Source organism: Haliotis asinina, chromosome 11 (genome assembly GCF_037392515.1).
Source record: "Haliotis asinina isolate JCU_RB_2024 chromosome 11, JCU_Hal_asi_v2, whole genome shotgun sequence".
In the NCBI taxonomy this organism is placed as follows: domain Eukaryota; kingdom Metazoa; phylum Mollusca; class Gastropoda; order Lepetellida; family Haliotidae; genus Haliotis; species Haliotis asinina.
The window spans coordinates 8,275,861-8,336,808 of NC_090290.1; the positions used below are offsets into that span (position 1 = coordinate 8,275,861).

Genomic DNA, 60,948 nt, shown 5'->3' on the forward strand with positions numbered 1-60,948 from the left:
GATATTCGGATGATATACTCAAGTAGAATAATCATAAAGTAATTACTCTACCAGATTGGCCCATGAGCCACCGCCTTCTGGGCATACGACTCTAGGCAAATTACTAAACAACATAATTCAATCTCAAACATGTTTCAGAAGCCAATAAATCCAAGACCAAAATTTCAATTTCAAATCATATTTGTGCAATGATATATTTATAGTCTATGCACAGGGCTTGGCATGACCAGCCGATTGGTTGAACCGGGCCCATTCAACCTCCCGTCTAGGTGAAGTAAGGGTCGAAGGGGTGTGTTGAGCAAAGGGAACGCAGTCACAGGTCCCCAGTGCCCTCAACCCCCAGACTCCCGTCCTCCACCGACAAAGGGCCGCAACCCACGGCAAACGGGTTGGTGGACCAAATATCCCCCCGGGTCCACTACGGGGGTGTCGGCGAGCTCTTGGCGTTACCCAGCACCCACCACGAGGAGGTGGCTCGCCACGGGTGCCTTAGCAGAATTTAGTCAAAATAAGCTGAATTACGTGTCACGAAACTAATAAATATACTGTCACTTATTTGTGAACTGCAAAACATGGGAAAAACATGTATTTTCAGTGAAAGTAAATATTCTCGTCCATGGGCCATGGGCGAGATTTTAAAAATAATCGCTGTCAGTTAGCGGAGTCAAGTCACAACGAGCTGAAATTTGTGTCATGATACCTATTAACATGTTTTCATTCATATACAAAAACATTTATTCTGGACGAAGTAAAACATTCTCGCCCATGCGTGTGCGAGTTTAAATTTTGAATTTTCGAGAAAATTTCTTTTCACTTTTTCATCCTTAGCTCATATTCAAAACAGCTGCGCGTTTTTTTCCAAATCCCTTGTGAGAGAGTGGCCACAGTGCGGAGACTTTTGTGAGTCCAGAGTTAAATTGTGACGTGTTATAAGGAGGTAGTAGCGGAGTCGGCGGCGCAAGTGAAGCGGGATAGAAAAGCGGCACTATATACAGACGTTTGCAGCTATGCACAGCATTGCAGATGTGCATGTTACACCTCGTTAGAAACCCCATGGAAAGACCTTTTAAATGCATTATAGATATTAAAATTCCAAAGATGGATAACTAGATTAGGACGAAAGTCTACTTTCGTTGACAGCGCCGTTGTGACTGAACTAACATGCGGCAGTACATACGGACATGCCGAGCACCTTTGCTCAACGTCGCACATGCACATGTCATACACCACCAGAAGCGCATTTTGTGCCATTTTGCTTTTCCTGCACCATTCCCACAACAGCAAACCCCTTTACTACTGCTGTATAAACCTAATGGGTCGAAACTGACATTAGGTTATGGAAATACAGGCTACTTCTATCCTACAGATGGGGCTTGGTCTGGTGCTGGTGCTGGGGCTGTGTGGAGGAATCTTTTGGAACTGACGCTGATACAGATTCCTCAGCGTTTGACGTACCCGTTGCTTGTTTGATTACACTTTGCACACTCACTAGCAGCCTGTAAGGGTGTTCTTTTCGCATAGTAATTATTGACAGTCTTGGCCATGTGCAAGATAGTCACTGGCCATCTTACGTTTTGCAGCATCATTGGGTTGTTGCCTTGCCACTTCAGTCTCCAAACCTTTCCGAACATCCGAACATCCGTGGCCGTAAATGTCTTGCGTTCGTTTTCCAGGTTGGTTTTAAGGAAACGGCACCAGTGGCGAACCACCTCCTCGTGACGGGTGCTGGGTAACGCCGAGAGCTCGCCAACGGCCCCGTTGTTGACCCCGTTGGGTATTTGGTCCACAAACCCGTTTGCCGTGGGTTGTTACCTTGTGTCGGTGGAGGACGGGATCCTGGTGGTTGAGGGCAGTTGGGCTTTTAACTGCGTTCCATTTGCCCAATACACCACTTCGGCCCTTACTTCACCTAGACGGGTGGTTGAATTGGCCCGATTCAACCAATCGGCTGGTCATGCGAAGCCCTGTGCATGAACTATATATATATGTCATTGCACATTTTTGATTTGGATATTTAATTTCGGTCTTGGCCAAATTAATCATCGACTTTCCTGGTTTTCAAATGTATCTTTATGTTCTGAATTTTTGCCTAGAGTCTTATGCCAGAAGGCGGTGGCTCATGGGCCAATCTGGTGGATTAAGTATTTATAATTCTACTGGAGTATATCATCTGGGTATCCTTGGTGCTGTAAGCTGGAGGCCCGCTTGCTCTAGCATTGTCCTTGTGATACTCCGTGGTGGGTGGGGAGCTCGGATGATGAACCGTATTATACTAACTATGACGTATGAAACCCCAACCAAAAAAACAAAACGTCCACTTGATATTGACCCTGTTGATGCTGGACATAGACCGGCTGCATTGATTGAGTATTGGCCGCGTTTCATTGTCATTGAGACTCCTGACAAGACACCTTTAAAGTTGAACCCCTTTGCAGTATCGAAGGGTATTCAAGGTATTGCTGGGGATGTGAAAAATATAAGACGTTTACGTTCGGGTGCTTTGCTAGTTGAGCGCGGGAAAAAGCAGCAAGCAACCAACTTGATGAACATGACATCTTTCGTGGGCATGCCGGTCACGGTCTCTGCTCACAAGACCTTAAACGATAGTAAAGGTATCATCAGAGATCGAGATCGATTGTTTGCTGATATGTCCGAAATTGACATAGGATTGGAAATGAAAGATCAAGGTGTGCTGTATGTCAAGCGCTTTTCAACTCGAAGAAAGAATGAAACGTTCCAAACAAATACATATCTGTTTACTTTCTCATGCCCAAATGCTCCCAAATCAGTGAAGGCAGGCTATTGTAACATACAAGTTCACACCTACATCCCCAACCCGCTCAGGTGTTTTAAATGCCAGAAATATGGACACAGTGTAAATACGTGCACATTGTCTGTTGTGTGTGCTGACTGTGGTGAGAAGACACACACAACGGAAGATTGTGACAGGGATTATAAAGAATGCACCAATTGCTCAGGCGGCCATTCTTCATCTTCTAAACAGTGTCCAATTTGGAAAGAGCAAATGGAGATCAATAAAATAAAATTTACACAAAATATCCTCTTTTCTCAGGCCAAAAAACTGGTAAAGGGATCTGACCTTACAGAAAGTTATGCTACAGTAGCAAAAACATCATCGGGGTCTAGTTCTAAAACAACATCAACCACAGGCTGTCAAACTACCTTGACTTGGGTAAATTGCGACTCTCCACAGCATTTGTGCACTGCTATATATCATCACAGCCTGAGGAATCACTTCCTAACACCTCAAAGTCTTCTTCTGATCACAAATCAGCATCTCAGTCACACTCAAAGTCTCAATCTACAGCTGATAGTCAACAAACGGTGAAAAGTAAACCGGAGCAAAAGTCTGATGCTTCAAAACAACAAAGTGGCAGAGCTCCTAAAGGGTCACAGAACAAAATTCAACTGTTCAATAAATATGGGTCTCTTGAAGACATGGACGTTTCTGAAAACGTCCATTCTAGGGCACATAGCTTGTCGCCCTCCAAAAGAGTGCGGGGTAGATCCCCAATAAATCCCCCCAAAAGATAATTTATTCCAATAATATTGTATAGTGGAACTACAGAGGACTGAGGACTAATTTACATGAATTACAGCTATTAGTCCAGGATTTTTCACCTTCAGCGATATGTCTCCAAGAGACATATTTAAAACAAACAGATACATTTGACCTTCGTCATTTTAATGCATATCATTGTTTTTCACCTCCGGGTGATAGGGCCACTGGTGGCTCATCCATTCTAGTCAGACAAAACGTTATTCAAAGCCCCGTTTCACTTAATACTAATGTGCAGACTGTTGCTGTGAGAATTACTTTACATGTAGCGTTTACGCTATGCTCTCTTTATATTTCGCCGTCTTTGACGGTTGCCAAAACTGATCTTCAAGCCCTGTATTACCAGCTCCCGAGGCCCTGTATTATAATGGGAGATTTAAATGGGCACAACCCACTCTGGGGTAGTGTAACCACAAACACAAAAGGTAAGTTGTTGGAGGACTTTTGTTCTGACAACGATTTATGTATTTATAATGATGGTTCCCACACATATTTACACCCTGGTACAGGGACCTATTCTGCTCTCGACTTGTCATTGACAAATTCAGAACTACTTAATGAATTCGAATGGTCAGTCCACGATGAAGTGACCATTTTCCTACTATATTAAAAGCTGTAACGCCATCTGATGTTCCTCCATCATCAAGGCGGAATTTTAAAAAGGCTAACTGGGCTTTATATGAAACACTGTGTGCTGAAAAGCTTAAACCTGAACGTTTTATTGACGTTCCTGATGCTATTAAATGTTTTTCGGATGAATTGAATTCCATAGCTGATGAGTGTATACCAAAGTCCTCTGTAGTTCCACACATAAGAAAACCATGGTTCAACGATGAATGCAAACAAGCTAGGAAGGCAAGGAAAAAAGCAGATCAGTATTTCCGTCGCCATCCTATGGTGCATAATGTAAATAAATTTAAGATTTTAAATGCTAAAGCACGGCGTACTTTTAAACAGAACAAACGTCAATCTTGGCAAAATTATGTATCCAAAATAAATTCTCAGACACATATGTCTAAGGTATGGAACATGGTCCAGAAAATCAAAGGTAAAGGTACTAAATCTACTGTCCATCATCTTAAACATTGAGATGAATTGCTTAATGATAAATCAGATATTGCTAATAAACTGGGTGAAACCCTTACTAAACACTCTTCCTCTTCAAATTATGCACCAAAATTCCAGCAATATCAAAACAACAAGAAAAGAAAACTATAAATTTCAATTCTGATAATGGGGAAGATTATAATGAAACGTTTTCTATGCATGAACTCCATACTGCACTTGATCAAGCCCATGACACTGCTACTGGAGCTGATAACATACATTATCAACTCCTGAAACATTTACCAGAATCCTGTCTGGAAACTCTCCTAAATATTTTTGACAGTATTTGGACATCGGGTAACTTTCCTCCTTCATGGCGTGACGCCATAGTAGTACCAATACCTAAAACTGGACGTGATCATACGGATCCATCCAATTATCATCCGATTTCATTAACTAGCTGTGTTTGCAAGACCATGGAACGCATGATAAATAATGGACTTGTTTGGTACTTGGAAACAAATAACCTTGTCACAGATATACAATGTGGTTTCCGTAAAAACAGAAGTACTGTCGATCACTTAGTGCGACTGGAATCATTTGTTAAAAAAGCACTAATTAATAAACAACATGCCGTGTCTATCTTTTTTGATCTTGAAAAAGCATATGACACAACCTGGAAATATGGCATTTGAGAGATTTACATGACTTTGGCTTGCGAGGTCGTTTACCTCAATTTATAGCCAACTTTTTAAATGATAGACAGTTTCAAGTTCGAGTGGGCTCTACCCTGTCTGATCATTACAATCAGGATCAGGGTGTTCCACAAGGTAGTATTTTGTCTGTTACACTTTTTAGCATAAAGATAAATAATTTATCAAAAGTTTTAAACGATTCAATTGATGGATCGTTATTTGTGGATGATTTTAATATTTCTTGTCGTGGTAAAAATATGCATGCCATTGAACGGCAATTGCAGTTGTTTTTAAACAAGATTAGTAAATGGTGTCTTGAAAACGGCTTTAAATTTTCTAAATCGAAGACAAACTGCATACATTTTTGTCGTAAATACAAACCACATAAAGACCCTGAACTATCTCTAGATGGCACGGCCATTAAAGTTGTGAAGGAAGCCAAGTTCTTGGGTCTAAGCTAACGTTTTTACCACATATTAAATCCCTTAAAACTGAATGCCTGAAAGCACTTGATTTGTTGAAAGTGGTTTCAAATTCAAAATGGGGAGGGGATCAAGCTACCCTTCTCCATCTGTATCGATCACTCTTTCGTTCTAAACTTGATTATGGCTCCATCGTCTATGGTGGAGCCTGGAAAAGCAATCTTAAACTTCTTGATCCTGTCCATCACCAACGTCTAAGACTTTGTCTTGGGTCCTTCAGAACCTCACCTATTGACAGTCTCTACGTTGAAACCGATGAACCATCTCTTGCACAACGCCGTATCAAATTATCTCTACAATATATCACAAAACTATACTCTAACGAATCTAACCCTGCATATAACTGTGTCTTCAATCTTCTTTATGAGCATTTGTATAGCAAAACGTCTTCTCTTGTTCCACATCTTGGGCACAGAATAAAGCCGTTTATTGCTGCTGCTGGTATTGAGCTGGACAATATAGCTCCCTCCCGTCTTCTTTCCTCTCCCCTTGGCAGCTGGTGAGGCCACAGGTTGACCTAACATTAACTACATTTAAAAAATCAGAAACCAATTACAGTATAAACAAGAATATAATCAATTGAAACATACATATAACAATTATAAATCCTTATTTACAGATGGGTCCAAGGACGGTGGCGCAGTTGCTTGTGCTACTGCCATTGGATCCAGAACAATATCTTGTAGATTACCAGACAATAGTTCTATTTTTACAGCAGAAGCTAATGCCATACTAACAGCTCTTAAATATATTCAAAGACACCCTAAACGTAAACAATATGTAATATATTCCGACTCTCTTTCTTGCCTTCGGGCTATCAAAAATATTTCTTGTAAACATCCACTTTTAATTGAAATTATTGAACTGTATAATACTCTTGCTACTGGCCAATACGACATCGTCTTTTGTTGGTTACCAAGTCACGTAGGTATTTCTGGGAATGTGATGGCTGATCTTGCTGCAAAAGCAGCACTCAACAAATCTGTGACACCACTTCTTATTCCATACTCTGATTACAAAGCAAGCATTAGAACCTACATCCGTGACCTGATGCAGAAGAAGTGGGACACCCAAGTAGGTATAAATAAATTGCATGAAGTAAAACCGTATATTGGTTACACCCACTTGGGTTGTCAATCCAGATTTGAAGAGGTTATTTTAAGACGATGTCGTATTGGCCGTACTAGATATACTCATTCATACCTTTTGAAAGGTGAGGATCCTCCGTTTTGCATCCCTTGTGATGAGAGAACCACGGTCAAGCATATCCTGCTTGACTGTGTTGAATTCTCCATCATAAGGGGCAAATATTTCAATGTAAAAACAAGTAAGGACCTTTTTAACACCGTAAGTTCTCATTTAATTCTTGGCTTTTTAAAAGAAATTGATTTCATTACTGAATTTTGATTATTATGTTCTGTAGATAGCTGCATTTTAATTCATGGTAGTTTAGATTAGTAACTTGAATTGTTAGTGGCTGTACCCTCAAAGGGGGTTGAAGTACCGTAAAATTATTGTCCTCCTGAGAGGGTACGTAAGTCCCTACACATTTCCTGTACGTTTAAACATCCACTGTTTTTAATCGTAGTATATGTGTATTTTTAATATTTGACTAGATGGGACTAAATTGCTAACAGCTGAGGGGATGATGTAAATGCAACTAGGGTCCATGCAGGTAGCAAACGTACTGTAAGTCCCCATTGTCCCTAGCATGGTGATCTACCTTCAGTTGTTGGCAATTTATAGCCGGATTGTTGTATTGTCCGAATAGTGATATTAGTTTTATCTTTCCACGCTAGTTTTAATTTAAATTGTGATATTCTAGTTGTTTTACTGTCCTTCGCCGACAGATTTTATAACATACATATAATCCGTTTCTTTGTTAAATGTTCTCGTCACAATATGGCTGAGATATTGCCGATGTGACGTTAAATATTTACTCACTCACTCACTCACTCACTTTGGAACATTTGGAGAAGAGAAAGAGAACAAATATGTATTTGTGTTTACAGTAGCGTCATTTCTACGGGTTGTAAAACGTTTGACATAGCGGACACCTTGATCCTTCATCTCTGAGGCGATGTCAAGTTCTGACATGTCAGCAAACAAACGGTCACGATCCCTGACAATTCCTTTGCTTGTGTTAAGTGTTTTGTGAGCCGAGATCGTAACTGGAATGCCGACAAAAGATTTAGTACTCATAAGATTGGTGGCTTGCTGTCTTTTTGCACACTCAACCAGAAGGGCACCGGAATGTTTTTAACATCACCAGCGATGCCTTTAGAAATGATTCAACTTTAAAGGGATGTTGTCAATAGTCTCAACAACAGGAAAACGTCTGTGGTGCGTTTCAATGGGATCAGTATCAAGTTGACGTTTGCTCTTTTTTTGAGGGGTTTCGTAAGCCATGTTTAGTTAGTTACATTTCATCATCTGAGCTCCCCATCCACCACGGAGTATCAAAAGGACAATGCAAGTGGGTCTCCGACTTGCAGCACCAAGGATACTCAGATGATATACTCTAGCGGAAGAATTATAAATAACTAATCCACCAGATTGGCCCATGAGCCATTGCCTTCTGGCATAAGACTCTAGGCAAAGTTCATATGATCAGAATAAAAAATGTTACAAATCAACAGTAGTGAACAGACCGAAATTCAAAACAATTCCAAATATCAAAATTGTGCAGTGACACATACACAGTCCATGCACAGGGCTTGGCATGACCAGCCGATTGGTTGAGAGAGTTGGAAAATATTTTGTATTGTTTATATTTACAGTATCTATGAATATGTTTTCAAGAGCTGTTAATATGGCGGTAGCTTTTGCTGTGAAATTAGCGTCGTTACTGGGCAATCGAGAGGATATTGTTCTGGATCCAATTGTAGTGACACAAGCAACTACTGAAAAAGGATTTGTATGTACTATATTTACTTTTTAATTGATTCTTGTTGTTTCTGATTTTTAAAATGTTCTTCATCTTAGACTTCCGGTCTAACGGTCTAACTAACAAGGAGGAGAAACATGCAGACGGGAAGGAGATATATTTCCTATCGCAATGCAAGCAGGAGAGATTCAGTGTCAGCTACCGATTATTTCACCGTGTTCGTTTCAGGTACGAACCAAGAACTTGAATCCATATCAAACACGCAACACAGTAAACCTACTGATTGTTTCACGGCTCTAGGTTGGAAAGGACTGGGGCCGTGTCATCTTTTTATTAGCTAACACGCCATCAAAACTACGCCATTGTATCTATGTTTGACAGAGTCACCTACCGGCTGGGCGACAGCAAGAACGTTATTTCGACAGGCGGGCGTGACAATGAAATCATCTATTCCATTCATACGTGTATTTTTGAACATGAGAAAAAGCAATATAACCGCTAAATTGGAAGGTAGACTTCAGGCGTTTTTTTGTAGATGCATCGTTGAACCGTCGATGTAGGCCACCAGTCCAGTTAGGACAGGACATAACAGATCAGTTGTCTTATTCTACAGGCAGCTAGGGTCCATGCAGGTAGCAAAAATACTTAAGTCCCTATGATCCCTAGTATAGTGATCAACCTTCAGTTGTTGGTGGTCTATACTCCGTTTCTATATTGTATCGTCGTCAATATAGTTAAGTAGTTCAACTCTTTTAGATTTAATTACTTAGAAATTAAATATCTGTTTGTGATAATCTGATTGTTTTACTGTTGTTCGTTCACAGGTGTTTATGTTTTAATCATTATATATCTGTATCTTGGTTTAGTCAGGACATGGCTGAAATATTGACGATGGGACTTAAAAACGTAACTCACTCACTCACTCACTGTTGTTGGCGTGTAATGCCTGAATGATCATCCGGAACAAAAAAACACAACAGGTTATAAAGAATGCTATATTAGGAACAAATATATTATATTAGGAATGCTAATATGTTGTACACAGTGCGAGAGTAAGTTGGGTGTAACACCGCTTTCGGCAATAGCCCTGCAACACCAAGGCCAGCAAAACCTGCAATGGGCTTCACAAATTTTATCTCTTTGGGGAAATGGACATCGGTCTTCGGCGTGACGCGTGAGACATAGTGGACTCGTGACAGGGAGTGAACTGAACAAAGGTAGCTACCTACGTCTTGCCATCGGCCACATATATCCACATTTATCCACAACACAGCAGCAGCCCAGGATGGTTGTAGGGAGCTTCATTCTTGCCCATGTTCGTTTACCTTCGCTGACTTTCGTCTTAAAACTGAGTTTCTGGGATGTGTATTGACCAAAGTTGTTCCAAAAGACACTTGTTCTTTTTCTTAAGTGTTCAAAAATGTGATAATGGCTGTTTTTTTCCATGGTAACGAAAGACAACATACATGTGCTTCATAGAAAAACTTGCAATGTTTAAGTATATATACTCTTGACTTCTTTCTCTGGTACCAAAAGACTGAGTGCTTCATTTATTCACCTCTAGTAATGGAAACATAGACACATTATATCATGTGCTATGCCATAGTCACTATATGTCGTGGGTTTGAATGTCTGTGTATCTGGCAGTCTTTTGGTTTGTCAAGAACAGGAACGATAGTTTTTGCAGCCATGAATTATTAATATCGGATTTCACAAAATATTACCTTAGTTACAAAATTCTTGAATATGCTATGAATAATATCTGGATACTTCACAAAAGGTATTTTTTTGAAAATAATGAATAATTTTTCTCTGATGATACATCTATCTATCCGAAATAGGATCCCTATCTTTAGACTCTAGAAAGACGTTAGCAAAACCATCTCAAACCCATCCATTCGTCGTGAAAATGACGTTTGTGGTTTTGCACGTGCAGTCGATCACGTGATATTTGCATCGAAGTTTTCTTCATTTGCACGTGTTTGCGTTGGCCTCAATACTAAAAAACACTTTTAAACCACAGTTCTAACAGTACTCAGATTCGCGGACGTTAGGCACAGAGTCTGAAGACGTTGTCGTGAGCGGTATGCCCAATGCTGTGTATAGGAAGCGTACAGATTCGGAGGCGGAAGTTCCATAGTGTCGGATGCTTTCTGTTGGATCAACCGTTCCCGACTTCTGGTCATCCGTGGACACCTCACAGCTGCTGCTTACTGCGACCAGGTGTTCACCCCTGAATTCATAAATCATGGCCCACTTCTACAGTTTCTTCTTCCTCTTTGTTTGTTTTTTTTTGACTCAGTATATATATTTATTAGCTTTACATTTTTGATAATCATGCCAATAACATGAGTGAAAATCACTCTTTTCTGACGAATGACACTAGTACATAGAAAACTCCAAAAAGGGTTTGTGCTTCTAAGACATCGCACGCAGACAAACTGACAGACAAACAGACATACAGAAAGATAGACAGACACACACGCACGCGCGCGCGCGCATAGTCATAAACATCTATTAACGTATAAGAGAGCTCTTGATTCGTGGAAATGTGAACTATCTATATGTACGTGGTGTGAAGTGTAATGAACGAGTGGTGGACTACAGTGGACTGAGATATCTTAAGGTCAGAACGTTCGTAGCGGGTTACTTAAACACGTCAAAAAGCTTCTCCTTGAAGATGTGTCTTTGTGTCTTTTGGTTTATCAAATGTGCCTCCTTGTAGCTGACATCTGCAGGGCACCAATCCTTATCAGGCTTCAAGGCCAGTTTCACTCTCTGAAATATGGAACACGTTGGCTAGTATTTCAAGGATGTTTCATGATGAAATATAGAGATGTTATTTTTGATAATATATGGCCTAACAGCACAGCAAAAAAGAAAATAACTTGGATACGGATACTGGGTAATGTAGGTTTCCTGTGGGTTTCAGTACATGGAAACGCGCGGTGGGAGTTTCCGTACAGTTTACAAAACTGAAACTAACAAGTCTTAGTTTCCGTCATGTCGCTGTTGTATGCAAATCTAACAATGTACATAATTGTGAACTTCCAGCTGACTCAGATATGGAGTTAGGTCATCTGTCATCTGAGCAAAAGGCCAGTCTGTCAGTGCAAATGTGGACACGATTCCAAAAGTCCCAGTTACCAGAAACAAAACAATGTGTGAGACTTCTGGGCATAGCTGGTGAATCACGCAAATTATGAAGAATTAAAAGTTAAGGAATGATCAAATCATCATCTAGGCAATATCGTAGATTTCAGATTCACATGGGCCTATCTGACGAGTGTCACCAGGGTGTATACACTTTACAATGTTCAAAAAAATTGAGTCATGACCCAACCATCGTGCTCACATGTATATATATTTCACGTATGCGAGAACGTCTGAGTTCGGTAATGTACCACACATATTTGTAAGAACGTGGATAGATATACTCGCGCCTTTGTACTACACATCAAACTGTTAAGGGAACACTTTAGTATGCTGCAACATATTGTGGGGGGATTGAGTAAATACTGAGATTGAATACTTGATTTATTCGAACAAATCCCAGTTAAAAGGTAGCGTCAGCTAAACCTGTGAACTGACCAATCAGAATACAGCTTAGCATATCGTTGAAGTTAACATTCGTGCATGTTAACCGTTTGAACTTTTACCATGGAAAATCGAACAATTCCGAATGCTATTTTACACTATCGTTTCAGAGTGATACATGCGGAGGAATAAGTATTCACAACAACGAGTACTCAGTCGCTGAAAATAGCATTTGTCAATATTCCAGGATGTCATCTTCCACAAAAAATCATTTAGTAATAACCGTGTCATCAAAAACCCATACGCGTATATATTGCAGGTACAAATCTGTGTTTCATGCGGATTTTCGATGGTTCAGAGATCATCGTTAGCAGCTAGGAAAGAGAAAATCCAATAATCGTTTCCTATGTCCCGCCGAATCATAAATAGTAACCGATGTTTGATTGGTTAAATCCCTTCGCGTTTGATTGGATGGTCATAGGTCAGTGAGAGGATAGCTAATGCGACCTTCCACAAGGGCTTGTTTGACTCAGTATAGCAGTGTTACGAATAATACTGACTGAGTGACTTAAGATTTAAAGTCATAAAGGCAATGTTTCAGTCATACCGTGGCTAAAACTAGCTCTAAATTCACAATACAATGTACAAAATGGACTACTAATCACTACGAACTGAAATAAAACTAAGTCCAGGTGTATTCAGGCTGCATTGTATTACCGATGCCATGCATTTGTATTTACTTGTACCGATTTGTGAACTAACGTGATTTCAGAATAGATCTTGAGTTGTCACTTAGATCATGTTTCCTTGTTATTCGTGAATGTGACATGCATGTTCTTCATTGACTGATTAACACTGTTTTCTGGGACAATCAGCGAGTGACGCCGGCAATAATTCAGCCTTTGGTGCCGATAAAGTAAAACCACAATATACCTTCTTTAGAGAACTCGTTGACCTCTGTTTTCTGACAGCAATGACAATGAAGACTGGTAGAGGGAGAAGAGGCATCACGGCGAAACACCAACCAATTATGTTGGCGTAACTGGGAAACACGTACTTGCCATAGGTCGGTGGCTGGTAGCTGATAATTGTAAGGATGCAAACCATCTGAAAGATAAATACCAATTTCAGTCTCAATGTAATTGTGTTGTGTGACGTAATGTATCATCCAACGAAAACCATTTTGTGGGAACTTACTATCAGTTCAAATGACTCAGGTAACACCTCGCCAAATTCAAGGGAAGATCACCTAATATGGGATCTGAGGGACTTAACCTCTTACATGGTCTTACACCATCCCTCTAGCAACTGAGTGAGAGTGTGAGTTTAGCTTCACGCCGCACTCGGCAATATTCCAGTTATAGGGCGGCGGTCTGTAAATAAGCGAGTCCGGGCCAAACAATCTAGTGATCAACAGCAGGAGCATCGATCTGCGCAACTGGGAAGCGATGACGTGTGTCAGTCAAGTCAGCGTGCCTGACCATCCGATCCCATTAGTCGACTCTTATGACAAGCATAGTCGCCTTTTATGGCAAACGTGTTGCCGAAGATCTATTCTTCCCCGGATCTTCAGGGGTCCTTTTGCAACTGACGACTGTCAACAGATGTAGCTAAACGTAAATAAGAAAATCGTATTTTTTTGCATTAGATCATGTCTGTAGGCTCCTATCAAGGGTAATCTCTCTCTCTCTCTCTCTCTCTCTCTCACACACACACACACACACACACACACACACACACACACACACGCCAGCCTAAATGTAATGATGAAATGAAATATTTACCTTTACAATGAAACTAAACGAAACAAATCGTTAAAGGTCCTATAGTTAAAGCAATAACAACCAAACAAAAGTGAAAGACTTGAGGAAAGACGTTCTGAGAACAGAGAAGTGCCAAACTTTACAATATTCTCATTTTACAAATTATTGCCGGACAGTGATGAAAGTGAGTGAGTGAGTGAGTTAAAATTTAACGTCACATCGGCAATATCTCAGCCATATCGTGACGAGAACACCTAATATCAAAATTAATTATATGTCTATTATAAAACCTGTCAACGAAGGACAGTAAAGCAACTAGAATATCAAAAATGGAATTAAAACTAGCATGGAAAGTTAAAAACAACATCACCATTAGGACAATACACTATAAAATCAGGCTATAGATCGCCAACAACTGAAGGTAGATCACCAAACTAGGGACCATGGGGACTTACAGTACCTTTGCTACCTGCATGGACCCTAGTTGGATTTACATCATCCCTTCAGCTGCTGGCGAGTGTACAATATGCTAGCCAAAATTAAAACAACAAGAATACTACGATTAAAAAACCTGGTAGATTTAAATTTACATCGAATGTTTTTGGACTTACGTACCCTCTCAGGAGGACAATAATTTTACAATACTTCAACCCCCTTTGAGGGTACAGCCACTAACAATTCTAGTTCCTAACCTAAATTACCAATCATTAAAATACATTTATATACAGAACATATTACTCAAAATTCAACGAAGAAATCAATTTCCTTTAAAAAAAACAATAATTAAATGAGCGCTGACTGTGTTAAAAAGATCCTTAACAGTGTTTACAGAAAAATACTTATCCCTTATGATGGAGAATTCAACACAGTCAAGCAGGATATGCTTGACCGTGACTCTCTCATCACAATGGATACAAAACGGAGGATCCTCACCTTTTAAAAGGTATGCATGAGTGTATCTTGTATGGCCAATACGACATCGTCGCAAAATGACTTCTTCAAATCTGGACTGACAACCCAAGTATGTATACCCAATGTAGGGTTTTATTTCATGTAGTTTATTTATACCTACTTGGGTGTCCCACTTCTTCTGCATCAGATCACGAGTGTAAGCTCTAATACTAGCTTTGTAGTCAGAATAAGGAATACGAAGTGGTGTCACAGATTTGTTGAGTGCTGCCTTAGCAGCACGATCGGCCATTGCGTTACCGGAAATGCCAACGTGGCTGGGTAACCAACAAAAGACGATGTCGTATTGACCAGTAGCAAGATCATTATATAGTTCAATAATTTCAATTAAAAGTGGATGTTTACAAGAAAGATTTTTAATAGCATGAAGGCAAGAAAGAGAGTCGGAATAGATTATATATTGTTTATGTTTATGGCGTCTTTGAATATATTTAAGAGCTGTTAATATGGCGTTAGCCTCAGCGGTAAAAATAGAACTGTTGTCTGGTAATCTAGAAGATATTGTTCTGGATCCAATGACAGTGGCACAAGCTACTGCGCCACCGTCCTTGGACACATCTGTAAATAAGGATTTATAACTGCTATATTTATGTTTCAATTGATTATATTCTTGTTTATACTGTAATTCATTAGTTTCTGATTTTTTAAATGTGGTCAATGTTAGGTCCACTTGGGGCCTAACCAACTGCCAAGGAGAAGAAGAAAGAAGACGGGAAGGAGCTATATTTTCCAGCTCAATGCCGGCAGCAGCAAGAAATGGTTTAATTCTTAAACCAAGAGGCGGTAGAAGCGAAGATTTCATATTGTATAAGTCCTCACACAGAGGACTGAAAACACAGTTATATGCAGGGTTTGACTCACTGGAATATAATTTTGTTACATACTGTAAAGCTAATTTGATACGTCGCTGCTCAAGAGATGGCTCATCGGCCTCAACGTACAGGCTGTCAACAGGTGAAGTTCGAAAAGTTTCAGGTTGCTTTTACAGGCTCCACCATATACAATGGAGCCATAATCAAGTTTTGACCGGATCAGTGATCGATAAAGTTGCAGGAGGGTAGCTTGGTCCCCTCCCCATTTAGAATTTGAAACGACTTTCAACAAGTCAAGTGTCTTCAGGCATTTAGTTTTGAGGGATTTGATATGTGGTAGAAACGTTAAATGTGAGTCAAAAATTAATCCCAAGAACTTGGCCTCCTTTACAACTTTGATGGGAGTGACATCTAGAGATAGTTCTGGGTCCTTATGTGGCTTATATGTTCTGCAAAAATGTATACAATTAGTTTTGGACTTCGAAAACTTGAAGCCGTTTTCAAGACACCATTTATTTATTTTGTTTAAACACAACTGCAGTTGCCGTTCAATAGTATGCATGTTTTTCCCACGACAAGAAATATTAAAATCATTCACAAATAACGATCCATCAATTGAATCGTTTAAAACTTTTGATAAACTATTTATCTTTATGCTAAAAAGTGTAACAGACAAAATACTGCCTTGTGGAACACCCTGATCCTGATTGTAATGATCAGACAGGGTAGAGCCCACGCGGACCTGGAATTGTCTGTTATGTAAAAACTTGGCAATAAATTGAGGCAAACGACCTCGCAACCCGAAGTCATGTAAATCTCGTAAAATGCCATATTTCCAGGTAGTGTCATATGCTTTTTCAAGATCAAAAAAGATAGACACAGCGTGTTAATCAGTGCGTTTTTTACAAATGATTCTAAACGCACTAAGTGATCGACAGTACTTCTGTTTTTGCGGAAACCACATTGTATGTCTGTGATAAGGTTATTTGTTTCCAAGTACCAAACAAGTCGATTATTTATCATGCGTTCCATGGTCTTGCAAACACATCTTGTTAATGAAATCGGACGATAATTGGATGGATCCGTATGATCACGTCCAGGTTTAGGTATTGGTACTACTATGGCGTCACGCCATGACGGAGGAAAGTTACCCGATGTCCAAATATCATCAAAAATATTTAGGAGAGTTTCTAGGCAGGATTCTGGTAAGTGCTTCAGGAGTTGATAATGTATGTTATCAGCTCCAGTAGCAGTGTCATGAGCCTGATCAAGAGCAGTATGGAGCTCATGAATAGAAAAAGTTTCATTATAATCTTCCCCATTATCAGAATTGAAATTAATAGTTTTCTTTTCTTGTTGTTTTAGATATTGCTGGAATTTTGGTACATAATTTGAAGAGGAAGAATGTTTCGCAAGGGTTTCACCCAGTTTATTAGCAATATCTGATTTATCAGTAAGCAATTGATCTCCATGTTTAAGATGATGGACAGTAGATTTAGTACCTTTACCTTTGATTTTCTGGACCATGTTCCATACCTTTGACATAGGTGTCCGAGAATTAATTTTGGATACATAATTTTGCCAAGATTGGCGTTTGTTCTGTTTAAAAGTACGCCGTGCTTTAGCATTTAAAATCTTAAATTTATTGAAATTATGCACCATAGGATGGCGACTGAAATAATGTTCTGCTTTTTTCCTTGCCTTCCTAGCTTGTTTGCACGCATCGTTGAACCATGGTTTCCTTATGTGTGGAACTACAGAGGACTTTGGTATACACCCATCAGCTATGGAATTCAGTTCATCAGAAAAGCATTTAATAGCATCGGGAACGTCAATAAAACTTTCAGGTATAAGTTTTTCAGCACTCAGTGTTTCATATAAAGCCCAGTTAGCCTTTTTAAAATTTCGTCTTGATGATGGAGGAACATCGGATGGAGTTATAGCTTTTAATATAGTAGGAAAATGGTCACTTCCACATAGGTCATCGTGGACTGACCATTCGAATTCATTTAGTAGTTCAGAATTTGTCAATGACAAGTCGAGAGCAGAATAAGTCCCTGTACCAGGATGTAAATATGTGCTGGAACCATCATTATAAATACATAAATCATTGTCAGAACAAAAGTCCTCCAACAATTTACCTTTAGTGTTTATATTTACACTACCCCAGAGTGGGTTGTGCCCATTTAAATCTCCCATTATAATACAGGGCTTCGGGAGCTGATCATATAGAGCTTGAAGATCAGTTTTAGCAAACGTCGAAGACGGCGAAATATAAAGAGAGCATAGCGTAAACGCTACATGTAACGTAATTCTCACTGCAACAGCCTGCATATTAGTATTAAGTGTAACTGGGCTTTGAATAACGTTTTGTTTCACTAGAATGGATGATCCGCCAGTGGCCCTATCACCTGAAGGTGAAAAACAATGATATGTATTAAACTGACGAAAATTAAATGTATCTGTTTGTTTTAAATATGTCTCTTGGAGACATATCGCTGAAGGTATAAAATCTTGGACTAATAGCTGTAATTCATGTAAATTAGTCCTTAATCCTCTGCAGTTCCACTGTACAATATTACTGGAATAAACTATGGTTTGGGGGGATTTATTGGGGATCTACCCCGCACTCTTTTGGAGGGCGACAAGCTATGTGCCCTAGAATGGACGTTTTCAGAAACGTCCATGTCTTCAAGAGACCCGTATTTATTGAACAATTGAATTTTGTTCTGTGACCCTTTTGGAGCTCTGCCACTTTGTTGTTTTGAAGCATCAGGCTTTGGCTTCGGTTTATTTTTCGCAGTTTGTTGACTATCAGCTGTGGTTTGAGACTTTGAGTTTGACTGGGATGATGATTTGTGATCAGAAGAAGACTTTGAGGTACTAGGAAGTGATTCCTCAGTCTGAGATGATATAGCAGGGTACAAAAGCTGTGGAGAATCGCAATTTACCCAAGTCAAGGTAGTTTGGCAGCCTGTGGTTGATGTAGTGTTAGATTTAGATCCCGATGATGTTTTTGCTACTGTAGCATAAGTTTGTGGAAGATCAGATGTCTTTACCAGTTTTTTGGCCTCGGAAAAAGAGATATTTTGAGTAAATTTGATTTTATTGATTTCCATTTGCTCTTTCCAAACAGGACATTGCTTAGAAAATGAAGAATGGTCGCCTGAGCAATTGGTGCATTTTTTATAATCACTGTCACAATCTTCTGTTGTGTGTGTCTTCTCACCACAGTGAGCACACACAACAGACAATGTGCAAGTATTCACACCATGTCCATATTTCTGGCATTTAAAACACCTAAGCGGGTTGGGGATGTAGGTATCAACTTGTATGTTACAATAGCCTGCCTTCACTGATTTAGGAGCATTTGGACATGAAAAAGTAAACAGATAGGTATTAGTTTGGAATGTTTCATTGTTTTTTCGGGTTGAAAAGCGCTTGACATACAGCACACCTTGATCTTTCATTTCTGATCCTATGTCAATTTCGGACATATCAGCAAACAATCGATCACGATCTCTGATGATACCTTTACTAGTATTCAAGGTCTTGTGAGCAGAGACCGTGACGGGACTGCCCACGAAAGATTTCATGTTCATCAGGTTCGTTGCTTGTTGCTTTTTCCCGCATTCGACTAGCAGGGCACCCGAACGCAAGCGTCTAATGTTTTTCACCTCTCCAGCAACACCTTGAATACCCTTGGATACAGCAAAGGGGTTCAACTTTAACGGTGTCTTGTCAGGAGTCTCAATAACAACGAAACGCGGCCAATATTCAATCGATGTAGACGGTCTATGGTCAGTTTCAACAGGGTCAATATCAAGTGGACGTTTTGTTTTTTTGGTTGGGGTTTCATACGCCATAGTTAGTGTAATATGGTTCATCATCCGAGCTCCCCACCCACCACGGAGTATCACAAGGACAATGCTAAAGCAAGCGGGCCTCCAGCTTGCAGCACCAAGGATACCCGGATGATATACTCCAGTAGAAGAATTACAAAGAATTAATCCACCAGATTGGCCCATGAGCCACCGCCTTCTGGGCATAAGACTCTAGGCAAAATTCAGAACTTCAAATACATTCCAAAACCAGAAAGGTCGATGAATAATTCAGCCAAGACCGAAATTAAAAGTCCAAATAAAATTTGTGCAATGACATATATATATATAATTCATGCACAGGGCTTGGCATGACCAGCCGATTGGTTGAATCGGGCCAATTCAACCACCCGTCTAGGTGAAGTAAGGGCCAAAGTGGTGTGTTAGGCAAATGGAAAGCAGTTAAAAGTCCAAATGTCCTCAACCACCAGGTTCCCGTCCTCCACCGACACGGGACGCAACCCACGGCCAACAGGTTGCCCAATTTAGTCGCCTCTTACGACAAGCAATGGGGTGCTGTGGACACATTCTATCCCGGGTCCACACGGGAGAAGAGCACTTAGCATTACCCAGCACCCACCACGAGGAGGTGGCTCTTCATGGGTGCCAGTGATGAAAGAAAGAAAACTTAAAGAAAATTAAATTACTTCATCAAAATGTTCAGACCTATACTTAATTGTATAAAGTAAAACCTGTCCATCTGTATGCAATGAAAATCATCACACATCACTGTTTATATATCAATGATCTCAAATTGTACTTTGGACGCACACACTATGCAGCGCTCCGAGCCCTTTGTATTGTGACATCATAGCTTAGTCATAAAGTGTAATCTATAACATCATCTGCATGATGATCACACTGACAAAGAGAAACCAGATAGATTTGAAGAAATTAAATCTGTGTTAATGATAAGAATTGTAGAAATTATGTCGGTTTTAAGGATATTCAGACTCGGTCTGTGTGTGTGTGTGTGTGTGTGTGTGTGTGTGTGTGTGTGTGTGTGTGTCACTAAAAAGAGTAGGTATATTTAATTTTGCGAGCATACCCCTAACCAACGGCCATGTTTGGGAGAAAAAGTCCTATATATTTTCATAGACGTGACACGTTTCCATGACGTGTCACATTTCCCTTATTTTCTATTTATCATATGTTTCTATCTGTTTCCTCCTTGACTTCACCATTTGCACTTTATCAGTCTTGCAGATCCATTGTTCCCAATGTAGGAAAAGATGTAGGCTTCAAACTGGTAGTAATGATTATTGCATTTCGGGTGAGGAGAGCGCACGTGTAATCGATATAGCTAGCCTGTAACTTTGTCGGAGAAAACATCCAGTCATGCTCATGGTCCATGAGAGTTTCCAGCTGTGTGGATTACAACCTGTCACCGTTCAAGGCCCCATCCGTAATAAAAGACACGTTTGAATTAATCAACAAAAATACGTTTAGTAAATCTCTTTGGTATGCTTCATGCCTGTGTTCGAAAGTGTTCAAAATCATTATTTATTTCTGTAGAGCAGTGCCTTATCGTTCTCCATAAATATACGCAGATTGGTAAGATGTGTGATGCCCATGTTTTGGCAGTGCAGGAATGTTGCGTAAAGCAGAATAACTACCTCACTGTCTGTATTAGCTTTCTTACCAACAAGATTGCCGGCGTAACAAACGCCAAGGGAACCTTAACTGCCGGTGAAAGATGTTTTCCCGTCATCATGGCAACATCACTACTGAATCGTTTTGCCCCTGAAACAAACACATATTCTTCTTCACACATTATGTCCACACATGTATGATATTTACCTTTACAATGAGGTGATTTATTTGAAGTAACTCATATATCACTTTGAAATAAGGACTTTGCAGGTTGAAGCTGTATGTACCAACCGTATATCCACATCACGGCAACACACTCCAGTGTGCAGAACACCATAGGTCCCAGAGAAGCTACATACCAGTCTACCAGCTGGAACATGTACGGCCCTCCCTGCAACACAAATATGAAATACCATCGCACATACTGATACCACTTCCACGATAACAAAATCAATATTACGCTACAATTGCTACCACTGTTTTAACTAACACCTAAACCTTCTATTTTATCAATTGTTTTGTTAGCTATTGCTGGAAGTAGTATGAAATGGTTATCGTTCAACAACTACACGGTAACACTTTTAGGAAATAAAACCTTCAAAGTGTGCCAATCAGGGAGATGCTATTGCTTACACTTGGGCATATATGTTTCATTGTGATTAATAACACTATAATAAAGTCTCAGTGTATTTTATGCATCCCGTAAAAAAATCAAACCTGGTGTGATTTTAAAACCTATTTTATCACTACTGTTACATATATTAGTAATGACTATGGTCGCTGCTTCTTTCGTTTTGTTAGCTACTGCTGGAGGTAGTATGCAATGGTCATCGTCCCACAACTATACACTAACACAGAGCGATGGTATTGCTTACACTGGGACATTTATATTTGATTATGATTAATAACACTATAGTAAGGTTTCGTTGTATTTTATGTATCCTGTGCTTACAGACCGCCGCCATATAGCTGGAATGTTGCTGGGTGTGGCCTAAAACAAAACTCACTCACTCACTCACTCATTATGTATTCTGTACAAAACACAAGCCTGGTGTGATTTTAAAGAAAATGAGTATTTTGTATAAAGGTCACCTGTGTGCAGAAGATGATTCCAAAGAGGAAGAGTATCAGGCAGCCTCCTCCTGTAACAAGCGGCCTCCTCTTTCCCAGCTGCCGCGGATACCCATCAACCAGAGCAGTTATGATTACTTCCATTCCCAGGAACTGTAAGGAATTGAAGTGTTTAAATACGTAGCTTCTAAAGGCAGTGTGTACTTTAAAATTCAGTAGAAATGTTAACTACATAGTTTTATTCATAACGGTGAAGTTCATTACGCTGGAGCTGCAATGATCAGTTTTACAATTTCCATTCCTTTCACGCTGGTCACTGTACGGAACAGAAATGCGTCAAGACACCAAGTGTGCTGATGAGTCAGTGCTCGGCATAAAGAGTGAAGCACAATATGCCCATACTAGTGGAGATATAAAAATGGATCTCTGTCCGGTGGAACGTTGAACACTTTGGGATCTGTGTACCCCTTAGGAGGAAAATACTCTGTACCTGTGAAACGTTGAACACCTGAGTTTGTACCTGTGAATCCAAACCAACCATCAGGAGCATCAGAAAGAACAAGAACGACCACAGCTGAGGAAGCGGAAGCTGGGCCAGTGCTTCTGGATAAGTTACAAATCCCAAACCTGGACCTACAAGAATAACATTTAATATATTCATGCACATAATTATCTCTCACAAAATTGAACGGGTGTATTTGCTTAGGGGTATTTGCTAGTTACCAAGTTGCAGTTTCTGAGCCGACGTCATGTTATATTATAAAATACGATGAAAGTCTACAGTTCTTAGCTTCATAATTTTTCCTGTCGTCGTAAAGTAAGGTGAGACTCTCAGTACTCTCGGGCATGTCTTTACAGTGAATGTAACGTCTTAACATGACTATGTATCCCCTACCTGTTGAAACTACCTTTGCAATAGGAACACCAATTTTCTGTGCCATCGACCCTAGAACAGCAAACGTTACCAGGCCAGAAAAGATGCTGGTTCCTTCTGATATTATGGACAGTATGAAGCAATCTCTGTGAATACAAATAATGATTCAATATACTTACAACTATATTTGTTATATTTACTGAGACAGCTTTATCTCCAATATGGCATGTGTCAAATTTCAACAGGACTCAAGAGAATGGGTCTTCAGAAGCTGTGATATGTACGAAGATATCTTTAACATATTCCCATACTACAATAGACCATTTCCCTTTCAACGGCTCTATAGCAATAATTCATTATCAAGATGGAGATACAGATTCATGAAAAAGAGTTATAAATTTAAGAAATAGTGGGGTGAGGTATTGTAAACGTATTTTCCTCCTAAGGGGGACTCAACTCCCAAAGCATTCAAAGTAAATTTGTCCCCAGCTGGATGATTATGTCAAATCAACGATGTGACGGAAGCACAGCCGATCTGACTGAAACTCAAAATTCAAGGACTGATGTACCGAGAAATAACACTCAGTAATTCTCTCATACAGTCAAGTATTCACCTGAGACATGGTAGACGGAAAGCTTTGTAGCTTGCAGCTGTCCCAACTGCCCCGTAGCCAGGCCCAAGCGAGTAGAACACCTGCAGACAAGCCTCTAGCCATACCTGAATTAAATAACATTCAGTCACCACCAACTACATTCGTCTTGGGAGAGAAGTGAAAGAAAGTAGCAATGGGTCAATGAAACGTAAGGAGCTTTACTATACTCAGGTTATTATTCAACCGTGACACGGGTGATGACTTCTCGATTGCACAGCCGTTTAATTAACACTTGCCTATGTTTCGCCATTCCTGTCACTTAACACACTCTGCATACATAATTTATTTTGTAATAGCGTTGTTGATAATGGTAATATTTCAAGGATTCGCATCAAAATTATTGATCCCGTCACATGTTTAAGAAGTGAATTAAAGGAAGTACGTGTTTGAACTGAGTTAAGGATGTCATCATCATTTTCCCACCTGCACGTCAAGTAGTTTTGCGAAGTCAGGTACGAGGTAGAAGATTATTCCATCAAGGGCACCTGGTTGAAACATCGTGACTATAAAGATGGAGGTGAGGAGAACGTACGGCAGAAGTGCGGTCACATACACAACCTGTTGGTGGGAAGATATAATCCAGTAATATGCTTTAGGGCACATACACATATTTACAGACGAATCCAATAATTGTTACGCGATACAGTTATTAGTTCCCTGTTTATGTTGCACTTCGTTACACATTACGTGTTGGATATTTCAGAGGTTGTCGGACAAGGGTCATAATCTCCGTGTACAGGCGTGTTTTAGACTATCGGTGGCAATCTTTACGTACGTATTCCCTTATCCTTATTAACAGAACTATAATACTAAGATTTTTCCCTTTTGAATTAAGTATTTTTTTAAGTCTCACGCAGGTCAACTTGTAAACAATGACGAAGAAACAAAACAACTTTGTATCCATTAAAACCTAGGTCAACCTGAAGACAAGAAATCGGAGGACATTACAACCAGAATTTCAGAGTTTTAACATACCTTACCCTGACCATCTTTGTGTGTGTGTGTGTGTGTGTGTGTGTGTGAGAGAGAGAGAGAGAGAGAGAGAGAGAGAGAGAGCCCAAACCTCCATAACTGCAATTAGATCAATGTCCACATCACCCTAACGTAACACACAAGTAAGTATAATAACACTGCGCGCGTGTCAGGCATATTCGCTGTCTAACTACTACTGCTATCTTACATCCTGCATAAACAAACATTTCTCAGCTTAATAACCATCCTTCTTAATATCTCCTACGTAGGACGTACTCTCTAACGTAGTACTTAATGTATGATATTTTAAGGAAAATCACCTTACTACTCTTCCGTAACTTTCTGTATTGACGAAAACAGAAATATTTAACGAAAGTGTTACTGGCTTTTGCTTAACAGTTTTGCAAAACCATTGCTCCCCCAAAAGGGTACACGAATGTAAATTCCCAGTACAGTTTCATCTATTAGGTTGTTAATCGTAGTTTACTACAAACATCGTAAAGGCTTTGTGATTAATGCATTCATGACAACTGATTTGACATCACTGACGACAGAGAAATCAAATCCCTTCCACAAGTATCCGTTCGTTCTGGGAATAGGTTCCTCCTTATATGCAATTACCAATGAGAATGTTCTGAAAGTAACATGGTCCATTTATTAATAACAAACGATGACCACCCAGAGCATCAAGCTATTTAAAGTAAACAAATTGCAATTCATTAAAAAATCTATGGATTTTTTCATGAAAGAAGAAAGAGTAATATCAGATTCTGAATGTTGCATCGATTTCAAACAAATTACAATTTTAGCGCCCAGTGCACATTTCAACACCTGTGACCACAAATCAATTTGCGAATCGTGAATATGGACATTCCTGCATTCATAAATTAATGGTACGTGCGGTGTCAAACTTCTAATTGTGTTTGGTTTGTGGTTTTCTTGTTTGTTAACTTCTTCCGCCAACTTACTTTTCCTGAAGACTTGACTCCACGGACAAGGCACAGAAAGATAATAACCACTGAACCAAAGAGACATCCCAGTATATGCCACTGTGCAAACCCGATATCCTCTAATCCGGACGAGACATTGAGTACATTGTACCTGCATAGCAGAGAGAGTCGTAGAAACATTTTCAACGATATAAGGCACAGGGTATTGTACTCTTCCCGATAAAGTTATGAGTTATCGAGTGTTATGACAACAACACTAGCCTATCGAAGGAATATTCACAATGTACGATTGCACCTTGTATTTGCGACATTTCAAACGACTATTTGTCTTAGGAAAACATTCTACTTACAAGACATCATCGTCTATTCCTGTTTCTGAAACTGTCGAAATAACATTGTGACCCATTTCCTGAAGCAGAGAATCATTTTCTTTTCATGTTCCAATATATGCAATATATACGTGTATCCCCATGGATATTATGTGTGCATACGACGCTTTGTCTGGATGCAAGGCATCACGACTGATATCTTACTGCCAAAATTCCTCTGCTGGTGAGTGAGCCAAGGTCACATTTTCCCATAAGTCAGTAATCGTAACGGAAGCATTGTTTGACGGAGCCGTCAGGTTGGTGGTGTGAGCATTAGTCACAGTTTCCACACACAGGTCGGTGTTCCATGTGTTGCCACATGTTGTCCAGGGCAGAACAACGGAGCAGGACTTCACCATGTAGTAGATGGGCCAGGCCAGATAGAGGTTGTAGTAGGACGTAAAGATGGAAGTGAGCACAACACCCCCAATACCAATCCCTGTTCATAGCAAAAAGACATAACATACATCTTTAATGGTGAACATATTAACGTTATTAACAACGAACAATTTTACTGTTACATTACAACATAACCAAAAATGTGCTTGTCGAAAACACACACAACAAATGCTCAGATAATCAAACAAATTTCGTACAATTCATTGAACATGATTCACAAAACAGTTGCATATCTCTTCTCTATACTGATTAACAAATATTGAAGTATTGTACAGCATGTAATTATGTTGACAGCACATCTACTTTTCATTTTTATATTTATATCACGAAAAGTAATGTACACTGGCCTTTAAACAGTGGACAAAAGGTCCAGACTTGTTGCGAAGCCTTTCCCGAGAACTGAGAGAGTGCTGACTCCAGGAAGAACATTGGAAACCCAGTGATCAGAAGACAACAGATGAAAGGCAACAAAAAAGCACCTGAAAGTACACCACTGTGTTCCATTCAGTCATTTCCTGGCGCAATGTTGTAAACATGTATATAAATACTTTAGGGAAAAGGTGAACTTGTAGACAAAGGTGAGTGAGTTGATATCTATAGCCACATCGGCAATATTCCACTCACATCATGACCAGGAGATTTCATACCTTGAAGGTGAAAATATTTTGAAGAATAAAACCTGCCGAAGATGCATATGGACAGTAAAGCTGCTAGAGTATTTCAGAAACTAAAGTATGATTGATAATTTTAAAATTTACAATATCCCTAGCAATTTTTGTCCAGTATACATTGCAGATCCTGAAATTATCTCCATTAATTAGGACAATATGTAATCGTAAGTGGTTCCAGTAGTGATATCGGTGAATTGATTTTAGTATAGGATTCTTACCCCCGCCGTTCCTGCTGCAGATGTATGGAAACCTCAGCAGGTTGCCTAATCCGACACAATAGCCAACCATAGTCAGCAGGTAATCTAGATGTCTACTCCATGATTGTCTTTGATGTAGAGACCCGTCTCTTTCCCCATCAGAATGCATTTGAGTCATAGGGAGTGCGTGAATGGGTTCGTCTTCCTCTTTGTTGGCCATGATAAGGTTTAGAATTATCTGAAACCATTAACGTTCTATGAGATCACTAAACCCAAACCTATGACATTTCAATGTAGGTTAATATAGCTTTCTGGAAATATGTGCATTTTCTATCATCGATTCATTCAAGTTCCCAATAATGATGGTTTCCACTTCTTTATCCCCCAGGATGCCGAGGTTTCTTTCAGGCACACAGTTTCATGAGTTTTTATAAGTGAACGTTGTGCGAGAATTGCGCTCAAGTGGTACTGGATTTACGTACGGATATAAAATTACTCAGAAATGTAGAATACTTAATTTCCTATCCGTTGGTATATCTATAACTGCGACTTCCTCTGGGCTTTGAGAAACAGACACTGCTAAATGTTGTCTAAAACTTTTGTGTGCGTTAAAAATGTTATAAGGTCAAAATTGTATCCACGACAAATAGTGTAGTACAGATCGTTGACTTTAGAGTTGCTATATCTAGAGATACGATTAATACCCAATCGTCGGGATAAGAGAATATGTCAGTAGTTGAATAACATAGATTTATCAAGGATGATTCACAGATGGCAGTTAATGGAATTTTCCCGATCATGAGGCATATGTGAGACCATGGAATGGTGTACTTTTAGCAAATCAGAGGGAAATGAAAAGGGTCATGTGACAGGGTTGGAGCACGTTCGACTACCTTAAAAAGATCCAGTCAGCACCAAAAGCAGTGAGGGCTCGTGCTACACATTTGGTAGAAAGTTCGAACGCCAGGATTGTACATTTCCATAGTTGGGATAGGACTTGCTCCATCTTGTCCAGGCCACGACATTGTGTAATGAGGAAAAGGATCGAGTAAACCTATGTGAGTATAGAACCTTGTGTTGAGTGATTCTTGGAATGCCAGAGGGCCAGTACATGAATGCTATGTGTTAGTTAGGAGTCCCGGTTGTCAGACCGATCATTGCTATAATATTATGTAATAGCCCGGACGGACCAACCGAGTATGCAACCAGAGCTTACATCACCCCCGACAAGTCAGAACGGCCATCGTAACAGGTAACTGGTAATAGGGTTACTAACCAAAGCATTAAATTTCTCCATTTTTTTATCGGGCACCAATATAAGCACTCTACAGGAGGGTATTCGGGCCACGGTGAACAAATTTTTGGTGTCGCCATCTCCTACGTAGGACATACAATCCTTTTAAAGTTTCGGATTATGAGTGAGTGAGTGAGTGAGTTAATATTTAACGTCACATCGGCAATATTGCAGCCATATCGTGACGAGAACATTCTTGAAAAAAAGAATTTATGCATATGGTAAAAACCTGTCAATGAAGGACAGTAAAACAGCTAGTGTATCACAATAAGAATTAAAACTAGAGAGAAAAGTTAAAACCAATATCATTATTCGGACAGTAAAATGTAAAAACAGGCTATAGATCACCAACAACTGAAGGTAGGTCACCATACTAGAGGCCATGGGGACTTACAGTGCTTCTGCTACATGCATGGTCCCTAGCTTGATTTACACCATCCCTTCAGCTGCTGGTGATTGTATGCAAGATTAGCCGCAAATTAATAAATAAATAATAAATAAATAAATAAAATAACCGAAATACTACGGTTAAAAAGATGGAAGACTAAATTTGACTTTAAATGTTTTGGGACTTACGTACTCTCTCGGGAGGACAATAATTTTACCGTACTTCAAGCCCCCTCCAGGATACAGCCACTAACAATCTCAGTTACTAATTCATCTTCCAGTCACAAAATACTTATGTATTTACATGTCAGTCAATAAATTCAATTCTTTTAAAAATGCAATAATTAAATGATAACTTACGTCAGTAAAAAGGTCCTTCATAGTTCCTGATTTAAAATAATTGTCCCTTGTGATGGAATATTCAACACAGTCAAGCAAGACATGCTTGACCGTGATTATTTCATCACAAGAGATGCAAAACGGAGGATTCTCACCTTTCAAAAGATATTCATGCGTATACCTGGTGTGGCCAATACATCGTCGTATGATGACCTCTTCAAATCTAGACCTACAACCCAGGTTGGTGTAACCAACATACGGTTTTATCTCATGTAATTCATTGATACCTACTTGGGTGCCCCACTTCTTCTGCATCAGATCACGGATGTAAGATCTAATGGTAGCTTTATAATCAGTATAGGGAATATGAAGTGGTGTCACAGATTTGTTTAGCGCTGCCTTAGCAGCAAGGTCAGCCAAAGTGTTACCAGAGATACCAACATGGCTGGGTAACCAACAGAAGACGATGCTGTATTGGCCAGAAGCAAGAACATTATACAATTCAAAAATTCCAGTGAAAAGTGGATGTTTACAAGAAATATTTTTAATAGCCTGAAGACAAGAAAGAGAGTCTGAATAAATTATATATTGTTTACGTTTAGGGTGTCTTTGAATATATTTACGACCTGTTAATATGGCGTTAGCTTCAGCTGTAAAAATAGAACTATTATCGGGTAATCTAGAAGATATTCTTCTGGATCCAATGACAGTGGCACAAGCAATTGCGCCACCGTCCTTAGACCCATCTGTAAATAAGGATTTATAATTGCTATATTTATGTTTCAGTTGGTTATATTCTTGTTTATACTGTAATTGATTAGTTTCTGATTTTTTAAATGTACTTAATGTTAGGTCAATTTGTGGCCTAACCGACTGCCAAGGAAGAGAAGAAAGAAGACGGGATGGAGCTATATTTTCCAGCTCAATGCTAGAAGCCGCAAGAAATGGCTTAATTCTGAGCCCAAGAGGCGGAACAAGGGAAGACTTTTTGTTATACAAATCCTCATAGAGAGGATTAAAGACACAATTAAATGCGGGATTAGACTCATTAGAAGCTAATTTTGTTATGTATTGTAAAGATAGTTTGATACGACGTAAGTTGAGAGAAGGCTCATCAGCTTCGACGTATAGACTGTCTATAGGAGAGGTTCTAAAAGAACCGAGACAAAGTCTTAGGCCTTGGTGGTGCAAGGATCAAGTAGTTTTAGGTTGCTTTGACAAGCTCCACCATATACGATGGAACCGTAATGAAGTTTAGATCGGATCAGTGATCTGTATAAGTGAAGGAGGGTAGTTTGATCCCCTCCCCATTTTGAATTTGAAACAACCTTTAATAAATCGAGTGCCTTCAGGCATTTGGCTTTTAGGGATTTAATATGCGGCAAAAAGGTCAAATGTGAGTCGAAAATAAGTCCCAAGAACTTGGCCTCCTTGACCACTTTGATTGGGGTACCACAGAGATATAGTTCTGGGTCTTTATGGGGTTTGTATTTACGACAGAAGTGTATACAATTGGTTTTTGATTTAGAAAATTTGAAGCCGTTTTCAAGACACCATTTATCTATTTTATTTAAACACAGCTGCAATTGCCGTTCAATGGTATGCATATTTTTACCACGACAAGAAATATTAAAATCATCCACAAATAACGATCCATCTATTAAATCGTTTAAAACTTTAGATAGACTGTTGATCTTGATGCTAAGAAGAGTGACAGACAAAATACTGCCTTGTGGAACACCCTGATCCTGATTGTAATGATCAGACAGGGTAGAACCCACACGGACCTGGAATTGCCTGTTATTTAAAAATTTGGCCATGAATTGTGGCAAACGACCTCGCAAACCGAAATCATGTAAATCTCTCAGAATGCCATATTTCCAAGTAGTGTCATATGCCATATGCCTTAGCAGCAGCCTTGTATGGGGAGCTGGGAAGGTATCCATTACATGTCACCACTATGTTCAACTCCATTAAATACTGGCTTAAGATCTTGTATATGCCCAGCAACAGATATCCTAAGGCTTGTTACTTGATATTGCATCAGTTGGATGAGGCTGGAAGACCCACATGGGCCTCAAGAATTAAACATCTATTGAATATGTTAGGTTTTGGAGTTGTATGGTTGGAGCAAGGTGTTGGAGATTCCTATCTTTTCCTTAGAAATGTCAAAGAAAGGCTGCAGGATTGTTGGAGGCAAACATGGGCACTGTCTGTGAGTGAAACCAGTAAACTCACAAATTACTCCCTCATTAAATCGCTGTTAGAGCCTGAAAGGTATTTGTATGATATTAAAAGTAGAAGTTTACGAATTGCTCTTAGCAGATTTAGATGTGGTAATCACAAACTAGCAGTTGAGACAGGGCGATGGGGAGGAATTTCGAGAGAAGAGAGAGTTTGTAAATATTGTTATGATAATCTGAATGTTATGGTCGTTGAGGACGAAGTTCACTTTATTACTTCATGTCACTTGTATAATAATTTGAGAAATAAGTTTTTGCCAAGCATTAGCACAAGTAGCCTTTGCAATGTTGACAAATTTGTAAAAGTAATGAAAGATAGCTCTGTGTGTGAACATTTATCCTTGTACATCATGAAATGTCTCCTGAAAAGACAAGCCTATCTCAGAGTGTAAAGACAAAATTATTTAAAGGGAATTTATGAGCGCTTCATTTACTATCATCAGATCTCAATGATCACTGTAAACTGTACTGCCAATATGGTTTGATCTGTATTACTTGATGCCATAACCATACACAAGGAGCACTCCACTCGCTTTCAATGTATATATTATTGTTAATGTTTGACTTGAATGTTTAATGATGGATATATATTTTTGGAAAAATGCTTAATGTTGTTAAGGATGAAGCTCACCTTATAATTCTATGTTACTTACATAAATAAATACGTTTTTGCCAAGCATTAGCGTAAGTAGTAATCTTCACAAATTTTGTGAAAGTAATGAGAGACAGCTCTGTGTGTGAACATTTATTTCTGTATATTATGAAATGTCTCCTGAAAAGACAAGCTGATTGCAGTGTGTAAAGACAAAATTATTTAAAGGGAGTTTATGGGCGCTTCATTCACTATCATCAGATCTCAATGATCACTGTAAACTGTACTGCCAATATGGTTTGATCTGTATTACTTGATGCCATAACCATATACTGGGAGCACTCCACTCGCTTTCATTGTATATATTATTGATAATGTTTGACTTGAATGTTTAATGATGGATATATATTTTTGGAAAAAATGCTTAATGTTGTTGAGGATGAAGCTCACCTTATAATTCTATGTTACTTACATAAATAAATAAGTTTTTGCCAAGCATTAGCATAAGTAGTAATCTTCACAAATTTTGTGAAAGTAATGAGAGACAGCTCTGTGTGTAAACATTTATTTTTGTATATTATGAAATGTCTCCTGAAAAGACAAGCTTATTGCAGTGTGTAAAGACAAAATTATTTAAAGGGAGTTTATGGGCGCTTCATTCACTATCATCACAATTTCTATGATCACTGTATACTGCACTGCCAATATGGTTTGATCTGTATTACTTGATGGCGTAACCATATACTATGAGCACTTCACTCGCTATCATTGTGTATATTATTGATAATGTTTGACTTGACTATTTATTGATGGATATGTATTTTTGAAAAAAATACTTATGTGTGAATCACATGTACTCTGGGCTGGAGGCCTATAATACTGTAATAAAAAATCTTGAATCTTGAATCTTGAAACAAGTACCCAAACCTGGACGTGATCATACAGATCCATCCAGTTATTGTTCGATTTCATTAACAAGCTGTGTTTGCAAGACCATGGAACGCATGATAAATAATCGACTTGTTTGGTACTTGGAAACCAATAACATTATAACAGAGATAAAATGTGGTTTAAGTAAAAAACAGAAGTACTGTCGATCATTCAGTGCGTTTGGAACCATTTATAAAAAAAATGCGCTGATTGAAAGACAAAACGCTGTGTCTATCTTTTTTTTCTCTAGAGAAGGCATATGACATAACCTGGAAATATCGGATTTTTAGAGATTTACATGATTTCGGTTTGCGAGGTCGTTTGCCTGAATTCATAGCGAAATGTTTAAATAACAGACAATTTCAAGTCCACGTGGGTTCTACCCTGTCTGATCATTCCAATCGTGATCGGGGTGTCCCACAAGGCAGTATTTTGTCTGTCATTCCTTTAAATATAAAGATAAACAGTTTATCAAAAGTTTTAAACGATTCAGTTGATGGATCGTTATGTGTGGTGATTTTAATCTTTCTTGTCGTGGTAAAAAAATGCATACTATTGAACGACAACTTCAGCTGTGTTTAAACAAAATAGATAAATGGTGTCTTGAAAATGGCTTCAAATTTTCTAAATCAAAAACCAATTATAGACGCTTTTGCCGTAAATATAAACTTCATAAAGACCCAAAACTATTTCTAAGTGGCACGCCTATCAGAGTTGTCAAGGAGGCTAAGTTCTTGGGACTTATGTTTGATACACATTTGACCTTTTTGCCCCATGTTAAATCCCTAAAAGCCAAATAATGCTTGAATGCACTCGATTTATTAAAAGTTGTTTCTAATTCAAAGTGGGGAGGGCATCAGACTACCCTCATTCACGTTTACAGATCACTCGTCCGCTCAAAACTTGATTATGACTCCATCGTATATGGTGGACCCTGCAAAAGCAGCCTGAGACTATTAGATTTTGTCCATCACCAAGGTCTAAGACATTGTCTTGGTTCCTCCAGAACTTCACCTATTGACAGTCTCTACGTTGAGGCCGATGAACTATCTCTTACACAACGTCGTATTAAATTATCCTTACAATACATTACTAAATAAGATTCTAATGAATTTAACCCTGCGTATAACTGTGTGGTCAATTACACTTTATGAGCATTTATGTGACAAGAAGTCTTTTCTTCTTCCACCTCTAGCACACAGAATTAACCCTTACTTTCTTCGGCCGGCATTGAGCTGGAAAACTCAATGACTCATTCCCGTATTCTCTCTTCTGCTCCTTGGCAGTTGGTTAGGCCACAAGTTGACCTAATATTAACTGCATTTTAAAAAATCAGAAACGACTGAATTACAGTATATACAACAATATAATCAATTGGAACATAAATATAGCAATTATAAATCCTTATTTACAGATGGGTCCAAGGACGATGGCGCAGTGTCATTGGATCCAGAACAATATCTTCTAGATTGTCAGATAATAGTTCTGATTTTACAGCAGAAGGTAACGCCATATTAACGTATCTTAAATATTTTCAAAGACACCATAAACGTAAACACAATATATAGTCTATTCAGACTCTCTTTCTTGTCTTCAGGCGATTAAAAAATTAACATGTAAACATCCACTTTTAACTGAAATTATTGAACTGTCGTATTCCACGTAAGTCCCAAAACATTCCATGTGCGTTTGGACTTCCACTGGTTTTAATCGTAGCATATGTGTATTTTTAATTTGTGGCTAGATGTGACAAATAAATATTTATTTAAAGGTGAGGATCCTCCGTTTTGTATCCCTTGTGATGAAAGAATCACAGTCAAGCAAATCCTCCTTGCATGTGTTGAGTATTGCATCACAAGGGATCAGTATTTTAATTCAGGAACTCTGAAGGATCTTTTTAATAACACAAGCTCTCATTTAATTATTGCATTTTAAAAAGAATTAGATATATTGACTAAATTGTAAATAGATACATATTTTATTATTGGAATTTTAAATTCATAACTGTGCTTGTTAGCGGCTGTATCCTCAAAGGGGGTTGAAGTGCTGTAAAAATAGTGTCCCCCCGAGAGGGTACGTAAGTCCACAAACATTCAAAGTAAATTCAACGTTTTTGATCGTAGCATAAGTGTCTTTTTATTTGCATGGCTAGATTTCCCAAATTGCTGACAGCTGAGTGGATGATGTAAATCCAACTAGGGTCCATGCAGGCAGCAAAGGCATTGTCCCCATGGTCCATAGTATGGTGATCTACCTGATTTTATGTTGTATTGTCCGAATAGTGATACTACTTTTAACTTTCCACACTAGTTGTAACCCCATGTGTGACATTCTAGTTGTTTTACTGTCCCTCGTTGACAGGTTCTTATAGCATCCATATATGTCATTTCAGTATTAAATGTTCTCGTCACGATATGACTGAGACATTGCCGATGTGGCGTTAAATAGTAACTCACTCACTCACTCTTACTACATTGAATAAGAAGAGAACCTGTACGCAAACGTCAAACGTTTTTATCATCTCCTCCTATGTCTTGTATGCATTTTGAAAAGGCAAAAGGGTTGAGCTTCAAAGGAGCCTTATCAATAGTCTCAAGTACTATAAAACGTGGCCAATAGTAAATAGATGTGGACAGTCTTTGTTCATTAACATCAGGATTCATGTCAAGAGGACGTGTTTTCTTGGTAATAGGGGTTAGTGTTTTAAGGTTCATCCGAGCTCCCCACCCACCGCGGAGTACCACATGGACAATGCTAGAAACAAGTGGGTCTCCAACTTGCAGCGCCAAGGATACTCGGATGATATACTCCAGCAGAAGAATTATGAATAGCTAATCCACCAGATTGGCCCATGAGCCACCGCCTTCTGGATATAAGACTCCAGGCAAAGAGCAAAACATCATATTGCAAATCATTAACATTCGATATGAACAAATGTGCCAAGTCCAAAAGTAAAACATTTTCAAATTAAATTTGTGCAGTGACGTACAAGTCCATGCACAGGGCTTGGCGTGACCAGCCGATTGACAGAATCGGGCCGATTTTACCACCCGTCTAGGTGAAGTAAGGGCCAAAGTGGTGTGTTGAGCAACAGGAACATGGTTCAGGCTCCTATTGCCCTCAGCCACCAGATTACCGTCCTCCACCGACACGGACCGAAACACACTGCAAACAGGTTGCCCAGTTCGGTCGCTCCTTGCGACCAGCAATCGGGTGCTATGGACCTAGGGGGTTTGTACAGCTCTTAGCGTTACCCAGCACACACCCACCCACCCACCCATAACTGTCGAATCGAAACGTAAATGAAACACATGGCTAGTTGTAAACTCTAAAACAGTGACTGAAACAGTCAAAAAGGAAATGGTTTCTGTGTCTGGGGGAAGTAAGTTGACCAGACCATTTCAGATTAATGTATATTTACATATATCGAGAATCTCCAACAGGAGTCCTACGTAGGAGATGGTAAGCCCTACTTAGGAGATAGTTAGTCCTACGTAGGTGATAATAAGTCCTATGTAGGTGATAATAAGTCCTACTCTGGAGATAATAAGTTATCGCTGCAGTCATCGGGGCTAGATACATACCGTATGTGTGATATAAGCACAACTGATATAGCTGAAGGCATTAACAATAAACGCGCCCTTCCTCCAACAAATAGTGTCGACGTTCCGTTCGGATCGGTAAAAAGTATGATCCTGTGCCGGTGTAAATCTGGGTAATAGTGGAACCTATGATTTGTGCGATATTCTGCCATCAAATATGTTTTAATAGAATTCGAATTGACTTTATTATCTAAAGAATGAAAATGAATCATAAACGTCAATCAATTTCGTAATTGTTTTGATACAAAAAAACCACAAACAGATGCAAAGAACAAGACACATTAAATATGTGTGCCTATACATTTAATAAAATGCACGAATCATTTTCTTTAATATTATCAGTTTAACTTATAAGGTTGAATTAAATCGCTGTTTATCATATGAAACTGCAATAATATTTATATATAACTTATTGAATATTGTACATCACAGGAACTAAAGCACGCGCCAGTTTAGGTAAGAGGGATACTGTACCACTTGTGAATCAACCGGACACGTAAGTACTCTTCATTATGATTTAATACCAACTCGAGCAGAACATGCACTCGTCCGCGCAACCCGGCCTCTGCGAACAATGGACATGACTGCGCCCCTTGAATGTCATGTGGAACAAAACTGAGAAGTATAAAATTCAAAAGCCCAGAACATAGTCCTTAAAACGACATGGTCGTCTGTGTTCACGGGAGGGCCTTGTTCGTTGGCTGGGATCTACCTCTGATGGAGAGTCAGAGTCAACAAAAGGCACATCTTCCTCTGATATGTGAGTGAAGCCAGGTTGCTGAACACTGTTGGGCTCCTGATATCCTGGCTGTTGTATAGGTGGAGTAAGAATTTCAAGAGGAATCTGTTTGGTACAAGGTAGGTGAAGAGGTTGATCAGGTTGGTCTTCATTGTCTGATGCGTCATCATATGTGAGTTTTTCCTGAGATGGCACCTTGTAGCACTCTGACAGCTTTACTCTGTATGAATTGTTGCGTAGCTGAGATCCTGTAAACTTGCGAATGTTGCACCATATGCCATCCCTGGCAACTACTAGATAACGAGATCTTGCACATGTTTTGTTACGATCATTGTGCAGGTATACCAAGTCACCGATCTCAATCTGGTCAATGACAGGACGATGACCCTTAGGAGCCTTTGATTTCTCACTGTCAGTGTGATTTGACGTACGGCTAACATGCTGGTCCATAATCAGCTGTTTGTCAGACATAGGTAACTGACAGAGAGTAAACTGATCTCTTTGTGTCCACATCTCGCGAGATGATAAACCACGAGAGTGAATGCGTGAGTTTAAACGAGCTACCGCAATGGCAAGAGTAGTCGCAGTGGTTGGGCCACGTAGGGGACCTTGACGTAAAAGCTCGTCCTCCAACTCTTGTATTGCCTTCTCAGCAACAGGGTTCTTGTTTCTGTTTTTAGCTCTGCCTATTTCAAGTGACAATCAGTGGTGCTGAAGTACCTCATTATTCTCAAGACTCTTGAAACCTGGGGCAGGATCGGTGCGAATAACAGCATGGGGACCATCAAGAGGACGGAATTCGATGCAAAGGCGTATCAAAGCGTCACAAAGGGTTGAGCTTCTTTCATCTTCAATAATGCAAGCCGTAGTGTAGGATGTCACGCACTCCCGGAGGACAAGAATGAACTGACGTTGACGTCGCATGACATCTGATGCAAATGTCAAACCAACACTTTCAGAGGATCACTGGTCCTTTGACCTACCACAACGTGTGGTGTCTTCCTCAAACAGGCACACTGATGGCATGATTTCGTGACATTATCAATTGACTTGTCCAAATCTAGAGCAAAGAAGTATCTGTGACATACTTGCTTGAGCTGATGAACTGATGGATGATCCACCTGAATATGCAAAGCAGTGATAAGTCCATCTAGAACCTGTCTCGGAACGACAATACACTCCCGTGTTTGACGGAGTGGGTCCGTCCTTCGGACCACAAGTAAGCCATCATTGTAGATAGTGGCTGCATTCAAGTATCGCTTGACATCTTTGATATCTGTCAACTTTTTCGAGGGTCTTGTACCTTGGAGAAGATGAGCATGAGTCCGTCTAAGATCAGAGCACTCCTCCTGAAGGGAGCGCCAAGCTTGTCTGCTGGTAAAGGGAAGTCGACTAGTGCCATTCAAGATGTCAGAAATGGAGACTTGTCTGACAACTGATTCTTCGGTGCGCTCAATAAAGGAGCAGATCTGGCATGATGGATCGATACAATCTGGTGCATTTCTGCTTGCAAAATCTGATGGGGCATTGGCCAAGCCGGCAAGGTGTTGAACTGTAGCCTGGTACCGACTGACTGTTGACAAGAAGGTGGATACACGTGGACTAGCGGAAAACTCTCCTCTACATAACTTCTCAAAAGCCAACACACAGGGTCTGCTGTCGGTCAGGATACATGCTTTCAGTTTAGATTGGATGATGAAAGGACTGAAGTGCTTGGTGGCAACGGCAATGGACAGTGCTTCTACCTCACAGGGTAGCCAGGCAACCTGTTGCCTGCGGAGCTTGGCACTGAAGAAACCGGCTATGTGCAGTGATTGATCACGAGTAATGTACACAGTAGCACCGATTCCTGGCTTCCTGACAGCACCGTCAGTGACTATCCATAATTGATCCTCAGGACATGGGAGAACTATTGACCTGTTTGAGGATAAGCCTTCCTGTGCCGTCTTAAAAGCTGCAAGTAGCTGGTCAGTCCATAGTAACCTATCCTTTGATTGGTGTCCGGCAGCTGCATCATCAAGTGGGGCAAGAAGGGTAGAACAACCAGGTATCACACGAGACAGGACCTTGTAGGCACCAATAAACGATCGTAGTCCATGCACTGTTACTGGAGGTGGACATGACGCCAGTGTGGAAACGCGATGAGGGCTTGCTCTGATGGAACCCTGGTGTCAGTGCCAACCTAAGATGGTAACTGATGTGGGCGAAATGACCGTCTTGTGAGGAGTCAGTCGTATGTTGTTGAGCTTGAGTACCTCTAGCACGCGGCGCCAATTGAACAGAAGGTCCTCAGCTGTATCACCTCCACAATAAAGGTCGTCAGCAAGTTTGGCAACAATTCCTTCTTTCAGTAGATCTCCTAACACACGGCACATAAGCTCCTCTAAAGCTGTCTCTGATCCTGGCATTCCCATGGCTGATCTAGCATACACCCTAACACCCCGAAATGGAGTTACTACGCCACAGTACTTCATGGATTCCTTGGCTAGTGGAATCTGGTAAAAGGCATTCGTTAAGTCAGTGGATATCAGATACCGGTATTTGGCAATTTGTCGGAGAGTTGAGTCCACATTCGGCATGAGTGCGGTTTGTGGCTTACTGTATCGGCCAACATCGGAGAATGCAGTCACCAGTCTGTAACCACCACTTGACTTCTTGACCAAGAAGGAGGGATTGACATATTCCACATGAACGCCGACATCCTCTGGTCGAGGCACCCGTGGCGAGCCACCTCCTCGTGGTGGGTGCTGGGTAACGCCAAGAGCTCGCCGACACCCCCGTAGTGGACCCGGGGGGATATTTGGTCCACCAACCCGTTTGCCGTGGGTTGCGTCCCGTGTCGGTGGAGGACGGGATCCTGGTGGTTGAGGGCACTGGGGCTTTTAACTGCGTTCCATTGTCCAACACACCACTTTGGCCTTTACTTCACCTAGACGGGTGGTCGAATGGGCCCGGTTCGACCAATCGGCTGGTCATGCCAAGCCCTGTGCATGGAGTATATATATCATTGCACAAATTTTATTTGGTTTTTTACTTTCGGTCTTGGCCTATTTGTTCATTGAGCTTTTCGAATTTTAAAATGCATTTTTGAAGTTCTAAATTTTTGCCTAGAGTCTTATGCCCAGAAGGCGGTGGCTCATGGGCCAATCTGGTAGACTAATTATTTCTGATTCTTCTGCTGGAGTATATCATCCGGGTATCCTTGGTGCTGTAAGCTGGAGGCCCGCTTACTTTAGCATTGTCCTTGTGATACTCCGTGGTGGGTGGGGAGCTCGGATGATGAACCGCATTACACTAACCATGGCTTATGAAACTCCAACCAAAAAAACAAAACGTCCACTTGATATTGACCCTGTTGATACTGACCATAGACCGTCTACATCGATTGAGTATTGGCCACGTTTCATTGTGATTGAGACTCCTGATAAGACACCTTTGAAGTTGAACCCCTTTGCTGTATCCAAAGGTATTCAAGGCATTGCTGGGGATGTGAAGAACATCAGACGCCTACGTTCCGGTGCCCTGCTAGTCGAGTGCGGGAAAAAGCAGCAAGCAACAAATCTGATGAATATTAAATCTTTCGTGGGCATTCCCGTCTCGGTTTCTGCACACAAAACCTTGAATACAAGTAAAGGTATCGTGAGAGATAGAGATCGATTGTTTGATGACATGTCGGAACTTGATATAGGATCTGAAATGAAGGATCAAGGTGTACTATATGTCAAGCGCTTTTCAACTCGCAGAAACAACGAAACCGTCAAAACAAATACGTATCTGTTTACTTTCTCATGTCCAAATGCTCCAAAATCAGTGAAGGCAGGCTACTGCAACATTCAAGTTGATACCTACATCCCCAATCCGCTCAGGTGTTTTAAATGCCAGAAATATGGACACGGTGTATCTACCTGCACATTGTCTGTTGTGTGTGCTCACTGTGGTGAGAAGACACACACAACAGAAGATTGTGACAGCGATTATAAAAAATGCACCAATTGCTCAGGCGACCATTCGTCCTTTTCTAAACAGTGTCCTATTTGGAAAGAGCAAATGGAGATCAATAAAATAAAATTCACTCAAAATATCTCTTTTGCGGAGGCCAAAAACTGGTAAAGACATCTGATCTTACAGAAAGTTATGCAACAGTAGCAAAAACATCATCGGTTTCTAGCTCTAAAACAACATCAACCACAGGCTGCCAAACTACCTTGACTTGGGTAAATTGCGATTCTCCACAGCATTTGTACCCTGCTATATCATCACAGACTGAGGAATCACTTCCTAGTACCTCAAGGTCTTCTGATCACAAATCATCATCTCAGTCACACTCAAAGTCTCAATCGACATCTGATAGTCAGCAAACGGTGAAAAGTAAACCGAAGCCAAAGCCTGATGCTTCAAAACATCAAAGTGGTAGAACTCCTAAAGGGTCACAGAACAAAATTCAATTGTTCAATAAATACGGATCTCTTGAAGACATGGACGTTTCTGAAAACGTCCATTCTAGGGCACATAGCTTGTCGCCCTCTAAAAGAGTGCGGGGTAGATCCCCAATAAATCCCCCCAAAAGATAGTTTATTCCAATAATATTATACAGTGGAACTGCAGAGGATTGAGGACTAATTTACACGAATTACAGCTATTAGTCCAAGATTTTACACCTTCAGCGTTATGTCTCCAAGAGACATATTTAAAACAAACAGATACATTTGACCTTCGTCACTTTAATACATATCATTGTTTTTCACCTCCGGGTGATAGAGCCACTGGCGGAGCATCTATTCTAGTCAGACAAAACGTTATTCAAAGCCCCGTTTCACTTAATACTAATATGCAGGCTGTTGCTGTGAGAATTACTTTACATGTAGCATTTACGCTATGCTCCCTCTATATTTCGCCATCTTCGACATTTGCCAAAACTGATCTTCAAGCTCTATATGGCCAACTCCCGAAACCCTGTATTATAATGGGAGACTTAAATGGGCACAACCCACTCTGGGGTAGTGTAAATATAAACACTAAAGGGAAATTGTTGGAGGACTTTTGTTCTGACAATGATTTGTGTATTTATAATGATGGTTCCAACACATATTTACATCCTGGTACAGGGACTTATTCTGCTCTCGACTTGTCAATTACAAATTCAGAACTATTAAATGAATTCGAATGGTCAGTCCACGATGACCTCTGTGGAAGTGACCATTTTCCTACTATATTAAAAGCTGTAACTCCATCTGATGTTCCTCCATCATCAAGACGGAATTTTAAAAAGGCTAACTGGGCATTATATGAAACACTGTGTGCTGAAAAACTTAAACCCGAACGTTTTATTGACGTTCCTGATGCTATTAAATGTTTTTCTGATGAACTGAATTCCATAGCTGATGAGTGTATACCAAAGTCCTCTGCAGTTCCACATATTCGAAAACCATGGTTCAGCGATGAATGCAAACAAGCTAGGAAGGCAAGGAAAAAAGCAGAACATTATTTCCGTCGCCATCCTATGGTGCATAATTTAAATAAATTTAAAATTTTAAATGCTAAAGCACGGCGTACTTTTAAACAGAATAAACGCCAATCTTGGCAAAATTATGTATCCAAAATAAATTCACGGACACCCATGTCCAAGGTATGGAACATGGTCCAGAAAATTAAAGGTAAGGGTACTAAATCTACAGTCCATCATCTTAAACATGGAGATCAGTTACTTACGGATAAATCAGATATTGCGAATAAACTGGGTGAAACCCTCGCTAAACACTCTTCCTCTTCTAATTATTTACCTAAATTCCAGCAGTATCAAAAACAAGAAGAAAAGAAAACTATTAATTTCAATTCAGATAATGGGGAAGATTATAATGAAACATTTTCTATTCATGAACTCCATACTGCTCTTGATCAAGCTCATGACACTGCTACAGGAGCTGATAACATACATTATCAACTCCTGAAGCATTTACCAGAATTCTGTTTAGAGACGCTCTTATCAATATTTGATGATATTTGGACATCCGGGAAATTTCCTTCTTCGTGGCGTGATGCTATAGTGGTACCAATACCTAAACCTGGACGTGATCATACGGATCCATCCAGTTATCGTCCGATTTCATTAACTAGCTGTGTTTGCAAGACCATGGAACGCATGATAAATAATCGACTTGTTTGGTACTTGGAAACAAATAACCTTACAATCGATATACAATGTGGTTTCCGTAAAAATAGAAGTACTATCAATCACTTAGTGCGTTTGGAATCATTTGTTAAAAACGCTCTAATCAATAACCAACACGCTGTGTCTATCTTTTTTGATCTTGAGAAGGCATATGACACAACCTGGAGGTATGGCATTCTGAGAGATCTACATGATTTCGGTTTGCGAGGTCGTTTGCCTCAATTCATAGGCAAATTTTTAAATAACCGACAATTTCAAGTCCGCGTAGGTTCTACCCTGTCTGATCATTACAATCAGGATCAGGGTGTTCCACAAGGCAGTATTTTGTCAGTCACACTTTTTAGTATAAAGATCAACAGTTTATCTAAAGTTTTAAACGATTCCATTGATGGATCCTTATTTGTGGATGATTTTAATATTTCTTGTCGTGGTAAAAATATGCATACCATAGAGCGGCAGTTGCAGTTATGTTTAAACAAAATAAATAAATGGTGTGTTGAAAACGGCTTTACATTTTCTAAATCGAAAACTAATTGCATACATTTTTGTCGTAAGTACAAACCACATAAAGACCCTGAACTATCTCTAGATGGCACTCCCATTAAAGTTGTCAAAGAAGCCAAGTTCTTGGGATTAATTTTTGACTCACACCTTACGTTTCTGCCTCATATTAAATCTCTGAAAACTAAATGCCTGAAAGCACTTGATTTGTTGAAAGTGGTATCAAATTCTAAATGGGGAGGTGATCAAGCTACCCTTCTCCATCTATATCGATCACTTGTCCGTTCTAAACTTGATTATGGCTCCATCGTATATGGTGGAGCCTGCAACAGCAACTTAAAAGTATTAGATTCTGTTCATCATCAAGGTCTAAGACTTTGTCTTGGGTCCTTTAGAACCTCTCCTGTTGACAGTCTATATGTTGAAGCCGATGAACCATCTCTTACACAACGTCGTATAAAATTATCTTTACAATATATCACGAAGCTATACTCTAACGAATCTAACCCTGCATATAACTGTGTTTTCAATCCTCTCTACGAGGACTTGTACAACAAAAAGTCTTCTCTTGTTCCACCTCTCGGGCACAGAATTAAACCCTTTCTTTCTTCGGCCGGCATTGAGCTGGAAAACATAGCTCCTTCCCGTCTTCTTTCTTCTCCTCCTTGGCAATTGGTTAGGCCACAAGTTGACCTAACATTAACGACTTTTAAAAAATCAGAAACGAATGAATTACAGTATAAACAAGAATATAATCAACTGAAACATCAATATAGCAATTACAAACCCTTATTTACAGATGGATCCAAGGACGGTGGCGCAGTGGCTTGTGCCACTGTCATTGGATCCAGAACAATATCTTCTAGATTACCAGAGTTCTATTTTTACAGCAGAAGCTAACGCCATATTAACAGCTCTTAAATATATTCAAAGACACCCGAAACGTAAACAGTATATAATCTATTCAGACTCTCTTTCTTGCCTTCAGGCTATTAAAAATCTTTCTTGTAAACATCCACTTTTAATTGAAATTATTGAACTGTATAATAATCTTGCTACTGGCCAATACGACATCGTCTTCTGTTGGTTACCCAGCCATGTAGGCATTTCTGGTAACGCAATGGCCGATCTTGCTGCCAAGGCAGCACTCAACAAATCTGTGACACCACTTCTTCTTCCCTACACTGATTATAAAGCTAACATTAGATCTTATATCCATGATCTGATGCAGAAGAAGTGGGACACCCAAGTTGGTATAAATAAATTACATGAGATAAAACCTTACATTGGTTATACCCACTTGGGTTGTCAGTCCAGATTTGAAGAGGTCATACTGCGACGATGTCGTATTGGCCACACTAGATATACTCATGCATACCTGTTAAAAGGTGAGGATCCTCCATTTTGTATCCCTTGTGATGAGAGAGTCACGGTCAAGCATATTCTGCTTGACTGTGTCGAATTCTCCATCACAAGGGATATGTATTTTACAGTTAAAACGATGAAGGATCTTTTTACCAGCGTTAGTTTTCATTTAATTATTGGTTTTTTTAAAAGAAATTGATTTTTTGATTGAATTGTGAGCAATATGTTTCTGTAAAAAGATATATTTTAATAATTGGTAGTTTGGATTCGTAACTAGAATTGTTAGTGGCTGTACCCTCAAAGGGGGTTGAAGTATTGTAAAAATATTGTCCTCCTGAGAGGGTACGTAAGTCCAAAAACATTCATAGTAAATTTAATTCTACCAGGCTTTTAATCGTAGTATTCCTGTTGTTTTAATTGTGGCTAACATATTCTACACTCGCCAGCGGCTGAAGGGATGGTGTAAATCCAACTAGGGTCCATGCAGGTAGCTAAGGTACTGTAAGTCCCCATGGTCCCTAGTATGGTGACCTACCTTCTGTTGCTGGCGATATATAGTCTGTTTTTATATTGTATTGTCTGAATATTGCTATTAGTTTTAACTTTCCAAGCTAGTTTTAATTCAAATTGTGATACTGTAGTTGTTTTACTGTCCTTTGTCGACAGGTTTTATAACACACACATATTCGTTTTCAGTGGTCTGTTCCCGTCACGATATGGCTGAAATATTGCCGATGTGACGTTAAATATTAACTCACTCACTCACTCCTCTGGTCGAACGAACACCCCCATGTCCTCTAGTTCATTAAACTTCTGTTGAAGTTCAGAGAGTTTGTCTCTTGAATACTGTGGAACTCTGCCTTTTCGTTGAGGAGGTTGTACCGGACCCATGTTAACAAAGGCTTCAAATGGTCCTGATGCTCCATTATACCCCTCAATGTGTGGGTCAAAAACCTTGTCGAATTCTGTGAGAAGTGATGCGAATTGTGATCTAATGGCCACTGGTAGAATGTTGTCTGGGTCTATACGGACTGGACCGGAGAAATTCTTTTCCCTAGTTTGAGTGGGTGCACTGGGTGTCTGTTCAGATACCTCCGCAAGGTCGGTAACGGAAACTTCTGGAATGAATACTGGACGTATCTGACAAAAGTGCTCATGCTTCTTGAGCGTTTGTGGCGTATATGTCAGATTAGGAATCCGTAGTTTGCCTGAGACACTAGAAAGGACATCTGGTTCCGGCCATGTTGGTGACACAGTAGATGCTCCAGAGCGGGTATCAAGTCGGGGTTCAATGGCAAACATCTCATCTGATGAGGAATAACTGTCTGGAACAGGTATCTCGATAAACTCCCCCGGCCATATGGTAGCAGGTTTGTTCGGGGCTCTGAGCACACAGGCTCTTCTAACAGTATGCTTGTCTGACGGGTTTCCTGAGCCATACGTGTAGATCGTGCCATCACCAAGTATGATCTGCCTCTTTGCAGGACGTATAGCTATATCGTTGGCCTCCATAAATGGTATTCCTGCAAGAATATCCACATCAAGGTTCTCCACCACAAGACCATTGAAACTGAATTCCTTGTTGTCACTGCATAGAAGTATGCTTGTCTCTCTAACAACCTTAAGAGGAGATGAACCATCCGCATGATGAGCTGACTGGGAGCTCTCTTCGATAACAGCACCAAGATAAGTCGCCATGGAGAGGCGGATCAGGTTTCCGGTGGCTCCACTATCTATTATCTACACGAGCAGTCATGTGACCACAGAAGGTGTCCATGTGTGGAGATTGTCGAACCTGAACTCGAAGTGTTGAGAGAGAATCTGCAGGGGGTTCCTCAGTATCCAAACTGTCCCGTGTGTAGTCAGGATCGATGCAAGCCTCCTCTGAGTCATCAAGGATATTTACTATTTGCCTGGCCTTAAGCATGTACCTGCGATCGTGATCTGGAAGGAACTTGCATTCGCTGAGAAAGTGACCATGGTCCCCACGACCAGCAGCTTTGCATAATGGACACGATTTGCTGACCTTTCGCATTGGTCGTGTTGTTGGTTTAGGACCTGAGAAGGGTGAAGAGTGCTTTTGGTTTGTGGTAGCTCTCATTACCATAGCATCCTCTGCAGTGCGAATTTCATCCAATAGTGAGTCAAGAGCCTGAGAGATTTCTGGTTTCAGTGAGGCAACAGTACGTGAGCGCAGGTCTGTACCATAACGTTGTTTAACCAACTTTGGCAGGTCAACGTGGATTAGTCTAAGCCAAGTAAGCACAACAAAGTTTTCCAATGATGGTGAGAGCTCCTCGTCCTCGTCCAGTGCAGTGCCGTGGTGGGTGATACCACCGTCACGACGAAGTAAATTGTCCTCCACAAAGGCCATGAGTCTCTGATATAAATCTTCTTCAGGTCTCTCGTTGGGCTCGAGCTTAATGTCTGTGAAATCGAGGAAATGGCCACCAGTGGCTTGAAAACCAAAGTGAAGGCGTATGGCGTGCCATATACAGCCTAAGGACGTAGAGTTCTTGATAATAGTATTTCTCGAGATGATAGGGCAGAAATTGGCAATTTGTCCAAGCATTAGTTCTAAACTGCTTACCTTTTGTTGTGCAGTACGCCTTTGGGCTTGCTGGACATCGTCACCATCGTTTGTCATGCCTCTGAGCGGTGTTGTCCGCGTCTTTTTCAGCCATGTAGCCCCGTCGATGAGAAATGGAGCGAAGTGCGCATCAAGTGATAAAGTGTACAAGAGGTTTTGCCTCCAACTTTCAAACGAAGTCACTGTCTCTGCCTTGGTAAGACACGCTGAGCATTCGCCATAATGAACAAGTAGTTTCACGCGTTATCCAGGCGCGCTACCGCCTGACCTGTCAACCACGTTCAGTGACACCCAAGTAACACAGTGAGTGAGTGAGTGAGTTTAGTTTTACGCCGCACTCAGCAATATTACAGCTATATGGCGGCGGTCTGTAAATAATCGAGTCTGGACCAGACAATCCAGTGATCAACAACATGAGCATCGATCTGCACAATTGGGAACCGATGACATGTGTCAACCAAGTCAGCGAGCCTGACCACCCGATCCCGTTAGTCGCCTCTTACGACAAGCTGAGTCGCCTTTTATGGCAAGCATGGGTTGCTGAAGGCCTATTCTACCCCGGGACCTTCACGGGTCCCCAAGTAACACAGACCAATGAGACGCCTGCTTCGTTAGACGTGAGTCGTATCTCGCTGCCACCACGCCAGTTTAGGTAAGAGGGATACTGTACCACTTGTGAATCAACAGGACACGTAAGTACTCTTCATTATGATTTAATACCAACTCGAGCAGAACATGCACTCGTCCGCGCAACTCGGCCTCTGCCACCCGAGAGATGTTCAAGGGGAATAACTCTCTTGCCTCATTACACTGCCAAGCAAACCTGCATTGGCGACGTGTTGCAGTAATAGCTACGTGTGATCTTCTACCACTTGTGTAGATGAATTCAGTGTTGTATAGAACACTTACTTAGTCAAATTCCGATGTAAATACTATTCAAACAATCAAAAGCTTGCAAAGAATAAAAACGCATACCCTATATCCACATATGATAAGATGCTGAACATGAATATATGCACATACTGAAATCACTTTCATGGAACAATATCTGAACTATACGCAGAATATATATACATCACAATATTGAAAGTGCAATCGCAATGATATGGCCAGTGTGTTTTAGTCTTGTTCAACCGATCTTCACCTCAAAGAAATTGCCTAATATGTGCAACAATGTGACGCCACTACCGATGACCAATGTCTTTCAAACTGGCGGCTTCGCTAACAAGGGTACACAGGATTTTCCGAGGACTCTTCCCTTGATTCAGGGATCGTTCGTACATAAATATGAGATGTAAGCAATCGGAATTATGCTGACCATCTGTGCACTGTTATATGTTTTTATCATTTACATTGTATATCACGGGAGAAGCTAAAAATGCCGATAGTACCATTGTCAATCTGCATTAAAAGTTTGACAGTTTCTTATGAATTATCAAATGATTGCATTGTATGTATTTTTATTGTTATTTATTTATTATCTTTTTTGATATTATTGCTACGATACTCTTTCCCAGAACATTCTATGCTTATTGAGACATCGTAAGCAGTAATTAGACGTCTAGATCTGGATGTCGGAAAATTACTCGTTACATGAAAACTTGATATCAGTGATCATTAATATGCTATTATTGTAATTCAATACCCACAGTATTTATCCGATTTTCCCATTTCAGAACATACAGCAAATAACGCTCTGAATCGTAATTTTGTCTAGTGTGAAAAATGGCGACATTTACGATGAAGCCTATTTTGAAAGGTAATTTTATGCGCTTTAGCTTGGTCTGAGATACTATGGAATGATATCACGAAGCAGGGAATTTTTGACAGAATTCACAAAATGTGAACTATATATATGCGCATGGTATATTTGGATTTCAAACTGAGGGGTGAGGAGGAAGGACATATATGTGGCATCCAGGGGGTTACGAATGGAAATTAACGTTGATACTTTACTGTTTCAATTTCTCAAAGCTACCCTTTTTGGTTTGTAAGTGAGTGAGTTAATATTTAACGTCACATAGGCAATATCTCAGCCATATCGGGATGAGAACATTTAATACTGAAATGAAATATATGTCTATTTTAAAACCTGTCAAGGAATGACAGTAAAACAACTAGAATATCACAAATGAGAATATAAAACTAGTAACTATACCTAAAACAGTTTATCTATTGAGGACAATACACGATATAAATGGGCTATAGATTGCTAACAACTGAAGGTAGATCACCATACTAGGGACCATGGGGGCTTACAGTACCTCTGCTACCTACATGGACCGTAGCTGGATTTACATCATCCACTCAGCTGTCAGCAATTTGGGAAATCTAGCCATGCAAATAAAAAGACACTTATGCTACGATTAAAAACGTTGAATTTACTTTGAATGTTTGTGGACTTACGTACCCTCTCAGGGGGACACTATTTTTACAGCACTTCAACCCCCTTTGAGGATACAGCCGCTATAAAGCACAGTTATGAATTTAAAATTCCAATAATAAAATATGTATCTATTTACAATTCAGTCAATATATCTAATTCTTTTTAAAATGCAATAATTAAATGAGAGCTTGTGTTATTAAATGATCCCTCAGAGTTCCTGAATTAAAATAATGATCCCTTGTGATGCAATACTCAACACAGTCAAGCAGGATATGCTTGACTGTGATTCTTTCATCACAAGGGATACAAAACGGAGGATCCTCACCTTTAAGCACATATTTATGTGTATATCTTGTGTGGCCAATACGACATCGTCGCATGATGACCTCCTCAAATCTGGACTGCCAACCCAAGTGGATGTAACCAATATACGGTTTTATTTCATGTAATTTATTGATACCTACTTCAGTGTCCCACTTCTTCTGCATCAGATAACTGATATACGTTCTAATACAAGCTTTGTAATCTGAATATGGAAGAAGTGGTGTCACAGATGTGTGGAGTGCTGCTTTAGCAGCAAGATCGGCCATCACATTCCCAGAAATACCTACGTGAGTGGGTAACCAACAGAAGACGATGTCGTATTGGCCAGTAGCAAGAGTATTAAACAGTTCAATAATTTCAATTAAAAGTGGATGTTTTCAAGAAATATTTTTAATAGCCTGAAGGCAAGAAAGAGAGTCCTGCAGCAGCAATAAACGGTTTTATTCTGGGCCCAAGAGGTGGAACAAGAGAAGACTTTCTGCTGTACAAATCCTCATAAAGAAGATTGAAGACACAGCTATATGCAGGGTGGTGGTGGACAGAATCAAGAAGTTTAAGGTTGCTTTTACAGGCTCCACCATAGACGATGGAGCCATAATCAAGTTTAGAACGTACTAGTGATCGATATAGATGTAGAAGAGTAGCTTGATCCTCTCCCCATTTCGAATTTGACACCACTTTCAACAAGTCAAGTGCTTTCAGGCATTTAGTTTTAAGTGAATTAATATGCGGTAAAAGCGTTAAGTATGAATCAAAGATTAGGCCCAAGAACTTGGCTTTCTTCACAACTTTAATCGGCGTGCCATCTAGAGACAGTTCAGGGTCTTTATGTGGTTTGTATTTACGACAAAAATGTATGCAGTTAGTTTTTGATTTAGAAACTTTAAAGCTGTTTTCAAGACACCATTTATTTACCTTCTTTAAACACAATTGCAGTTGTCATTCAATGGTATGCATATTTTTACCACGACAAGAAATATTAAAATCATCCACAAATAACACAAATCCATCAATTGAATCGATTAAAACTTTAGATAGACTGTTGATTTTGATGCTAAAAAGAGTGACAGACAAAATACTGCCTTGTGGAACACCCTGATCCTGATTGTAATGATCAGACAGGGTAGAACCCACTCAAACTTGAAACTGTTTGTTATTTAAAAAGTTGGCTATCAATTCAGGCAAACGACCTGCAAACCGAAGTCATGTAAATCTCTTAAAATGCCATATTTTCAAGTAGTGTCATATGCTTTTTCAAGATCAAAAACGATAGACACAGCGTGTTAGTTGTTAATTAGTGCGTTTTTAACAAATGATTCCAGTCACGTCTGTTTTCACGGAAACCATATTGTATATCTGTTATCAGGTTATTTGTTTCCAGGTATCAAACAAGTCCATTATTTATCATGCGTTCCATGGTCTTGCAAACGCAGCTTGTTAATGAAACCGGACGATAATTGGATGGATCGGTATGATCACGTCCACTTTTCGGTATTGTTGCTACTATGGCGTCACGCCATGAGGGAGGAAAGTTACCCGATGTCCAAATATCATCAAAAATGTTTCGGAGAGTTTCTAAGCAGAATTCTGGTAAGTGCTTCAGCAGTTGATAATGTATGTTATCAGCTCCTGTAGCTTTGTCATGAGCTTGATCAAGTGCAGTATGGAGTTCATGAATAGACGTTTCATTGTAATTTTCCCAATTATCAGAATTGAAATTAATAGGAATTTAGGTAAATAATTAGAAGAGGAAGGAGTTTAGCAAGGGTTTCGCCCAGTTTATTCTCAATATCTGATTTATCTGTAAGTAACTGATCTCCATGTTAAAATGATGGACAGTGGCTTTAGTACTTTTACCTTTAATTTTCTGGACCATGTTCCATACCTTGGACATGGGTGTCCGAGAATTTATTTTAGATACATAATTGTGACAAGATTGACGTTTATTCTGTTTAAGCCTCGTTTTAGCATTAAAAAATTTAAATTTATTTAAATTATGCACCATGGGATGGCGACGGAAATATTGTTCTGCTTTTTTCCTTGCCTTCCTAGCTTGTTTGCACTCATCTTTGAACCATGGTTTTCTTATGTGTGGAACTGCAGATAACTTTGGTATACACTCATCAGCTATGGAATTCAGTTCATCAGAAAAACATTTAATAGCACCAGGAACGTCAATAAAACTTCAAGGTTTAAGTTTTTCAGCACACAGTGTTTCATAGAAAGCCCAGTTAGCCTTATTAAAATTCCGCTTTGATGATGGAGGAACATCAGTTGGAGTTACAGCTTGTAAGATAGTAGGAAAATGGTCACTTCCACAAAGGTCATCGTGGACTGACCATTCGAATTCATTTAGCAGTTGTGAATTTGTGAGTAACAAGACGAGAGCAGAACAGGTCCCTGTACCAGGGTGTAAATATGTGCTGGAACCATCATTATAAATACATAAATCATTGTCAGAACGAAAGTCCTCCAACAATTTACCTTTAGTGTTTGTAGTTACACTACCCCAGAGTGGATTGTGCCCATTTAATCTCCCAATGTAATGCAGGGCTTCGAAAGCTGGTCATATAGAGCCTGAAGATCAGTTTTGGTAAACTTCGAAGACGGCGAAGTATAAAGAAAGCATAGTGTTAACGCTACATGTAAAGTACTTCTCACTGCAACAGCCTGCATATTAGTATTAAGTGAAACAGGGCTTTGAATAACGTTTTGTCTGACTAGCATGGATGATCCCCCAGTGGCTCTATCACCCGAAGGTGAAAAACAATGATATGCATTAAAATGACGAAGGTCAAATGTATCTGTTTGTTTTAAATATGTCTCTTGGAGACATATCGCTGAAGGTATAAAATCTTGGACTAATAGCTGTAATTCATGTAAATTAGTCCTCAATTCTCTGCAGTTCCACTGTACAATATTATTGGAATAAACTATCTTGGGGGGATTTATTGGGGATCTACCCCGCACTCTTTTGGAGGGCGACAAGCTATGTGCCCTAGAATGGACGTTTTCAGAAACGTCCATGTCCTCTAAAGATCCATATTTGTTGTGTAGCTGAATTTTATTTTCCGACTCTTTCGGGGCTCTTCCACTAAGTTTTTTAAGGCCTCATGCTTCACTTTAGTTTTGCTTGTACTAACTGACTGCGTATCAGACGACGATTGAGATTGTGAACGCGACTGAGAGGGTGGAGAGGGTCAGAAGATGACTCTGAGTGCTTTTGTGACTTACTAGGAAGTAATTTTGTAGTTTCAGAAGATGTAATAGGATAGAAAATCTGGGGAGAATGAGATTTGACCCAAGTCAAATTTGTTTGACAGCTTGTGGAAAAAGTAGATATTTATGACTTGGTTCAGTTGGTGTTTTGGTTATAGAAGCATAACTGTCTGAAAGTTCAGATCTCTTTACAAGTTTTTTGGCATCAGAAAAACTGATATTTTGGGTAAATTTGATCTTGTTAATTTCCATGTGCTCTTTCCAAATCGGACACTCTTTCGAAAAAGATGAATGATTTCCTGAACAGTTGGTGCATTTTTTAAAGGTACTTGTACAATCTTCTGTTGTATGTGTCTTCTCACCACAGTGAGCACACACAACGGACAATGTACAAGTATTTACACCATGGCCGTACTTCTGGCATTTAAAACATCTCAGCGGGTTTGGAATGTACACGTCAACCTTGATGTTGCAGTAACCAGCCTTCAATGATTTTGGAGCTGTCGGAGATGAAAAGGAGAACAGATACGTGTTGGTTGGAACAGTTTCATTGTTTTTACGGGTTGAAAAACGTTTGACGTAGAGCACACCTTGATCTTTCATTTCGTACCCAATATCAAGTTCTGACATTTCAGCAAATAGTCGATCGCTGTCTCTGACGATGCCTTTGCTTGTATTTAAGGTCTTGTGGGCAGTGACAGTAACTGGAACACCGACGAACGATTCAATGCTCATAAGGTTTGTCGACTGCTGTCTTTTAGCGCATTCGACCAGCAGCGCACCTGACCGTAACTTATGTTCTTGACTTCTCCAGCAATACCCTGAATACCTTTAGAAATGGCGAAAGGGTTCAGTTTTAAAGGTGTCTTGTCAATAGTTTGAATCACTAAAAACGTGGCCAAAAATCAGTTGATTTGGACGGTCGCAGGTCATCATCAATAGGATCAGTTTCAAGAGGGCGTTTGGTTTTCTTAGTCGGAGTTTCATAAGCCATGTTTAATGTACACATTTTCATCATCCGAGCTCCCCACCCACCACGGAGCATCAGAAGGACAATGCTTATGACAAGTGCGTCTCCGACTTGCAGCACCAAGGATACCCGGATGATATTCTCCAGCTGAAAAATTAAAAGTTTAATTATTCCACCAGATTGGCCCATGAGCCACCGCCTTCTGGGCATACGACTCTAGGGAAAAACATAAATTGGTAAAATTGAAATTCGGAAGACTCAAAAATCGACCAAGACCTAATAATATACACTGTACAGTTGTCAAAATTTTGGGCACCATTACATATAGTAATGCTCAGGGCTTGGCGTGACCAGCCGATTTGGTTGAACCGGGCCCATTCAACCACCCGTCTAGATGAAGTCAGGGCCGAAGTGGTGTATTGAGCATTAGGAACACTGGTCCTGCTCCCATGCCCTCAACCACCAGGATCCCCTCCTCCACCGACACAGGGCCGCAACGAACGGCAAACGGGTTGGTGGACCAAATATCCCCCTGGGTCCACAACGGGGGTGTCGGCGAGCTCTTAGCGTTACCCAGGACCCACCATGAGGAGGTGGCTCGCCACGGGTGCCTTTTGGTTTAAGGCAGTTTTCGGTCGCGGAAACATCTCTTGTTAGATGCAGCAACACGAAACAGGAAAATATCGGTTCCCGTGAGCTGACATCTACATGACGCTAAAATTACCCAGTTTCATGTAGTTTCCTTCAAAACGTTGTTATTTCGCTGTGATATATTCAGGCATTCGCATCGGGCATTTAAAACTTCAAATGCTATCGTACATTTATCTTTTGTTATAGTGAGTCCTAACTCAATCACACTATCAAACTCATTCGACTGAGAGATTCTTAAAGGACAAGGTATGATAGAGGCCATTATTGGCCCACAACATGTCATGATTATCAAAATTTTACAACACAATAATTTTAGCATAAAAGGAGCTAAACTAATTGTTGAAGTTACCTCCAATAGCATTTTTATGTTTTTAGTGTTGTTAGTTTTCCTCTTTGAAGACCTCAAAGTTAACATATTTTACAATATCTTCTAGAAACCTACATTTTCTGATTTTCAGAGTGGTAGAAAAGTGTGAGCAAAAGCGTGACCCATCCCAATGTTTTCACCACATATGAAGAGAGTAAATTAGAATGCACACCTAAACATTGCGGTGGGTCACGCTTTTGCTCACATCAAATTTTTTTTAAAAAGTACATTTTTTCGGTTTATGAAATTGCCCCATACAACATCTCAAAATATAAACATTGACATAAACTAACATCTTTAAAAACAATCCATCACATTTACACATCTGTGCCATGATAAATTATATTTTGAATGGTTTTGTTCTCTAAAATACACATATCAAACATCTTTATTAAAATTTTCAATATCATAAGGCACTCAGAAGGCTGATTTATGAGAGGTAAACATTGGTTTTGGGTTGTTGGTCTCTGCTAGAAAATTAAGAAGATGTATGAAGATTTTCAAAATATGATCAAGCAGTACTGTAAAGGTAAGAATCTTTGTTATTATGTAAGAATTTGATCATAGTTTTTCTATCACCTGTGTATCAAACACCTTTGAGTCACCTGTTACTGTCAAAATAAAACTGTCATTCAACAGGATTGCCATATATAAACATATGGATTTTCCAAGACCTTATGTACCTTGATGTTTTCAATGACATATTAGATTTAACCAAAATGACTACACTTAACTGTATGAAAAGGATTTTTTTATCAAGGTCTAGCAGATGATGAACACAAGCAGACGTAAAGTCATACATAGTTGTAAAGTGTAGTATATAAGCTTAAATTCACAATGGGAGGCAAAGGAATATGTAGCCTAATGGTTGCAACAGTGGACTGTTGGTATTTTTTGTTATCAAACATGCAAGTTCAAATCCATGTAACTTTTCTTTCTTTTTTTCAAAGTTTGTTTATCAAGTCTACAATGTTTAATTAAACTGTTTCGCATCAAATCCAAATATTGTAATTTTTTTCTTAAGTTTGGTAATCTATGTTACAACACTGGTGAAATAAGCTTTAATTAACATCATGTAAATCTTTTCTTGAGACACACTGACCATTCACCTTTTTAAGTCAGTCTAGTTGCCTTTGTTCCCAATATTTTAAATTCATATTTTATATATTTTGATCTACTTTAGGTTTATACACTCTTGAAAACTGCAGTTCTTGAGAGTGAATCACATACTGACATTGATGACTGTGTGAATGAAAAGTAATAGTGGATGTTTTTTTTATCTTTAAAGTGGATAAGTTGTGAATAATTACTCTGTGAAGTCTTTTGAATACTGACTTTAACGTGTGCATGGTGTTGATATGAACCTGCACTTACAATGAAATTTCACCTGAAATGGTCCCCTTTGAGGTCAAGACCTGTGATTTTTAGTGCAACATGGTTGGCTATTGTATTAACATATGATGATTGAGATTATAACTGTATATTTGCTAAAACTGGTTGTAAATGCTGACTTGAAACACTTACTAGCTGGAATGAAGCTGTGCCCAAAATGTAGCTTTACCCAAATCAGGCCCCTGTGATTCTTAGAACAACATGTTTGTCATCATGCTTACATGTTGTACAATGAACCCATGGATTACATTTGCAAAGAATGCTGTGAACAATGACTGAGTTTTGGGGACACAATTGGCAAGTAATTGAATTAACAATGTGTTGCAACCCTAATTGGGCCCCTTGCGGTTAAAACAGTATGATTGACATTGATATGCTTTTCAGCATGACTACCTGTCGTAAAACTGCGGTAATTTGTATGTAAATAAAATGACAGTTGTAAATAAGCCATTATGGCACACTGATATTTCAGACTTTATGTTATTTTTCATGGGAACTGATAAAACCCATTCTGGGCCCCCACTGCAGTAAAAGTACACCTCAGAACATATAAAATATAGCATTTTTATGCAAAGCTAACTTGTCTCTAAACAAATAACATGTTTTCAGCCAATTCTGTTAGTGGGCCAAAAACCACCCTTATCATACCCTGTCCGTTGAAGCTCTTGGCTCACAACCGAAGTCCTTAGAACCATACTGAAAACACTTTCGATTCAGTCCCACTCAACTACCTCAATGATTTAAATCACGTTATTAAAATATTCCAGTTGTATGAATGCGAAGTAAAGCAACGATCCACACCGCCACATTCAATGAGTGAATAAACGAGTTTAGGTTTACAATCTTTACAAAACAATTTTCAGGCAATATCCGACAGAGACACCAGAAATGGGATTCACATATTGCACGTAAGTAGGAATCGAAACCGGGTCTTCCCGGGCGTGACAGGTGAATGATTCAACCAATAAAACACAATATTGTTCACATCATTCAGGGACGAAACAAAGACTATGCACTCAATACATCTGCCTTTCTTGGATGGTAAAGGTTGATGGGGAATCAGTTGACAGCACACAAATTACGTAGAACATATCTGTAGGTCGCACTCGATGGTTTGCCGTATGTATCCACCATAAAATGCATCGCTGGCTTTTGCAAAGCATTTCCGTTATGCCAACAGTTATATATGCAAGTATATCAACTTGACATGTCAAAACAGCGATTAGTTTCCCAGGGAGCAATATAGGCCATGCATATATTTCACCGGATAAACCATCGTCTCCTTATCGTGTTATAGGGCAGTATGTTTGATGAACAAAATGATACCAGAGGGACACTTCCAAACAGGAATTGCGTCTTAGGTTGAATGTCAAAGGTGTGTTAAAGAAGAAAAACGAGAAAACAAATGCTTTCATATTGTTACTTCAGGTATTCTTATCAGATACCGTTAATTTATGACAGCAATTTTTGTTGTATTTATCTAAATCTAGTGAAATAATAATAATCTGCATGCAGATACTTGTAACTTTGCTGTCTGTACTGTTTACAGGTCTAGACAATTCTTACACTGAACAATCTCTTCCAGATTACCGTTTAATGTTAACTCACTCACTCTTACACTGGAATTTTAACGTGGACCTTTTGTTCTAAACCTTTAAACATAAAAGTGCTTTTAAAGTGTACATTTGTACATATCCTGAAAGCAATGAAATCTACACCAACCATATTTAGTTACATGGCTGCAGAGTTTCTTATATTACGATGAATGAGCAAGACATTTCTGTGTTCCTGAAGGGCTTTCTGCTGCACCACCACTGGGAACAGACAATTACCCTCGTTGATTTACTTTCACCAACACATTAGTCTTTCTTGAGTTGTTGAATTCAAATAATGGTAATTGCCTTCCAACGTCTACCAAATTCAGCGTCTATTTATCCTGTGGCTTCTACGCATACGACCCTTGTTCTTTCAAGCAGAAACGAAAACATGTTTTCTAAATGTTATGCTTCACAGTGACATTCATACACAAAATATTACTACATCTCAAAATGAAGTGAATAGTAAACAAACTAAGATTTATTTACATTTTCTCTATAGTTTCTGTACAATCCTAACATCATAGTGTAACGCACTAAACAATGATTCCTACCTTACCAGTTCACGCGCCAGTATCTCTGCTGTTTAGATCGCAGTCACTGTCCTAAATCTGTGACTGAATATCATCAACATATAAATATGAAGGATTCTGACAGCCAGTCAGATTAGCATACACTGATGGAAAACGTGTACTGATACTGAAAGTACAGGTTTTTCATTTTACCACACAAAACATCCATACCCTGATCCTGCCTGTATAAATTGTTTTACGATATTTCAAAAATATGAATATACAGCTAAAATACTGCCGATGTGGCCGGTCCCTGATTGAAATGACCAGACATGGTTGAACTCCCTCAGGTTTGAACTCACTTAGACCTGAAGTTGCCTGTCTGATATGGACTGTGATATACGAACATTCAAACCCATTCAAAAAATGAAAATGTCAGAGCACCATAATAAGACACCAAAATCAATTTTGTTTGTCGAATTGTCGAAGTGAACAGGGATTGTCCTGTGAGAATGATTCCCTTGGCGATTTGTCTGCCGCTCATATGGAGCTTTCTCTCGTTTCTGAATTCTCGAGGTAGTGGAGAACGAGGTATGAATTCTGATGTAGCTAAACAACTTTCTCTGATCTGGTGAGTGAATGAGTGAGTTAATTTTTAACGTCACATAGGCAGTATTTCAGTCATATCGTGACGGGAACAAAACACTAAAATGGAATACATGTGTATTATGAAAACCCGTCAACAAAGGACAGTAAAACAACTAGAATATCACAGAAAAAATTAAATCTAGTAACTATATACCTAAAACAACTCATCTATAGAGGACAACTCAATATAAAAATGAGCTACAGATTCCTAACAACTGAAGGTAGATCACTATACTAGGCACCATGGGGACTTACAGTACTTTTGCTACCTGCATGGACCCTAGCTGGATTTACATCATCTCCTCAGCCGTCAGCAATTTGGGAAAACTAGCCATACAATAAGAAGACACTTATTCTACGACGCAATACCTGGAAATGTAGAACTTACTTTGAATGTTTGTGGACTTACGTACCCTCTCAGGAGGACAATATATAGTTTTACAGCACTTCAACCCCGCTAGAGGACACAGCCACTAACAAGCCCAGTTATGAATGTAAGCTTCCAATAATCAAATATGTATCTATTTACAATTCAGTTAATAAATCTAATTCTTTTAAAACTGCACTGATTAAATGAGTTCTTGTGTCATTAAAAAGATCGTGAATTAAAATGCCGATCCCTTGTGATGGAATACTCAATACAGTCAAGGAGGATATGCTTGATTGTGATTCTTTCATCACAAGGGACACACAACGGAGAATCCTCACCTTTCAATAGGTATGCATGTGTAT

At 39.6% G+C, this 60,948-nt stretch overlaps 1 protein-coding gene and 1 pseudogene across 1 annotated transcript; both read right to left on the reverse strand.

Moving 5' to 3' along the window:
- Positions 1 to 10,201: 10,201 nt before the first annotated feature.
- LOC137256133 (sodium-dependent proline transporter-like) lies at positions 10,202 to 59,661 on the reverse strand. Its single transcript, XM_067793836.1, has 14 exons — positions 59,616 to 59,661; positions 27,423 to 27,639; positions 26,881 to 27,012; positions 26,300 to 26,573; positions 25,785 to 25,917; positions 24,268 to 24,402; positions 23,806 to 23,909; positions 23,213 to 23,337; positions 22,838 to 22,950; positions 22,339 to 22,470; positions 21,538 to 21,637; positions 21,296 to 21,396; positions 13,162 to 13,335; positions 10,202 to 11,469 (listed from the first exon to the last, which is right to left on the reverse strand). Exons 2-14 carry the CDS (start codon positions 27,619 to 27,621, stop codon positions 11,338 to 11,340), a joined length of 1,854 nt encoding a protein of 617 aa, XP_067649937.1. The 5' UTR covers positions 27,622 to 27,639; positions 59,616 to 59,661; the 3' UTR covers positions 10,202 to 11,337.
- Positions 37,420 to 47,936, reverse strand: LOC137256478 (uncharacterized; annotated as a pseudogene).
- Positions 59,662 to 60,948: the final 1,287 nt, after the last annotated feature.

Excerpts from the sequence above, each read along its gene's own strand:
- LOC137256133 (XM_067793836.1), bottom strand. The coding sequence starts at position 27,621 with ATGGCCAACAAAGAGGAAGACGAACCCATTCACGCACTCCCTATGACT. Across the intron at positions 27,013-27,422 it reads CTGCAGCAGGAACGGCGGGG|GTGCTTTTTTGTTGCCTTTC; the intron begins GTAAGAATCCTA and ends GTGTACTTTCAG. Across the intron at positions 22,471-22,837 it reads TGGTTGGTTTGGATTCACAG|TTCCTGGGAATGGAAGTAAT; the intron begins GTACAAACTCAG and ends AATTCCTTACAG.